General features: G+C 36.0%; 1 protein-coding gene across 3 annotated transcripts; it reads right to left on the reverse strand.

The window, feature by feature from the left end:
• Positions 1–22,673: 22,673 nt before the first annotated feature.
• Positions 22,674–33,096, reverse strand: HMGN5 (high mobility group nucleosome binding domain 5). Of its 3 annotated transcripts, XM_059157345.1 has the most exons (6): positions 32,924–33,096; positions 30,772–30,801; positions 29,897–29,926; positions 29,569–29,622; positions 27,281–27,409; positions 22,674–23,679 (listed from the first exon to the last, which is right to left on the reverse strand). In XM_059157345.1, the coding sequence occupies exons 1-6, from the start codon at positions 32,936–32,938 to the stop codon at positions 23,071–23,073; spliced, it is 867 nt and encodes a 288-aa protein (XP_059013328.1). In that variant the 5' UTR covers positions 32,939–33,096; the 3' UTR covers positions 22,674–23,070. The 3 variants fall into 3 exon arrangements, with proteins under 3 accessions (XP_059013328.1, XP_059013329.1, XP_059013330.1); XM_059157346.1 differs by lacking the exon at positions 30,772–30,801; XM_059157347.1 differs by lacking the exons at positions 29,897–29,926; positions 30,772–30,801.
• Between the last annotated feature and the right edge of the window lie 38,993 nt (positions 33,097–72,089).

Consider the following 72,089-nt stretch of genomic DNA (forward strand, 5'->3'; position numbering starts at 1 on the left):
GAAAGGATAAAGAAGTTTCAGGAGACATAGATAGATTATAGATATAGATATAAATACAGATATAGATATATGAGATAGATAGATAAATAGATAGACAATAGATAGATAGTCCTCAGCCATCAAAAACAATTAAATCTTGCCAATTGCTCTGATATGGTTAGAGCTAGAAGGTATTATGCTAAGGAAAACCAGTCAGTCACAAAAAGACAAACACTATGTGATTTCACTCGTATTTGGAATTGAAGAAACAAAACTGTTGAACAGATGAGAGAGAAAGGAAAAAAGAGAGAGGGAAAGCAGAAAACAGAGTCTTAACTATGGAGAAGAAACTGAGACTTGTTGGATGGGAGGTGGTTAGGGGAATGAGCTAAATGAGTAGTGGGTAATAAGGAGGGCATTTTTTGTGTGTGATGAACACTGGGTGTTGTGTATAAGTGATGCATCACTAAATTCCATACCTGAAACTATTAGAGTATATGTTAACTAGCTACAATTTAAGTAAAAACTTGAAACAAAACAAAAACAAATGTTAATCTCATTTATAAATAGCTTCACAGATATACCCAGAGTAATGCTTAACCAAATATCTGAGCATCCTTTAGCCCAGTTAAGTTGACACATAAATTTAATTATTGCATCACTATTCTCAAAAACTTAAGAGGCTGGGCCTTAGTCATGCCCTGGAAAGAGCTGCTGAATACCTTATTATCTCCCATTAAGGAGATTTAATTTTTTTGTTTTGTTTTCCTTTGTTTTGTATTTTTTTCTATGTAAGAAAAAGAAAAAGAAGATGTGTTACATATAGAAAATGGAATATTATCCAACCATAAGGAAGAATGACGTCTTGCCATTTGCAATGACATGAATGGAGCTAAAGAGTATTATGTTAAGTGAAATAAGTCAGAGAAATAAAAATACCATGTAATTTTACTGCTATGTTGAATTTGGAAAACAAAATAAATGAGCAAAGGGAAAAAAGAGAGAGAGAGAAACCAAGAAACAGACTCAACTGTAGAGAACAAACTGACTGTTTACAGAAAGAAAGTCGGTTGCAGGTGGGTTAAATAATAGGTGATGGGGATTATGGATGCACTTGTGATGAGCACAGTGTGTTGTTTGGAAGTAATGAATCACTATTTTGTAGACCTGAAACTAACATTGCATTGCATGTTAACTAACTAGAATTAAAATTAAAACTTTAAAAAATAAACTGAATAAGAATATCATAATAAAAAGAAAATCATAAAGAAAAAATATACATCTATAGTACTGCACATATTTATTGAAAAAAAGTCCACCAATAAGTGGACTCATGTAGTTTAAACCCATGCTGTTCAAGGGCCAGCTGTATTCATGTGGGTCTATTTTGGGGTTCTCCATTCTGTTCCATTTATCTATTTTTTTTTTCACCAATACCACACTGTCTTGACAACTTTAGCTTTATAGTTATTCTTGAAGTTTGGTAGCATCAATTTTTTTTAACACTGCTCTTCTCTTTCAATATTATATTAGCAATGCTGCATCTTTTCCCTTAATGTATACACTTCAGAATCAGTTTTTAAATATATAGAAAATAACTTGCTGGAGTTTTTAGTAGATTTCCATTAATTCTACAGATAAGTTGAGAAGAACTGACATCTTGACAATATTGAGTGTTTCTATCCATGGATATGGTATACCTCTCCTTCATTTAGTTCTTTGATTTTCTTCAAAGTTTTATAGTTTTCCTCAAGTAAATCTTGCATATATTTTGGTAGATTAAAACATAATTATTTTATTTTTGTGGGTGCTAATGTAAATTATATTGTGCTTTTAATCTCAAATTCTACTTCTTGGAAAGTTTTCTATGTATTTATTTGCTAGAATTGGCAATCTTACTATTTAGATTTACTCTTTGTGAGCAAATTTCAGTATTTGTTACTTAGGAATTTGTTTAACTATAAGTAACAGAAAACACAATTGATGATTGGAATTTATTAAACAAATAGGAAATTATTTTTCTCATGTAACAATAAATTTGGAGGTAGACAGATGCTGGTATTTGTTCAGCAGCTCAAAAATATCTTAGGTAGTATCTCTGTGACTCTCTTGTCCTTTTCTTCATGATAGCAATATGGCTGCCATAGTGTTAGACATTACATCCACCTTTAAGAAAGGAAAAAGAAAAGGAGGAAGAAGTGATACTTTCTATTTGTGTCTTTATTATCAGGAAGGTAAAACACATCAAAGGGCCTTCAGCAGATTTATTTTATCATAGCCAAAATTCAGTACATGGATATCCTTACTTGCAAGAAAATCTGTGAACATAATCATTTAGCTTTTCTATCTTCTATATTAGAAGTGGACAAAGGGGAAAGGAATTAAGAAGGAAAATTAGATTACCTATATGACAGTATCTTCCATACAGTAATTCTATATTCTCCCCAATGATCTCTTTCATGAAGATGTTTAGCTTAATATATAGGAAATATCTTTATACCACCTAAAGCACACTGTTCTAATGGAAATGTAAATTAATCAGGTTAATTAATTAACTAATATGTTATGTTAGTCACCATACCATACATCATTAGTTTTTGATGTAGTGTTCCATGATTAGCTGTTTGTGTATAACATCCAGTGCTCCATGCAATATGTGCCCTCCTTAATACCCATCACATGCCTGATCCATCTCCCACTCCCTCCCCTCTAAAACCCTCAGTTTGTTTCTTGGAGTCCATAGTCTCTCATGGTTATTCTCCCCTTCTGATTCCTCCCCTTCGTTTTCCTCTTCCCTCTCCTAATTCCTCCATGCTATTCTTTATGTTCCACAGATAAGTGAAATCATATGGCAACTGTCTTTCTCTGTTTGACTTATTCCACTTAACATAATCTCCTTCAGTTCCATGCATGTTGATGCAAATATTGGGTATTCATCATTTCTGATGGTTGAGGAATATTCCATTGTATATATGGACCACATCTTCTTTATCCATTCATCTGTTTAAGGACTTCTCAACTGCTTCCACAGTTTGGTGATTGTGGCCATTGCTGCTATGAACACTGGGGTGCATGCAGCTCTTCTTTTCACTACATCTGTATCTTTGGGTTAAATACCCAGTAGTGCAATTGCTGGGTCGTAGGGTAGCTCTATTTTTAAGTGTAAGAGGGTTCCCCTTTCTCCACATACTTACCAACATTTGTTTCCTGACTTGTTAATTTTTGCTATTCTCATTGTACTTTTGAATTGTATTTCCTTGATCGCTAATGATATTGAACATTTTCATCCGTCTGTTAACCATTGGTATGTCTTCTTCAGAGAAGTGTCTGTTCATGTCTTCTGCTCATTTCTTGACTGGATTATTTGTTTTTTGGGTGTTGAATTTGAGAAGTACTTTATAGAAATTGATACCATTCCTTTATCTGTAATGTCATTTGCCAATATCTTCTCCCATTGTGTGGGTTGCCTCTTTGTTTTGTTGACTGTTTCCTTTGCTGTGCAGGAGCCTTTTAACTTGATGAAGCCCCAGAGTTCAATTTTGCTTTTGTTTCCCTGTCTTGAAAGAAGCTGTTGTGCTTGATGTCAGAGGATACTCCTTATGTTCTCCTCTAGGATTTTGATGGATTCTTGTCTCACACTGAGGTCTTTCATCCATTTGAAGTTTATCTTTGTGTATGGTGTAAGAGAATGGTCAAGTTTCATTTTTATGTACATAGCTGTCCAATTTTCCCAGGACCATTTAATTGAAAAGACTGTCTTTTATTTTTTTCCATTGGATATTTTTTCCTGATTTATCAAAGATTAGTTGGCCATAGAGTTGAGGGTCTATATCTGGGCTCTCTATTCTGTTCCATTAATCTGTGTCTGTTTTTGTGCCAGTACCATGATGTCTTGGTACAACAAAGATTTATAATATATCTTGAAATCAGACTTTAGAAAATTGGTTGGGACAATGGATACATACCCCATGACCCACCTATTTTATTCCTATGTATACATTCAACAGAAACACAGCTCACCAAAGATTTGCACACGAGTATTTATAGCAGCTTTATGATGGTCTCAAACTGGAACTCATCTAAGCTTCTATCAACAGTAAAATGAATATATTATGGTATGTTCACATAATGAAATCTACTATGTTCACATACTGGCCAAAGTACCACTTCACACAAAAATATGATTTTCACAAACAATGTTGAGTGAAAAAAGCAATGCACCAATGTGAATACACTTTATGATCTCATTTATATAAGATCCAAAAGGAGCTAAAATTAATTCATAATATTATGTCATGATTGGTGTTGCCCGTGGCAGAGAGTTGCATGATGAGTGAAAGTGAGCATGAAAGGGACTTCTGGAGTGCTTGTCATATTGTTAATTTGGGTGTATTCAATTTGGGAAAATTATTTGAATTTTAACTTATGACTTATTTACATTTGTATATGTATGTTATATACTTGAATCTAGGTAAACAAAACCAAATAAATTATATAAGCTGAACATGACTGGGGTACAGGCCAAACTGAATCATCTGGTTGCCAATACCTATTTGCTAGTCACTACTTACGTGAAGTAACATTTGAAAGGTTATAGTTTTTACAATTTTTAGATACTTGCATATGTTGATCCCTCATCTGACCCCTGAAATTATTTACCATGTTTCTTTTGAAATGATTCTTTGTACTATTTATTCCCAATTAGATTTAGCCATTAAAACTTTAATTTGTTTCAATATTTACCATTTGTGGTTTTATATAAAATGATCTCTCTTCCATTTTGAGTAATACCTTCTAACATTTTCTCAGTGATATTATGTTTGTAAGAGCATAATCTATAATAACCAAATTATGGAAACAGGCCAAGTGTCCAATGACAGATGAATGGATAAGGAAGATGTGATATACACATACAATGATACATTACTCAGCCATGGAAAAGAATAAAATCTTTCTTTTTTAAAGAAATGAATGGAACTAAAATGTATTATCCTGAGCAAAATAAGTAAGTCAGAGAAAGACAGATACCATATGATTTCACTCATGTGGAATTTCAGAAAAAAAAAAAAAAACAAAGAAGTGAAGTGAAAAAAGAAAAGAAAAGAAATAGAAAAATAAAACAAGAAATAGACTCTTTTTTTTAATTAATTTTTTAAAGAAATAGACTCTTAACTATGGAGAACAAATAGATCGTTACCAGAGGGTTAGTGGGTGGAGGCATAGGTTAAATAGGTGATGGGGATTAAGGAGTGAACTTGTTATGATGAGCACCAGATGTTACATGGAAGTCCTGAATCATTATATTGTACACCTGGAACTAACACTGTACTCTATGTAAACTAACCAGAATTTTAAAAAAAGCTTAAAGAGATTCTGAAAAACTCCTCAGTGAGACCTTATGACCTTAAAGTTTCCATTGAACACTTACATTCTTCATCCTCCATTTTTCATGACATACTCCTTAGGCAGACAAATATTGAAATTGATATGACTATGTCAGAATGAATAATCTCTTGAGAACAATTAATTTTCTGATATATCTATTATATTAATGATATAGGAGTTATTGCTATAATTTTCGATGTGAAGTGACTGTGGTTAAAATCATTGTAAGCTTATCTTTTCTTCAAAACTACTATTTTCCCATGTCCCCAGTCCTTTTCTTTGTTTGACTGGATAGTTGAAGACTTTGTCTTCATATAAGAATTCTTTGAGAATCTGAAGTAAATTTAGTTACTTTAAACAAATAATTTTATGTTAGATATCAAATTATCTTTTATAATGCTGCCTCAGGTTATCAATGTTAATCTAACATGGCCCGAAGTCCAGATGCATGAATGCTTCTAGTACACTGTAATAGTCTTTAGCTCTATTTCTTTGTTATTCTCTTAGGCCTTGTATTCAGGCTAGTTTTCCTCCCTGACTGTATGGGGAGGGTGAATTCTTTATATTTTGAAATAGGAAAATAAAAACATGGAACATGAATATGGATGTTAAGAGGTATTTTCTTGTGATCTTAAGAAATAAGTATAGAAGCAACCTAAGAACTTGGATTACCACAGGCAGTCCAAACCTAGGAGATTCTTTGACTCTGATCATGGAACTTGCTCCCGTATGTTTCATTTGGCCTGGCAAGCATCTAATTCTTTCTAAGACAGAGGTAATATAAAATAATTCCCATAGATATAAAGTAAAAGACTCCATGGTTTTTTCCTAAAAAATAAAATCTCCAAACTTTATAAAATTAATTTCCCTATAATATCTTCATCAAGTGCATAGGAAATAGCATTTTTGAGACTTTTATGTGTAAAATTTTTTAAATTTTTCTCTCATATTTGATTGATAATTGTCTAGATATAGAATTTTAGGTTGTAAATTAATAATTATGCAATCATGATTCATCATCTTCAACCTTCTAGTGTTGAGAATGCCTTTATCACTCTTATTTCCTCTCCTTTATAATGCAAACTATTTCAATCTGGTGTCTGTGTCTGTGTGTGTACATTCACATAATGGAGGAAGGTAGGAGAAGGAGAAAGAATGAAATTGTAAGCTTTTAAGTTATTCTTTTAATTTATAATGTTCCAAAACTTCCAGATGATGTCCCTTAACAGTGTTCTTTTTAATTTATTGTACTGAGCACGTGATCTTTTAAAAAAATTTTTAATTTAAATTTGATTTAGTTAACATAGAGTGTATTATTAGTTTCAGGGATAGAGTTTAGTGATTCATTAGTTGCATACAACACCCAGTGCTCATTACATCAAGCACCCTCCTTAATCCCTGTTAATGAATTACCCCATATCCCACCAAACTTTCCTCCAGCAACCATCAGTTTTTTTCCTGTAGTTAAGAGTCTCTTGTTTCACTTATTTGTGGAGCATAACAAATATCATGGAGGACAAGGGGTGTTAGAGAGGAGAAATGAGTTGGGGTAAATTGGAAGGGGAGGTGAATCATAAGAGACTATGGACTCTGAAAAACAATCTGAAGGGTTTGAAGTGGCGGGGGTGTGGGAGGGTGGGGTACCAGGTGGTGGGTATTATAGAGGGCACAGATTGCATGGAGCACTGGGTGTGGTGAAAAAATAATGAATACTGTTTTTCTAAAAAATAAATAAATTGAAAAAATTAAAAAAAAATTTACAAAGTGAAAAAAAATCCAAAATTTAAAAAATGCATTATTATGCATTATTATGCATATATTATTATATACCAAAAAATCTTTGTTAATATGCCAAATACTAAAACACTAAGAAAATATGCTTTGTTATAAGTCTCTAGATTTATTAATTTAATAAACATGTTTGAGCATTAAAAAAAAAAGAGTCTCTTGTGGTTTGACTCTCTCTTTTTATATATTTATATTAGTTTTCCTTCCCTTCCCCTATGATCATCTATTCTGTTTCTTAAATTTCACAAGTGAGCGAAATCATATGGTAATTGTCTTTCTCTGTTTCACTTATTTCACTTGGCATAATACCTTCTAGTTCCATCCACATCTTTGCAAATGGCAAGACTTTATTTTTAAATTTATTTTATTTTTCAGTGTTCCAAGATTCATTGTTTATGCACCATACCGTGTTCCATGCAATATGTGCCCTCCCTAATACCCACCACCAAGTTCACCCATCCCTTACCCCCCACCCCTCCCAAACCCTCAGTTTGTTTCTCAGAGTCCACATTCTCTCATACTTCATCTCCCCCTCTGATTTCTTCCAATTCATTTTCCTTTCCTTTTCCTAATGTCCTCCATGTTATTCGTTATGCTCCACAAGTAAGTGAAACCATATGATAATTGACCTTTTCTGCTTGATTTATTTCACTCAGCATAATCTCCTTCAGTCCCTTCCATGTTGATACAAAAGTTGAGTATTCATCCTTTCTGATGCCTGTGTAATATTCTATTGTATATATGGACCATGTCTTCTTTATCCCTTCATCTGTTGAAGAGCATCTTGGCTCCTTCCACAGTTTGGAGATTGTGGTTATTTCTGCTATGAATTTGGGGTACATATGGTCCTTCTTTTCACTACATCTGTATATTTGGGGTAAATACCCAGTAGTGCAATTGCAGGGTCATGGGGAAGCTATATTTATAATTTTTTGAGGAATTTCCACACTGTTTTCCAATGTAGCTGCACCAACCTGCATTCCCATCAACAGTGTGAGAGGATTCCCCTTTCTCCACATCCTTTCCAACACTTGTTGCTTCCTGTCTTGTTAATTTTGGCCGTTCTAACTAGTGTAAGCTGGTACCTCAATGTGGTTTTGATTTGAGTTTCCCTGATGGCTAATGATGATGAACATTTTTTCATGTATCTGTTAGCTATTTGTATGTCTTGTTTGGAGACGTGTCTGTTCATGTCTTCTGCCCATTTTTTGACATGACTAGCTGTTCTGTGTGTGTTAAGTTTGAGGAGTTCTTTATACATTTTGGATATCAGCCCTTTGTCTGTAGTGTCATTTGGGAATACCTTCTCCCATTCCGTGGATTGCCTGTTTGTTTTGTTAACTGTTTCCTTTGCTGTGCAGAAGCTTTTGATCTTGACGAAGTCCCAAAAGTTTATTTTCACTTTTATTTCCTTTGCCTTTGGAGATGTTTCTTGAAAGAAGTTGCTGTGGCCAACGTGGCCGCACAGGGCCATGTGCTGTGGCAACTGCCTATGTTCTTCTCTAGGATTTTGATGGATTCCTGCCTCACATTGAAGTCTTTCATCCATTTTGAGATTATCTTTGTGTATGGTGTAAGAGAATGGACGAGTTTCATTCTTCTACCCATAGCTGTCCAATTTTCCCAGCAGCATTTATTGAAGAGAATTTCTTTTTCCCACTGGATATGTTTTCCTCCTAGCAGTTCTAATACTAGGTTGAACAACAGTGTTGAGAGTGGGCATCCATGTCGTGTTCCTGATCTCAAAGAGAAGGCTGTCAGCCTTTTCCCATTGAGGATGATATTCACTGTGGGTTTTTCATAGATAGATTTTATGAAGTTGAGGAATATTCCCTCTATCCCTCTACTTTAAAGAATTTTAATCAGGAACAGATGCTGTATCTTGTCAAATGCTTTTTCGGCATCAATTAAAAAGACCATGTGTTTCTTCTCTCTTCTCTTATTGATTTGTTCTGTCACACTGATTGATTTTTGAATGTTGAACCACCCTTGCATCCCATTGTTAAATACCACTTGGTCAGGGTGCATAATCTTTTTTTTTTTCATTTATTTATTTTCAGCATAACAGTATCTTTATTTTTTCACCACACCCAGTAATCCATGCAATCCATGCCCTCTATAATACCCACCACCTGGTACCCCGACCTCCCACCCCGCTGCCACTTCAAACCCCTCAGATTGTTTTTCAGAGTCCATAGTCTCTCATGATTCACCTCCCCTTCCAATTTACCCCAACCCCCTTCTCTCTAACTCCCCATGTCCTCCATGCTTTTTGTTATGCTCCAAAAATATGTGAAACCATATGATAATTGACTCTCTCTGCTTGACTTATTTCACTCAGCATAATCTCTTCCAGTCCTGTCCATGTTGATACAAAAGTTGGGTATTCGTGCTTTCTGATGGAGGCATAATACTCCATAGTGTATATGGACCACATCTTCCTTATCCATTCATCCGTTGAAAGGCATCTTGGTTCTTTCCACAGTTTGGCGACCATAGCCATTGCTGCTATAAACACTGGGGTACAGATGGCCCTTCTTTTCATGACCTCTGTATCTTTGGGGTAAATACCCAGGAGTGCAATGGCAGGGTCATAGGGAAGTTCTATTTTTAATTTCTTGAGGAATCTCCACACTGTTCTCTAAAGAGGCTGCACCAACTTGCATTCCCACCAACAGTGTAAGAGTGTTCCCCTTTCTCCACATCCTCTCCAACACATGTTGTTTCCTGTCTTGCTAATTTTGGCCATTCTAACTGGTGTAAGGTGATATCTCAATGTGGTTTTAATCACTAGCCTGATGGCTAGTGATGATGAACATTTTTTCATGTGTCTGATAGCCATCTGTATGTCTTCATTGGAGAAGTGTCTGTTAATATCTTCTGCCCATTTTTTGATATGATTGTCTGTTTTGTGTGTGTTGAATTTGAGGAGTTCATTATAGATCCTAGATATCAACCTTTTGTCTGTACTGTCATTTGCAATTATCTTCTCCCATTCCGTGGGTTGCCTCTTTGTTTTCTTGACTGTTTCCTTTGCTGTGCAGAAGCTTTTGATTTTGATGAAGGATGGTTCAACATTCGCAAATCAATCAATGTGATAGAGCAAATTAATAAGAGAAGAGAGAAGAACCACACGGTCCTCTCAATTGATGTAGAAAAAGCATTTGACAAAATCCAGCATCCGTTCCTGATTAAAACGCCTCAAAGTATAAGGATAGAGGGAACATCCCTGAACTTCATCAAATCTATCTATGAAAGACCCACAGCAAATATCATCCTCAATGGGAAAAAGCTTGCGTCCTTCCCGTTGAGATCAGGAACACGACAAGAATGCCCACTCTCACCACTCTTGTTCAACATAGTATTAGAAGTCCTAGCAACAGCAATCAGACAACAAAGGAAAATAAAAGGTATCCAAATTGGTAATGAAGAAGTTAAACTCTCTCTCTTTGCAGATGACATGATTCTTTATATGGAAAACCCAAAAGACTCCACCCCCAAACTATTAGAACTCATACAGCAATTCAGCAATGTGGCAGGATACAAAGTCAATGTACAGAAATCAGTGGCTTTCTTATACACTAACAATGAAAATACAGAAAGGGAAATTAGACAATCTATTCCATTTACTATAGCACCAAGAACCATAAGATACCTGGGAATAAACCTAACCAAAGAGGTAAAGGATCTGTACTCAAGGAACTACAGAACACTCATGAAAGAAACTGAAGAAGACACAAAAAGATGGAAGAGCATTCCATGCTCTTGGATCGGAAGAATAAACATTGTTAAAATGTCTATACTGCCTAGAGCAACTATACTTTTAATGCTATTCCGATCAAAATTCCACCGGTATTCTTCAAAGAGCTGGAGCAAATAATCCAAAAATTTGTATGGAATCAGAAGAGACCCCGAATCACTAAGGAAATGTTGAAAAACAAAAATAAAACTGGGGGCATCATGTTACCTGATTTCAAGCTTTACTACAAAGCTGTGATCACCAAGACAGCATGGTACTGGCATAAAAACAGACACGTAGACCAGTGGAACAGAGTAGAGAGCCCAGATACGGACCCTCAACTCTATGGTCAAATAATCTTCGACAAAACGGGGAAAAATATACAGTGGAAAAAAGACAGTCTCTTCAATAAAGGGTGCTGGGAAAACTCGGCAGCTATATGTAGAAGAATGAAACTCAACCCTTCTCTTACACCGTACACAAAGATAAACTCAAAATGGATAAAAGACCTCAATGTGAGACAGGAATCCATCAGAATCCTAGAGGAGAAGATAGGCAGTAATCTCTTCGATATCAGCCACAGCAACTTCTTTCAAGATATGTCTCCAAAGTCAAAGGAAACAAAAGCGAAGATGAACTTTTGGTGCATAATCTTTTTAATGTACTGTCGGTTCCTATTAGGTGGGATCTTTTGAGAATCTTGGCATTCATATTCATCAAGGATATTGGTCTGAAATAAATGAAAGACTTCATTCTTTTTGGTGAATGTGTAATATATATATTACCCAGCCACTCTATTTCATATATATATATATTTTTTCACATCTTATTTATCTATTCATCTGTTGATATGACTGTAGTCAAATGATAGCAGAAAATAGAGTGAAACAATCTGAAAATTTAACTGGTTGAATGTTCAAGGTAGTTTATTCATTTATATGTCTGGCACCTCAGCTGGGATGGCTGAAACAATCGAGGATCATTTGGTTGTTTCTCTCCATGCACAGGTTTCCTTTGCAACATGCTTATCTCAATGTGGCCAGACTTTTCCCATGGATGTTGGCTTTTTCTCATGCATGCATTCCAAACATGAGTTTTCCAAAAATTAGGAATCAGAGCCCACCAATTGGTACTTCTCAACTGACCATTATTTTGCTCCTATCCCAGGGAATTTTTAGGCATGTCTGAAGACATTTTAGCTTTCATAAGTAGAGAGAGGGTGTAACTGGCATCCTGTTAGTAGGAACTAGGAATGCTACTAAACGTTTTATAATATACAGGATAGCTTCATACAACAAAGCGTTATTCAACCTCAAATGTCAATAGTGTAAAATTTAAGAAAACCCATCTTAAAGTTTAGGCCCAGAACTCTAAGTCTCACTTCTGCCACGTGCTATTGGTCAAAGAATCCACAGGATAGAATTTTAGTTACTAGACACTATGAAACAGAAGGGCCCTGGACTCAGTGATACCAGGCACAACTAAAGACAGACATCAGGTGCCTTTTGAATACATAATTGTAAATTAATTGAAAGTGTACATATTGTAATGGTTAATTATATGTGTCAACTTGGAGCATACTTTTGGATGAGCTTAAGATTGAAACTCATGAACTTTGAGTAGGCAAATTGTGTTCTATAATGTTGGTTGTTCTAATACAATTAAAAGGCCTGAATGCAACGAAAAGACTGATCTCTCTGAAAAAGAAGTAATTCTGTAGATAACTGCCTACATCTGCACCATTGGCTTTCTTGGTTCTATAGGCTGCTGGACTTCACACTGGAACTTCAATGTTGTCTCTCCTAGATTTTGAGCCTGATAGCCCATACTACAGATTTAGACATGCTGGTTTCCATAATCATATAAGTGAATTTCTTACTATCTATCTACCTATCTCTCTCTCTCTCTCTCTCTCTATCATCCTCATCAATTTATCTATCATATATCCCCTATTGTTTCTGTCTCTTTGGAGAACACTGACTAATACAGATGCTCATAGCTCCTCCTATATCTTGGGTTCTCAGAATATCTGTAGTCAAATTTATATATCCAGACAGGAATTTGAAGAATTCCTCTCTAGAAAAATTCAATAACTGAAGAGAAAAGTTTCATAGAGAATGGCATTGGTAGATCATTCTAATTAAACTTCATCATTTCTAGACATCATGCCATGATGCCTTTAGTTCACAAGTTCCAAACAATTAGCATTTTTTTCATTTTTTAAATTTAAATTCAATTAGCCTACATATAGTACAATGATATGTGATCCTCTGCAATGTTTCTTATACTCTGCATATGAGTGCAACCAGATAATAATTGTCTTTCTCTGATTGACTTATTTTGCTCAGCCTAATACTCTCCAGTTCCATCCATGTCATTGTAAATGGTAAGTATTCAACCTTTCTGATGGCTAAATAATATTCAACTGTATATATATACCACATCTTTACCCATTCATCTGTCAATGGACATCTTGACTCTTTCCACAAATTAGCTATTGTGGATGTTACTGCTATAAACATTGGGGTGTATGTGCCCCTTTGGATCATCACATCTGTAACTTTGGGGTAAATATCTAGTAGTGCAATTTATGGATCCTGAGCAGTTCTATTTTTAACTTCTTGGGGAACTTCCATACTGTTTTCCAGAGTGGCAGTAATAGCTTGCATTCCCACCAACAGTGTAAGAAGGTTCCCCTTTCTTTGAATCTTTGCCAACATTTGTTGTTTCCTGATCTATTATTTTTTTTTCCATTCTGAGTGGTGTGAGGTGTTAGCTCATTGTGGTTTTGGTTACTTTTTCCCTGATGCCAAGTGTTGTGGAGCATTTTCTCATGAGTCTTGGCTAATTGTATGTCTTCTATGGAGAAATGTCCATTCAAGTCTTCTGCCCATTTTTTGACTGGTTTATTGGTTTTTGGGGGGTTGAGTTTGATAAGTTCTTTATAGATCTTCAATACTAGCCCTTTATATGATATGTCATATGGAAATATCTTCTCCCATTCCATAAGTTAACTTCTAGTTTTATTGACTATTTCCTTTCTGTGCAAAAACTTTTGATCTTGATGGAATCCCAAAGGGTCATTTTTGCTTTTGTTTCCCTTTCCTTTGGATACATGTCTAGCAAGAAGTTGTTGTGACCAAAGTCAAAGTCTGTTTTCCCCTCTAGCATTTTGATGGATTCCTGTCTCAAATTTAAGTCTTCCATCCATTTTGAGCATATTATTGTGTGATGTAATAAAACAGTCCAGTTTCATTATTTTACATGTGGCTGTCCAATTTTCCCAACACCATTTGTTGAAGAGATTGTCTTTTCTCCATTGTATATTCTTTCCTGCTTTTTTGAAGACTAGTTGACCATATAGTTGAGGTCAATTTCTGGGCTCTCTATTCTGTTCCATTCATCCATATGTTTATTTTTTTTCCAGTACAATATTCCTTAGTGATTATAGATTTGTAACATGGCTTGAATTCCAGAATTGTTATGCCTCCAGCATTGGTTTTCTTTTCAACACTCCTCTGGCTGTTGGGGGGTTCCTTCTTTTTTTTTTTTTTAATATTTTATTTATTTGACAGAGAGAGAGAGATCGCAAGTAGGCAGAGCAGCAGGCAGAGAAAGAGGGGGAAACAGGCTCCCTGCTGAGCAGAAAGCACAATGTGGGGCTCTATTCCAGGATTCTGAGATGATGACCTGAGGCAAAGGCAGAGGCTTAACCCACTGAGCCACCCAGGCACCCCGGGGTTATTTCTGGTTCCTTACAAATTTTAGGATTATGTGTTCCAATTCTGTGAAAAAATTTTGATGCTGTTTTGATGTGGACTGCATTGAATAGGTAGATTGCTCTAGGTAGTGTAGATATCTTAACGATATCTGTTCTTCCAATCCATGAGTATTGAATCTTTTTTCCATTTCTTCGTGTCTTCCTCAATTTCTTTCATAAGCATTCTATAGTATTTAGAGTACATATATTTTATCTCTTTAGTTACGTTTATTCCTAGGCATCTTTTGTTTTTTCGGTGCTGTTGTAAATAGGATTGATTTCTTAATTTTTCTTTCTTCTGTGTCATTATTAGTGTACAGAAATGCAACTAATTTCTGTACATTGATTTTATATCCTGCCATTTTGCTGAATTCCTATATGAGTTCTAGCAATTTTGGGGCGGAGCCTTTTGGGTGTTCCACAGAAATTATCGCGTCATCTGTGAAGATCAAGAGTTTGACTTTTTTTCCAATTTGAATGCCTTTTATTTCTTTTTGTTTTCTGATTGTTGAGACTAGGACCCTGAACAGACAGACTCATAGCCAACAAGGAAATTGAAGCAGTACTCAAAACTTGCCAAACAAACAAGAGTCCAGTGCTGAATGGTTTCACAGATGAATTCTACAAAGCATTTAAAGAAGAACCAATACCTATTTTTTCTGAAGATGTTTCAAAAAATAGAAATGGAAGACAAATTCTCAACTCATTCTAAGAGGCCAGAATTACCTTGATTCCAAAACCAAAGACCTCGCCAAAAAGGAAAATCATAGACCAATATCCCTGATGAACATGGATGCCAAAATTCTCACCACGATACTGGCCAATGAGATACAACAGTACATTAAAGGGATTATTCACCACAACCAAGTGTATTTTGTTCCTCGGCTTCAAGGGTGTTTCAACATTTGCAAATCAATGAATGTGATACATCATATTAATAAAAGAAAGGACAAGAAGCATAAGATCCTCTCAATTGAGGTAGAAAAAAAAAAACATTTGATGAAATACAGCATCCTTTCTTGATAAAAACTTTCCACAATGTAGGTATAGAAGGAACATACCTCAATATCATAAAAGCCATATATGAAAAGTCCATCAAAGGGGAAAAACTGAGATCTTTTCCCTTAAGGTCAGGAGTACAACAGTTATGTTCACTCTTACCACTATTTTTCAACATAGTACTAGTAGGCCCAATTAGCTTTTTAGGGTCTCATTCTTAAATATAAATGTGAAATGTCTTAAATCATTAGGTATTTGAGGAAAAACTCTAACATTAAATGCAGTTACCAAAACAAACCAAAATGGAGGTGGGTTGGGAAGGGAGGACTTTAGAGGAAATACAGCAATATAGGTAATAAAAGACAACTTAATACAAAGCAAGCAAAAGCTAGTAAATTGTAAATTTGATACTGAAGGACAGAAGAGAGAAAAATACTACATTAAGAAACAAGCATAGCCTGATATGGAAAAAAAAAAGAAAAAGAAAAAAGAAGAGCATAGAACAAAAAGAGCTCATGGAAATTAAAATTTAAAAATATAAAATTCAATAAAGATATTAAATATAATAATAAAGACAATTTCAGAATGATAAAAAAGAGGAAGGAAAACAGGAGAAAATATTTTTTACAATTGGGGATTAATCTGGAAGATTCAACATTGATGCTGTAGAGATTCTGCCAACAGATAACAAGAAAATGGAGATTCATAGTAGCTATTTCTAAATATGGCTCCCCAATATATCATGCTTCCTTATATTTGTGTCCTTATTTATTTTTCTCCTTTTGGATTTGGGCTGACCTTTGGCTTCTTTGACTGACAAAATGCAGCAGAACTATTATATAGTTTTCAAGACCCAGAAAACCTCAAGCGAGAACTACCCAGCTGAGTTCAATTAACTCATGTGTCTGGGTGAATGGATTAGACACTATATTACATGAAAATTAACACCTCTAACCTCCTACAAGTGCTAGTTTCTGTTATTAGCTACCTTACTATTCTTCTGTCATACTATCTTTTAGCTACCTTATTATTCATCTATAACATTATAAAGTTGTAATAATCTATTTTTGTAATTAAAAAGTATTGGTTTCCTCTGCTGGACTTTAGGATTTATAGCATCTTTATAGATGTAACCTCTGTACCACAGTACTTACTAACTCAGTTGGCACATAGTCTGTACTAGATAAATATTTATTGACTGAATGAATAAAGAATCTAAATTGTGGGGCATCTGGGTGGCTCAGTCAGTTAAATGTTTAACTCTTAATGTAAGCTCAGGTCTTGATCTCCATTTGTTAGTTCAAACCCCACACTGGAGTGGAGCCAGTGTGGAGCCTACTTAAAAAAAAATCTAAATTTCAACACTAGTTAGTACTTGTCATTTCTCATTGGATTTCTAAGATTATTTTTACTACACAAACAAACAAAAATCCTACTGGTCAAAATTAGCTTGTAGGTTAAGCCTATTTGAGAGACAGCATAACCTAGCTCAACCCCCCCACCCAGATTATGAATTTGCTACAAGCAAACTAAACTACTGGATTTCATCCCTTTGTTTATCTATAAAGTGAGAATAATAATACTACTTGTCTCCTTGATTTACTATATGTAAATGTGTTTGTCATTTATATGTGTAATATACACAAAATGCTTAAGATAGTGCCTGGTACATAGTAAACACTTTTGTATGTGTTAAATATTTGAAGAAATTCTTTAATCTTTGGTCAGAAATCCTAATTTATATGAAAAAAATGCCTTTCAAGCTATAAAAACTAAAATATTTCAAAATCAATTATTTCACTTTGCAATTACTCCTTTTTTAAAAAAGATTTTATTTATTTATTTCTCAGAGAGAGAGAGAAAGAGAGAGCACAAGCAGGTAAAGGAGAAGGCAGAGGAAGAAGCTGGCTCCCTGCTGAATAGGAAATGCAATGTGGGACTTGATCCCAGGACCCCAGGATCATGAACCCAGCCAAAAGCAGACGTCCAACTGACTGAGCCACCCAGGAGTCCCTAATTAGTTCTTTCTTTCTACTCTGGAAACACACACACACACACACACATACCCTTCCCGTTATGTAATCTGTAACTCAGTTTCTATAAACACTGGGGTTCATTCATATTATTTAGTAAAATCCACAACACAAAGCCTGGACTGCCTAATATAGTTGCTGAAGAATTAAATGCATATGTTTTCAGGTAACATACAGTAAACCATAATTTTGATCCTTAAATAATATTTATTTTTTCTGGATTTAATGTTTGACTCTTTCAAAGAAAAGGTTTTTAAAATCTGCAACAAACAGTCAGACTGAACAACTCTAGTTAGAGAGGTAATAGGTGAAAAAAAATGATTACTATTCCAAATAAAATTAGACTTTTGTCTACTCATCATTTTCCAATTTAAGGAATTCAATATAATCTGAAAGACTATTGTATTCATGGGAAGCAAATGAAGCATTATTAAAAGTGGGTAATAGTCTTAAATCCATGTATTTTAAGATTAAAACAAATATATCTATTGGATAAATATTACATTAAAAATTTTTCTGTATTCTGGAAAAGTACCTTTACACAAGTAATTTACCTACTGTCATGGTATAGGTTTAACTGAATTTCAGCACAGGAGGTTCTAAATTGCAGCTGATTTGGTGGACTTTTTCTCTGTTCTTTACATGTTTTTAAATTTTTTTATTTTTTAAAGATTTTTTATTTATTTATTTGACAGAGATCACAAGTAGGCAGAGAGGCAGACAGAGAGGGTGGGGGGAAGCAGGTTTCCTGCTGAGCAGAGACCGCCCCCCACCCCGATGCTGGGCTCCATACCAGGACCCTGAGATCATGACCTGAGCTGAAGGCAGAGGTTTAAACCCACTGAGACACCCAGGCACCCCTGTTCTTTACATGTTAATCAACTTGTTCCTACAGTTCTTTTTCTTTTTTCTTTTTTCTTTTTTAATTTTGGAGAATTGCTGCAATAGTATCTTGAAGAAAAATAATTATTTTTGGACCAAAATATTGCTGTTGGAGGATTTTCGAAACCTAATTAAAAAAAAAATGGTGTCAAGATTTATCTGTGTGCTCTCAGTAGGTCATCAATAATACTTTTTATATTATGACTTATGTGTAGACTCCAACTTTGACATGCACTAGTTCTATGCCTCCCTTTGTTGGTATCATACAAAACATGGGATTTTTATAAAGATTAATAAAGTTCAGCATGAAACATTTTAAGTGCTATTAAGGACAAACACGAAGGGAAGACTTTGCTTTATATAGCAGATGTACACTGAAGAATTGTGTATATATTTTTTTATTATTTTTTTTCCACATCAAAAAACTGAATTATGCCTTACCATATAATTAGAATATAATTTCAAAGACGTTCACATTAAACATTTTTATTTTGAGACATACTATCACTAGCCAAAATCATGCTTATTAATGGGGCAAACCCTCTAAAGTCACAACAGAAATTTTTATTAAAACTTCACTATATACTCAGAAAATCAATTCTTTAATAAATCAGTATATTACAAAAATTGTGTTGTCAATGAGATAATTAATAAAGATATTTCATATTATTAAGGAAACTCCAAGTGCACTTTTTTTTTAAGAGAGAAAGAGAGTGGTGAGGGACAGTGGGAGAGAATCTTAAGTAGGCTCCATGCCCAGTGCAGAGCTTGATATGGGGCTCTCTTTCACAGGCTTGTAAGATCATGACCTCAACTGAAATCAAGGGTGGGACACCTAACTGACAGAGCTACCCAGGTGTCCCCCAAGTGTACTTCTCAAACAACTTTTCTCTGTGGTGTTCCCTAAAGATTTTTTTACACCTTTGTCTATTTCTCCACAACTTTATTAAGTATTGTTCTGCTGTAGTAGATTTATAATTCATATCCACTTTCACTTACAGTAATGGTATCTGTCTCTTTAAATAAGCACTCCTCTACTCCATTTTTCCCTCCACATCTTACTATTTTAGAAACTTTTAGAAGAGAAATTATATTAATCAAAGTTTTAATGGTAAAGGGAAAGTAGGATTCAATTAAAACAAGAAGATATATAGCAATAGAAGACCCACAAGACCAGGTGAAGCATTTTAGTGCCATAGTGTAAAGGAATGGTCCTCCTGTAGTATACTATGATATTCTTGTTATATGAATGCTTTATTATATAGTTAAAAATAATATTGTAAGGTGAAGATGGCTATCTCTTTATATAGAGGGTAGAATTTCACAAAGTTAAGATTTCTGCCCATCACCTGAAATGTGCTTTTAAAGAGAAAACCAGCATTGTTACTTTTTTTTTTTTAAAGATGTTTATTTATTTGACAGAAACAGAGAGATCACAAGTAGGCAGAGAGGCAGGCAGAGAGAGAGGGAGAAGCAGGCTCCCCACTGAGCAGATAGCCCGTTGTGGGGCTCGATGCCAGGACCCTGGGATCATGACCTGAGCCAAAGGCAGAGGCTTTAACCCACTGAACCACTGAGGTGCCCCACAGCATTGTTACTTTTATTTAGCCTTGACAATGAAGGGGACCAAGCATTTAAAAGACCAGTTTCTGTATTTGAAGTTATGACAGTACACTTTCTGTGGTTGTGGGATATGACTAGTTAGTGGGGGGATACAGACAAGGTTCCTATATATTTAACCATCCCTTTTAGGTCAATTTTAATTACTGTAGCATTGCAGTAAATTTTGATACAGGGTATGAAATGGTACAAAGCCTGTCAGCCCTGTGAAAGAGGCAGAGACAGAGGTTTAAGCTTTGGAAGCTGGACTTCTGAATTTGTTTATTTTCTTTTTTATTCTTAATATGTGTGGAGCCTTTGAAAACCAAGGAAGTTAAGCAAGAAAAGAAAAAGAATAAAAGAAAAAGATACTCACATTGGAAAGAAGTAAAATGAACTCTATTTGCAGATGACATGTTCTTATAAATAGAAAACTCTAAAGAATCCTCAAAATACCTACTAAATCTAATAAATGAGTTCAGCAAAATTACAGGATACAAGATTAATATGCAAAATTCAGTTGTATTTCTATACATTAGCAATTAAAAATTCAAAATGGAAATAAAAATCCATTTACAGAATCAAAAATAAAATACTTTGGAATAAATGTAATCAAAGAAGGGCAAGACTTGTATACTCTAAGAACTACAAATATTGCTGAAATGAAAGATACCTAAATAAATGGAAAGATATCCCAAGTTAATGTACTGAAAGACAATTTTTAGTATGGCAAAATTCCCCAAATTTATCTGCTTATTTATTGTGATTCTTATCTAAACTTCAACTGCCTTTTATTTTGTAGAAGTGAACAAGCTGATCCTAAAGTTTATATGGAATTGTAAGGGACCCTGAACAACCAAGAACAAAGTTAGAGGACAAATACTCTCTGATTTCAAAAATTATTACAATGCTACAGCAACCAAAGGTATGGTATTGACATGTAGACATAAGGATCAATGGTATAGAATTGAAAGTCCAGAAATTAATCCATACATCTGTGGTCCATTGATTTTTGAAGAGTGTCAAGACCATTCAATGGGGAAATAATGTTTTCAGGAAATGATGTGTGGACAAATGGATGGCCACATGTAAATGAGTCAGAGATTTAAATGTAAGAGATAAAGCTATAAAACTCTTAAGGTGTATGGGTATATATCTCTGACCTGGGCTTTGGTAGAAGATTCTTAGATATGTCACCAAAAACACAAGCAATAAAAGAAAAAGCACATTAGACTTAACTCGAAATTTAAAAACATGTGCATCAAAAGACAGCAACAAGAAAGTGAAAAGACAACCCACAGAATGGGGAAAAATTATGCAAATGATTATGACTGATATGACACTTGTATCTAAAATATGTACACATCTTACAACACAATACTGAAAAGACAACCCAAGAGAAAAATGGGCAAAGGATGTGTTAGACACTTTTCCAAAGATAAACAAATGGATGATAAGCACATAAGAAGATGTTTAACATCATTATGGAAATGCAAATCAAAATCAGCATGATTTCAATCACCTCCCAATAACCCCACTAAGATGGTTGCAATAAAATATAGACAATAAGAAGTTTTGACTAGGGCATGGAAAAATTAGAACCCTCATACATTGCTGGTGAGAATACGTGAAACTGAAGCCACTTTGGAAAACAGTCTGAAAGTCCCTCAAAAAGTTAAACATGCCATTACTATATAACCGAGTGGTTCTACTCCTAGATATATACCTAGGAGAAATGAAAACATACATTGGCACAAAAAGTACTACATGTATATTCATAGCAGCATTATTTGTAATTGATAAAAATATGGAATCATCTCAAATGTTCAAGAAGCAATGTAGTATATCAATGGAATATAGTATTATTCAGCCATAAAGAGAAATGAATTGACACATGCTGCAACATGGATGAACCTAGGAACATGCTAAGTGAAAGAAACCAGACACAAAGGCCATGCATTGCATGATTTCATTTATATAAAATATCTAGAATAGGCAAATCTATAGAGGCAAGTTAAATTAGTGGTTAACAGGGACAGGTGAGGAGGGGAGTGGGAATGGAGAGATTGCTAATTGGTACTTTGATTTTCATTTGGGTAAAAATGTTTTGGAATTAAATAGTGGTAGTTGCACAATATTTTGAAAGCACTAAAAAAAATCACTGAATTGGAAATGGTTAAAATGGTAATTTTTATGTTAATTTATCTCAGTGCAAAAAAATAAAAATGCTTCTGTGAACATCACAATAGAAAAATCAAGCACTATATTATTTCGCTAACTATATTTTTAGATATATTTTTAAAAATTAATTATTTTTGAAAAGAATTTTTATTAAGGTCAATCTAGTAAAATTTTGTGGATATATAACCAGAATTGCCCTTCTGAAAAAAACAAAATTGTAACTCTTTTAAAAATGGAATTGCAATTTTATTTGTTCACAAGCTGATAATAAAGTTATATCTGAGAAAGAATTATAACTCTCCGCATTACAGAAAATAGTTAAGCTTTCTTTTTTTTTCTTTCTTTCTTTTTTTTTTTAATAAAAGCAACCTAGACAACCACAAGTAGTTTGGAAGAATGTTTTCTGGATCTCCCCACTTTGTGAAATTATCACAGATAGGAGTAAAATTAAAATTCAAAGATTTAACACATAAGTCACACAAAAGGAAATTCACTGACAAAGTTGAAAGCATAGTTTCTTATATATTCCATTATTATGATCACAAAATGTATAAAGGTTTCATGTTAGCTACTTTGTGATTAATAATCAGTATGAAGATGCTTTGAAATTAAGCTGATGTTAAAGAAAAGCTGTATTTATAAAATATTTGATAAAAAATATTCATTTCTATAAACATTACAACATGGAGGCACATATTACCAAATTATGAAACTATTGGGCAACTTTAAACAATACTCTGAGTTTCTTTTTTTTCATATTTTTTGACTACTTCTTTTTCAGCTACTTCTTTTCTGACTTCAGCCTTCTTTTTATTTTCCTCTCCTTTCCCTCCATCTTTCCCATCTCCCTTCCCATTTTCTTCTGTTCCATCTTCCTCTTTTCCATGTTTGCTCTCTTTTCCATCTTCTCCTTTCTCATTTCCACCATCCTCCTTATTTCCAACTTCCTCAGTTACACTTTTCTCCTCTTTTCTATCTTCATTCTCTTTTCTGTCTTCTTGCTTTTCTTCTCCTGTGTCTTTTTCATTTTCAAATTCTTTGACATCTTCTCCTTTCCCTTTTTCATCTCCTTTTTCTTTTTTCTCTTCTTCTTCCTTTCCATCTTCTTTTTCTTTTCCATCTTCATCTTCTTTTCTATCTCCTTTTCCATCTTTGTTCTCTTTCCCATCTTCTCTTTTCTCTTCTTTTTTGTTTTGATCTTCTCCATCTCCTTCTTGATCTTTTTCATCTTCTCTAGCTACTTCCACTACTTCCTTCTTTTCTATTCCCTCTTCTTCAACATATTCGTTTTTTTCTTCTTTCATTTCCTCAAGTTCTTTTTCAGGAGCTGGTACCTATATGTATAGAGAAATTTTTAAAATATTATATTTGAAAATTTAGAACTATTTTCCTTAAGTATTTAGACAGAATTATAACCATTTTATGAAAGGAACTATACTTAATTTACAAGAAGGTAATTTTCCTGTGAAAAACACATCTCAACTATCACAAGATAAGAAAAACATTCTAAGAAATGGGATTAACTAAAATATCTTCACACACGGGGTGCCTGGGTGGCTCAGTCGATTAAGCGTCTGCCTTTGGCTCATGTCATGATCCCGTGTCCTGTGATTGAGCCCCACGCCAGGCTCCTTGCTCAACAGGGAGCCTGCTTCTCCCTCTCCCTCTGTCTGCCACTCCCTCTACTTGTGCTCTCTCTCTCTCTCTCTGTCAAATAAATAAATAAAATATTAAAAAAATAAAATATCTTCACACAAACATGTATAATTAGATATTTCAAACAGTAAATTCAGGAAAATATATTCACATACAGAATTTTCATTACAAATATGGGAAACAGTAAATACAGAAAAATGACATATATTCTATAACACCAATTCTCAATGAGAAAACAAAATGCATTCCTTGAGGAAATAATATTTTGTTTCCATAATAGTGAGATTTAAGTTTTCTCTAAAAAAAGTTACTTGGAAAGTCTTTTATCGGGTAGACTGTGGGGGAAGAACTAAGATGGCAGTGTACTAGGAGGACCTTAGGTTTTCCTTGTCCCCCAAGCATAGCTAGATAACTATCAATCATTTTGAATACCCAAGAAATCGATGTGAGGATTGATAAAACAAACTGCACAAATAGAAGCAAAGAAGAGGCCAAATGGAAAAGCCAGGATATGCGGACACACGGTTTTGGGGAGAAATAGATAGTAGGTGCTATGGAAGGAAGGGAGCCCTGGTCATAGAGAAAGGTGAGAGAGAGTGGTGTGCACAGGGAAACACAGAAGGAGAATGCTTCCCCAAAGCCACTGGCTGGAAAAATGAGGGGGTGCTGATTTCTGTGAGCTTTTAAACCAATGGGGCTCGAAGACTAGAGTTTTAGAGGGACCCAGGGACAAAGGAGCAGGACGGCACCATTTCCCTCCTTTGTTCCTCAACATAAACTGATCATAGAAATCAGAAAAACTCCATTGAAAGTTTAACATGCTTACCCCAAGACCTGCCCTTGCCATGCTCTGCTGGTACTGCTTTTCTCAGGCAAGTGTGTCTAAGTACCAGCACAGCAGGCCCCTTCCTCAGAAGACTAGCACAAAACCCTGCATGCACCGCATCTACTGAACATAGAATTCTTCAAAACTTCATCTCTAGTGGAATTATTATCAAATCTCTTTTAACAAGCAGACCTGTACATACATAGTTAAAATTCACCACACTCTGGCCAAGGTCCAAACAATGCCCACTGCAGGCAAGGAGAACCTCTGCAGACTACCGATCTGAGGATGGGGCAGCCAAAACACAGAAGCAGAGTGCACACAGCACACACAAGAGACACTTCTGGAAGGGCCAGGCCCTGGATACTATATGACCTCTTCTTCATAAAGCCATTACTGTCAGGAGCAGGAAACACAACAGGCTTTCCTAATACAGAGAAGAAGACAGAGACCTAGACAAAATGCCAAGAAAGGAATGCACTCTAAAAGAAAGAACAAGAAAATGTTAAAGCCAAGGCTCTAACAGAAACAAATGTGAATAATACACCTGATTTGGAATTTAAAGCAACAATCATAAGGATACTAGCTGGGCTTGAAAAAAGCGTGGAAGACATCAGGGAGACCATTACCAAAGATATAAAAGAGCTAAAAAAGCAGACTGAAATGAAAAATGCAGCAACTGAGATTTAAAACTAACTTGATGTAATGACCACATGTATAGGAGAAGCAGAAGAACAAATAAATGATACAGAAAATAGAATTATAGAAAATAATGAAGCTGAACAGAAGAGATACAGAAAAAAGATTAGAACATGCGAGTAGACTTAGGGAACATAGCAACTCCATCAAACAAAATAACATTCATGTCATATGAATCCCAGAAGAACAAGGGAGACAGAAGGGGGCAGGAGGTTTATCTGAGGAAATTATAGCTGAAAACTTTCCTAATCTGGGGAAGGAAACACACATCCAAATCCAGGACACACAGGGAACTCCCATGAAGATTTAAAAAAAAAAGAGGCCAACACCAAGACATATTGTAGTCAAACTTACAAAATAAGGTGATAAAAGAAAAATTCTAAAAGCAACAAGACAGAGGAAGTAGGTAAGATAGCACAGGAGTAGGGATGACCCTAAGTTTGTCTCATCTCTCAAATAAGGCTAGATAGTTATCAAATCATTCTGAACACCTGAGAGATCAATCAGAGATCTGAGGACAAATACTGCAAGTCTACAAGTAATAAAGTGAACAACTTTTAGAAGGTAGGAGGTGCAGGGACTTGAGTCTGGTGTGATATAACTGTGGATATGGGAGAGATGAGGGGAGCCTGCTTAAGGAGGCTACTGGATAGTATTAAAGCAGCAGAGTGAAAAATCAGAATGTTTGGAAGTATGCTATAATGGAGGATGTGCCTGGCTTAAATGTGCCCAGGTAGAAGAGCAGGGCAGAATTTCGGGTGTTATACTGTGGTCTGAAGATCCCCTGGATCTCAAGAAGAATGGGTCATCCTAAACACTGCACTATTCCCAGGCATAGGAACAGAGAAGCTGGCTGAGAACAGTGAGTCTAGGTGCCAGGTATCTGCTCTGCATTGCCATAAATTCTGAACCACTGTGCAGTCATGTGACCACTTTCTTGGGCCAAGTCTGACAAAAGGCAGAAGTGTGGCAATATTCTACCTGGGAGGAACAGCAGGGGTCTACACTATGGGAGTCCCTAAAGTTAGAATTTTGAAACTCATTCTCATGCCTGAGATAAAAACAAAACAAAACAAAACAAACAAACTCACTCAGACATAGGCAGGGTAAACACAAGGTTCTGACAGAAACCAGGGAAAGATGATTGATTGCTCTTATGAGCAATCAACTCAAGTGCTGGGAATGTGAATTTTCAGCTCCATGGCTAGAGAATATGGCACCGCCATATTCATCCCTCAGTGATGAAAGACTTCAGGGAGCCATCAAAACAGTCCAGAGCTACTTACACCAAGTCCTGTCTCCCTGTGCACTGGAGGTGCATATTCACCTAGGGCAAGTCCACATGAGACTCAGTGCAAGAGGCCCCTCCCCCAGAAGACCAGCACAAACAATTTGCTCAGGTCAAGTTTACTGATCATAGAATACTGCAAAGCTTCAGCTCTAGGGGAAAATAGTATCTAGCCTCCTTTGTACTTCTTTTTTTCATTTATTTTCTTATTTTTTCAAAAAATGCTGGTGCTTTGATCTTGCCCCAGATCTTCCCCAGCTCCAGAGCTATAAGAAATAAATTTCTGTTGTTTTAAGTCACTTGGTCTGTGGTATTTGTTATAGCAACTAGAATGGGATAAGACACTATAGAACCCCTACTCATTTAATGTTTCTCAACTTTTAAAATACAAGGCAAATAAGATTTTCTCAGTAGCACCCATTGTTAAAACTTTCAAATGGATAAATCTATTAATATTATAAAATACCTCCATAATTTTGGCTTCTCCATTTTCAGCATCACATTCTCCTTTAATAACTTCTTGCTTCTTTTCAGCTATTGCTTTGGCACCTGCATCTGTATTTTTTTCCACTATATCATTTTTTGTCTTCATTTTCTGTCCAGCAACACAAAATAATAAAAACAAATATACAACTTAACTGATATGTTAATTAAATGGCCCAAGTTATTTTATCAGCTGCTGTAATGATTTACAAAAAGCTTTAAAATACCCATATAAACTTAATATCAACAAAAATATGACTTGACACTTTTAGTTTCATCCTAAACCTAAAACAGCATTAAAAATGAATAATGTTCTGGGACACCCGGGTGGCTCAGTGGATTAAGTGTGGGATTCTTGGTTTCGGCTCAGGTGATGATCTCAGGGTCCTGGGAGTGAGCCTTGTGTAGGGCTCCACACTCAGCACAGAGTTTGCTTTCCCCTCTCCTTTACCCTTTGGCTCCCTGTCCCCACCCCATCCTCCACTGTCCCTGTTTTTGCTCTCTCATATAATTAAGTAAAATAATTCTTCTAAATGAATAATATTCTTTTTGTATAAATTAAATAAACTTTCTTTTAGATGAGAAGCAACAGGTTAGAATACTGACCAGTGGTCACTCAGAGCTAACTGCAACAGATTAAGACTTTGATAAATTAACTCTTTTTGACAAGAGGGGGGGTTTATCTGTCATGTCTCATAATTAGCAACAGGGTTTTATTGATAGCAAAGCTTCCAGTGGTAATAATTCAGAGAAATACTATGTTAGCAAGAGCATCACTTTAGATATATTTGAAAGAGATAACCTAAAGAAGAGCTGACTCAGTATATGTATCTACAAGTTTGAAATGACTTGAATCATGACCAAGAAATCTCTTTGCCTTTGTGTGTAAAAAGCACTAGATTAAGGGCCAGAAAAATTGTGCTTGAAATCTGGATCTGTGACTTATTTGATGTGATCTTGAGCACAAGTATAAATCTTGTTGTGCATGTCTTTTATATGTAAAGAAGGGTAATAACACCCAACTCATAGGGGTATTATAAGGAGCAAATGACAAAACACATGTGAAATTGATTTAGAAATATAAAATATAATATAGGTATATTATTACTATTTTAACACATGAGAAACTGAGAGCCAAGTAGGTTAATGCGTTTTAAAATCCATGATCATACAGTATTTGTTTTATTGTAGCATTATCTTCTATTTTTGAAGGACATAAAGTGTTTAATATCTTTTTATAAACTATTTCATTTATTTATTTGAGATAGAGAGAGATCATGGGTGGGGGGGGAAGGGGCAGAAGGAAAGGGAGAAGCAGACTACCCCACTGAGCAGGGAGCTCAATTCCAGGACCCTTAGATCATGACCTTAGCCCAAGGCAGACACTTAGCCACCCCGGTGCCTGAACTTTCTTAATAACCTATAAATTGGATACCTAATTTTATAGAATAGTGACCTTCAAATGTAAAATAGAGAAAAAAATTAAAAGCCTTTCTCTTCTGTTGTCCACTTATTGTTAAAACTTCATTTGCCCTAGTTTTAGCAGTTTTTTAATAAAAGAATTCAAAGCCTTTTATAAATATGACTATAATTTACAGTTTCTCCAATCACAAAATGATGGGATTCGATGATTTTAATGTTCCCCCTAGCTTTAAGGTTTATGATTTTAACCAATCTTTAAAGTATTAACTATACCTCAGTAAAGCAATATTAAAAATTAGTTGTATTATATTTACACATTATTACACACAAGTAAATAAATACAAATATAAAGTGAAAACTGAATTTAATATTGAGGCTATTTTTATTTCTAGTGTTGTTAGCCACATCAGAGTATATAATTCTATATGAAATCAATTGTATTCATTTAAAAATAATGTATGTGAAAACACTTTGCAAACTGTAAAGTACTATATAAATGTTAGTTACTACTATTATTACTTTGGTTACTACAGTTTTCACTTTTTGTTTTCCAGAAACATTGGTGTTGTGACTATATGATGTCAAAGGCATGTACATTTTATAGGTCTACCCAACTAAAATTTTGTTTTGCTTCTTCTTAATGAAAATACCCAAATGCAGTGGACAATCACAGAACATGAACAAATATCCCTTACTCAAAAAGCTTACATATACCATATGGTATAATGTAATATATTACTAACTAAACAGAAAACAAAGAAAGTAAAATGATTAACTGCATGCCTTTCCAAAAAAAAATATTTCTGAAGTAAAGCAATTTTCTCTCAACATTCCATGTTAAATATTTACCTTTGGAGTTGATGTTCTTTTGGGCTTCAACTCTGGTGTAATGGGCATGGGCATCTGCATCAAAAAACACAAGTCATGAAGGGGAAGGAGGAAATCATAACTGAAGAAAGATCACTAATCATGAAATCCAACCTCTTAACTTAAATAAATGGGCATAGTTCAGACTGAGCACTTGGTGGGGGGGACAACAACATTTCCTTGGTGAGAAAGATTTTGCTAAAACATCCAAGATAAATCTGTATAAAATAACTAGTATTGTCCAGAATTCCCTGAATTTTAAAATTACATTTTACAATACATGGGAAGCTTTCTTTTAAAGACCACTTACAGCAGACAGTCTGGCTGATCTTCTCTTTGGCTATAAGTAAAATAATAATAATAATAATAATAATAATTAGTTAATAGAATTATGGATACACAAAATGAGTTATTTATATTGTGAAAATATTTAGTGTAACACTACATGAACATTGTTTTTAAAGAATAATTTATGAACTTAAGTAGAAAAAATATATATAAATTTTATATATATAAATATATAAATATATAAATATATATATATATATATATATATATATATATATACCCATTGCACAAGCCTAGAAAAACTCAGCGGCGGGAATCTCAGGAATGGGGATGGCTATTAAAAACCATTGCTTTCTGTATCTGAGCAGCCCTTCAGCCTGGGAACTATCAAGCTATTACACGATTCATATAGCCCCAGAGTACAGGGGAATTTCGATCTTACTTCTATGTTCTAGAAATAGGGAAGGTAGATGGAAAATATATATATAAATTTGTATATATATAAATTTTTATTTTCCTTCCCCTGGACTCTTTATATAGATAAGGAATAAAAAATCCCAAATTAAACTTCAATTACTAAGCTAAATGAATGCAATGGCTAATAACAAGGAAATAGAAATATAGCCCCTTCTTGCAAACTGACAAAACATTTTTTTGTCTCTTAAAAAGAACAGCTCTCTCCAGATCTTAAGTATAAGGTCCTAAATTTCAAGAAGTTTGGAATTTTCAATACCTGCTATACTTCTGAAAGAGCTCACTGGCATACCATATTGGTACTCATATGGTACAAATATACAAACCAGCGTCAATTTTTTAGCTGTTTATGTGTCTCAAATTCACAAAGCAAGTGGATTTTTTCCAACAGATTCTAAAACTAAACAACAACAAAAAGCTCACCTCCTGCCTCATGTCACCTTGACCCGCAGCCTTATACAGACGAGAAAACCACACAGGAATAAGATCATTGATATAAACACACAGATCAGAAAATATTGCATGGATTACAGTTGTAACATAACCACTTACGACTTTTTTCCTGGATTCTGTCTCAAGTCACCACATGTTACTTCCTAGTAGCATGCTACATACTGCTCTCCACTAATGTGCAAATGTGCACCAAGATGCAAATGTATTCTCAAGACCTAAGTTTACACAAGTGATAGTCAATTCCATCCTTTTGTATAAATTGCATCTCCTAAAAGCAAACCTTTTAAATTTTAAAATCCACCTGCTATAGCCAGTGTTAAAGAAAAAAACAAAAAACAAAAACAAACAAACAAAAACGTGGGGGGGGGGGCGCAGAATGAAGTCAGAGCTTCATGCAATTTCCCTGTTTTGCCTTATGTTTTATATGCACTTGTACCTATTGGACCCTCCCTACAGACTGGACTATTCTTTCGAAGTTTTCCATACAAGAACTACAACCCCAACAATGCTTCAATGTCTTTTTCTTCTCTGTCTCCTTTCTCTCTCTCTCTCTGCTTTCTTTCTTTTTCTTTTTCTTTTCCTTCCTCTTTTTCTTTTCTCTTTTCTTTTCTTTCTCTCTTTTTGTTTTCTGCCTCTCTTTCTTTCTTTTTCTTATTTTGGAAAGAACCTTTGCAGTGTCAATGCATTATTCTGAGGAGTTGGCCAGGGATTTTAAAACTTGCCACCACTACCTGCTACAAGGTTGCTCTCAGCTCGTAAAATAGCAGTACCCATTGCACAAGCCTAGAAAAACTCAGCGGTGGGAATCTCAGGAATGGGGATGGCTATTAAAAACCATTGCTTTCTGTATCTGAGCAGCCCTTCAGCCTGGGAACTGTCAAGCTATTACACGATTCATATAGCCCCAGAGTACAGGGGAATTTCGATCTTACTTCTATGTTCTAGAAATAGGGAAGGTAGATGGATAAATAGGAATAATATCAAAACAGTCACTGGGTGACTCAGTGGGTTAAAGCCTCTGCCTTCGGCTCAGGTCATGATCCCAGGGTCCTGTGATGGAGCGCTGCATCGGGCTCTCTGCTCAGCAGGGAGCCTGCTTCCTCCTCTCTCTCTGCCTGTCTCTCTGCCTACTTGCGATCTCTCTCTTTCAAATAAATAAATACAACATCTTAAAAAAAAAAGTCACAATGTTTTACATCAGCACAGTGTTTTACAATTTTATCTATCAAGCAATGAAACAGCATTCGATTTCACTCCTAAGAGATCCCTCCCAAAAAACAATGAACAAACACGCGAACAAACACCAGGTGTGAATGTATCTCCTCTCCAAGAGAAGAGTCACAAAATTTGAAGTGAGGGTTTGCAGACTACCTGCAGTCTGGAATAGCTCAGATCAATTCTGCATTTCTAAAAGGGAACAAATCCATGCTACCTCACATCAGCAATAGTTTATCTTACTCAGTTCTCTTGCCATCTCTCTATCTTTACCCAGAGAGTTTGGTGAAGTCCAGGTGTCTTAGCCCTGAAGTTGCTAAACTGCAGAGGTGAATCTCTGCCTTCTTTCTCTAGGACAGTTGGAAGTTTGCGCCGCCTAATGGCACAGGATTACCACTGCGTAGCCATCTGGCCTGACAAGAAGTGGAGGAGGGAAGGGGGAAAAAAAAAAAAAGGAACAAGAAAACGGGAAGAACAAAGGCAAATACTGGAGGAAGCCGCGGCTTAAGTTACCCCAAATGGGACGGTTCCCAGAGAAGAGCCGGAGGCTGAGGAGGAAACTGGTGCCTGGAAGAGTGGCTGAGAGAAGCGTTCTCCAATAGGGTAAGCGGAGGAAGGGGGATGGGGTACGAAGCGACAGCACAGCGCTATGGCTGTTTATAATTCAGCATGGAGACACCTCTTAAACGATTTATTTCCCTTAAACAAAACAAGCCGAAAGCGAACTACTAGTTGCATGCAAGACCATCCTAAATCTTACACCGATCTTTTTTGCCCTTCCTTCCCCTTCTATTTGGCATATCACAAAATCTAAGTAGAAGCCCAAATGCTTTTTGAAAAATATCTGCGGATTAGGAAATATGTATTTCAGTCGCTAATTCCCTTTCTAGTTTCCCATTTCACTTACCTTTCTTTTGGGCATTGTTGCAGCTCTCTATAGGAGATCTTAACAATCAGCAGGAAAAAAAAGCCGAAAGCAGTCTCCGTCCAAGCGCTCAGGCAGCAACTGAGTTTTCAATGAACTAACTGCCGCACGACCTGTACTCGGCTAAAAAAACAAAACAACAACAACAAAAAAAAAAACAAAAAACAACAACAACAACAAAAAACCAACTCTCGTTATTGGCAACATTAAATATACCAAGACGCAACCAAACTACATGAATGGATAGCCCGAGTGGGAGCCATATTTGAGTGACAGGCTGTCAGGCCAATAAGGGAAGCTGATCTGCCCAGGGGGCGTGGCCCACGGACTTGGCCAAAAGCCCTCTAAACGCTGGCTTTTCAGACCGCTTATGTGGTGGAGGAGCACACGGACTTGATAAATGTAAAATATTCAAGCTTAAGACCGGCGGGGAAGCCAGAGTTGTCTTGATTTTTTTTTTTTTTTAAGTTGTAATGACAGGCGAAAGTCACTGCAGTTGTTTTCTCCACAATCTCCAAAACCTCCACTTTTACTTACTTCCAGGGGGAACTTGTTTTTGAAACCAGGTTGAGTCTAGGCTCCAGTCTTTGCATTCTGCTTCTGGCAGGAGGATGAAAATGAGCTGAAGAAAGCATTAGCTCCGAAAGTAGAAAAGACTGGAGTTGTTTCGCTGGCTGTGGAAACTCTCCACCAAAAGAGAATTGCGGTACTGGTTGGGGAGGGTGCTAAAATGGTGAGTCTCCTGCAGGTGGAGAATCAAAAGAAAACTGTGAGCTGGAAGAGAAGAAGATCTTGAAGGTACAGACACCTGAAAAACACAGTTATCTCACTTGCACCAAGAATGGTACCTTGAATGAAGTTTGTAATAACAAAGGTCTATCTAGAGGAAAAGTGCTGATACAATCAGTTTTGAATCCAAAGGTGGCATTTAGTGAAGGGTCTCAGGAAGGTGCCATATGAAAAAGTGTTTAGGACTCAGAGCCTGGACTAAACACTAAGCACTAAGCAGGCAATTAAGACACACAATTTAAGGATGAACCAAAAATTCAGATTAGGGTGAGGCAATTGAAGTGAGTAATGCAAGTGCCGGGTAGGATCCTGTTGGGGTTTTTTGTTTGTTTTGTTTTTGTTTTAATTTTGATATTTTGTTCATCAAAGACTTTTTCTTACATTAATTTAGGTATTTTAAAATAGTGCATTAAGTGTTTATTTTCATTACTGAGTGATGGGGTTCTCTTTATATTTTATGTCTAAGGAGAATACCTCCTTAACCTCACCATAGTTTAACCCATCCTTCAGTGGATTTCTACTCTAAAAGAGTCTTCTAGGGGAGCCTGGGTGGCTCGATCAGTCAAGTCTGCTTTCCGTTCAGGTCCATGATTCCAGAGTCTTGGGATCCAGACCCTGCTCAACAGGGGAGTCTGCTTTTCCCACTCCCTCTCCCTCTCCCTCTGCCCTGTTCCTGTGTTACACACCCTCTCTCTGTCTTTCACTCTCTCAAATAAATAAATAAACAAAATCTTAAAAAAAAAAAAAAGAGGCTTCTATCTGCCTTCAAAAATTAGACCTAAATTGGTGAATGTGAGGGCAGGAATTGGCAAATAATGTTCTCGAGGATAATTATGGAGGATCCAGGTTCCAAAGCCATTTCAAAGAGTACCTTGCTTTGGTAGTTGTAAGAGCTAATTGGATTTAAAAGTGCTCCAACAACAGCCCAAATCCCTGTTCTGGAAGGTTAATTTAAAAGGAAATTAATAGTAAGGGGTGGCTGGATGGACAGGTGAGTTGAGACTCCAACTCTTGGTTTCTGCTCAGGTCATGGTATCAGGGTGATGAGATGAAACCCAGTGTCAGGCTCCACAGTCAGAGGGGTGTCTGCTTGGGATTCTTTCCCTCTTACTCTCACTCCTCCTCTGCTCAGTCCTCTGCTTGTGTGCTTTCTCTCTCTTTATCTCAAATAAATAAATAAATAAATAAATCTTTAAAAAACAAAACATAAAATTAATACTTTGAACATTTGTGTTCATATGAACTAAAAAATTGGAAATGCCAGTTTAAAAACTAAATATTCATAGCTGTTACATAATGCCAAAGCATCCCTTCAAACTAAAATACAGCCTAACACAGGAACCCATCATTTTTATTTTTGACATTTGCCATTACCATTTTTATTCTTCCCTAGACACCTGCATTTTGGGATTAAACAGATTAGACAGTAAAGAACTATTTGACTACAGCTCAATTTTTCTTTTCTAACCTCATTGTCTTCTAATTCAAGTAGGTAAATTAAAAAGACATTTAAATTGCTTCCTTTGCCCAGAGTTATTAGGATCATCTCTAGATGCTCCAGATGCCAGTTTTTGCCCTTATAACATAAAGCAAAAGCATTATTGGATAAGCCTAGATATTTTTCAGTCATTTTATTTTCCAAGAATTGGAATGCAGACATAAAAACTGGGTTCAAGACAAGGATTGCCTCATAAGGATAAGAAAAAAAAAAAAAACATGAAGAGAAATAAAGTGTGTCACACTGGAACACATATACTCACCAAATTCGTATTTAGCATTATTTTGTGAATTAGATTTTGGTTTTGTAGACTAACCTGTAAAAATGCAAAACCCTGTGGCATGCAAATTTGTATAACATAGTTTCTGCCCTTAAGGACTTTTGTAAATTTGTAGGCTAGAGCAAACAATTGCATACATATTTATAAATCAAGGTTGTTTGTCTCATATGAGTAGCGGAAACAGGCCCTACACTCTGCATTTGCAATATTATTACCTCTGACTACAGCACCATTCTCTTATATCCTTGCCTATCAAAGGTCTACTGAACTGGTGAGAACCAAGTCTAATATCACCTCTTTGACAAAAACCTTCTCCAATAATTTCAGCCCTAAATATCCTACTTTCTTATTATGCATAGAATTTAATTTGTACCACTCATATGACACAGGCAAACCAGATATTTTACTGTTTCTCTCCAACCATTCAGTCCTACAATTTCACACTGATTTAAAGTTTTATATATTTCCTCTTGCCTAAGTATTTTCTCAGCACATCATTTTCTACATACTTTCTATGAATTTACTAACTTTAAAAACTATTTTCTAAAAATTGATAAATTCTTTTTTTAAAAGATTTTATTAATCTATTTGTGAGGGGGGGGGGGAGAGAAAGGGTGCATGTACAAGCAGGTGGAACAGCAGACAGACAGAGAATCAGGCTCCTCACTGATCAAGGAGCCTGAGGTGGGACTTGATCCTAAAACCCTGGGGTCATGACCTGAGCCAAAGGAAGGCACTTAACTGACTGTGCCAGCCAGGCAATCCTGATAAATTATTTCTTAAGTTAAGCTTTAATCTTTGTATAATTGTCAAATTGTTGGGTGCCTGGGTGGTTCAGTCGATTAGGTGACTGGCTCTTGATTTTGGCTCAGGTCATGAACTCAGCATCCTGGAATGGAGTCCCTTGTCAGACTTCTTGCTCAGTGGGAAGTCTGTTTCCCTCTCTGTCCCTCCTGCTCCTTGCTTGTGCACACACACACACATGTGCTCTCTCACTCTCTATAAAATAAATAAACAAATCATTAAAAAATAATTGTCAAATAGAGACTTTTTATTGGCTCATTTTTTTCTAAAATTAAGTTGGCTTATTTCTCTTTTATAATTGTTTATTACTGACTATAAAGATTGTCAGACAACCCTCCACTGGACTCTTTCATTTCCTCTGAGTATTAAGTATACTTACTACTACTCTCAAAACTTACAGGAACTATAGCATATCCACTGGGTAATCACTGGGAAATTACACAGGAAAATATGAAAAATTATATAGGAAAGACACCAACATTAACTGTTTGACATAGAGAATCCAAAAGAAAATAATAAGATTATGTGCTTATGAGAAAAGGGATGCTAGGCAGTTATGATAAAAGAGGTCTTCAAATGTTCTGTTTATTTATAGTTTAGAATGATGTAGTAATACATAATTAAAAATATTTCTTACATGCCACTTTACATGCAATGGGATATCAAAAATACTGATTGATTAGTAAAAAAATTTTCTTTGCTCTATTAAACTATCTTTAATTTTGGCCTCATCCATTACCATTATTGTTTCCATTAAATTTACAGAAAAATGAAAAAAAAACCCAGAAAACTACCTACTATTGCTAGCAAAAAATGATGTAAGACTTCTAGCATATATTAAAAGTTTATTTATTTATTTATTTATTATTTTTTATTTATTTATTTAAATTTTAAAATTTTTTATTTTTTTATAAACATATATTTTTATCCCCAGGGGTACAGGTCTGTGAATCACCAGGTTTACACACTTCACAGCACTCACCAAAGCACATACCCTCCCCAATGTCCATAACCCCACCCCCCTTCTCCCAAACCCCCTCCCCCCAGCAACCCTCAGTTTGTTTTGTGAGATTAAGAGTCACTTATGGTTTGTCTCCCTCCCAATTCCATCTTGTTTCATTGATTCTTCTTCTACCCACTTAAGCCCCATATTGAATCACCACTTCCTCATATCAGGGAGATCATATGATAGTTGTCTTTCTCTGCTTGACTTATTCCGCTAAGCATGATACACTCTAGTTCCATCCATGTTGTCGCAAATGGCAAGATTTCATTTCTTTTGATGGCTGCATAGTATTCCATTGTGTATATATACCACATCTTCTTGATCCATTCATCTGTTGATGGACATCTAGGTTCTTTCCATAGTTTGATTATTGTGGACATTGCTGCTATAAACATTCGGGTGCACGTGCCCCTTTGGATCACTACCTTTGTATCTTTAGGGTAAATACCCAGTAGTGCAATTGCTGGGTCATAGGGCAGTTCTATTTTCAACATTTTGAGGAACGTCCATGCTGTTTTCCAGAGTGGCTGCACCAGCTTGCATTCCCACCAACAGTGTAGGAGGATTCCCCTTTCTCCGCATCCTCGCCAGCATTTGTCATTTCCTGTCTTGTTGATTTTAGCCATTCTGACTGGTGTGAGGTGATATCTGATTGTGGTTTTGATTTGTATTTCCCTGATGCCGAGTGACATGGAGCACTTTTTCATGTGTCTGTTGGCCATCTGGATGTCTTTGCAGAAATGTCTGTTCATGTCCTACAATGAAAGCAAAAATAAAAACGTGGACCATATCAAACTAAAAAGCTTCTGCGCAGCAAAGGAAATAATCAACAAAATGAAAAAGCAGCCTATGAAAAGGAAGAATGTATTTGCAAATCATATATATGATAATTGGTTAAAATCCATAATAATGAAATCCTACAACTCATTAGAAGGAGTATTATGCCTCCATCAGAAAGGATGAATACCCAACTTTTGTAGCAACATGGACAGGACTGGAAGAGATTATGCTGAGTGAAATAAGTCAAGCAGAGTCAATTATCATATGGTTTCACTTATTTGTGGAGCACAAAAAATAGCATGGAGGACATGGGGAGTTAGAGAGGAGAAGGGAGTTGGGGGAAATTGGAAGGGGAGGTGAACCATGAGAGACTATGGAATCTGAAAAACAATATGAGGGTTTTGAAGGGGCGGTGGGTGGGAGGTTGGGGGAACCAAGTGGTGGGTATTGGAGAGGGCACGGATTACATGGAGCACTGGATTTGGCGCAGAAACAATGAATGCTGTTATGCTGAAAAAAAAAAAAGATACCAAACGTCATAAATTATGGAGTCTAGCAAGCACTGTCCAAAAAAATATAGTAATCCATTAAAATGGGCAGAAAAAAATAAAAATAGAGGGTCTGGATAGACATGTTTCCAAATTCATAAAAATGATCAACAGATCAGCATCTTTAGTAATCAGGGGAATGCAAATCAAAATGACAATGAGGTACAACTCATACCTGTTAGAATGTTTATTATCAAAAGGACAGGAAATGACAACTGTTGGTTAGGATGTGGTAAAAAGGAACCTTTATGCACTGTTGGTGGGAATGTAAATTGGTGCAACAACTATGGGAAACAGCATGGAGACTCCTCAAAAAATTAAAAATAGAACTGCCATATGATACAGCAATTCCACTTCTGGGTCTTTACCTGAAGGAAACAAAACCACTATCTCAAAAAGATTTATCTTTATGTTATTTTTTTAAAGTAAACAAGACACAGAAATATCCTATATGTCCATCAATGGCTGAATGAATAAAAAAAATGTGTATATATGCGTGTGTGTGTGTGTGTGTGCATGTATGATTATTATTCAGCCATAAAGTAGAACAATCCTGATATTTGCACCAACATGAATGGACCTGAGAGTATTATGCTAAGTGAAATAAGTCAGGAAAAGACAAACACTATATGATCTCATCCACATGTAGCATCAAAGAAAAGTAAGAAAGAAAACTGAACACATAGGTAGAACAGATTGGTGTTTGCCAGAGGCAGAGGTGAGGGTCACTGGGAACAAATTTCCAGTTATAAGATAATAAGTCCTGAGGATACAGCATGATGAGTACAGTTAACAATAATGTACTGGACATTTGAAAATTGCTAAGAGAGTAGATCTTAAAAATCACAAAAGAAAATGTCTAACTATGTGCAATGATGGATATGATCTTAATTTATTAAGGTAATCTCTTTGCAATATATACATATATCAAATCATTTTGTTCTGCACCTAAAAGTAACACAGTTATATGTTAATTACATATCAATTTTAAAATAAATTTAAAATATTTTAATAAGTAGAGGGGGAGGAGTCAAGATGGCGGAGAAGTAGCAGGCTGAGACTACTTCAGCTAGCCGGAGATCAGCTAGATAGGTTACCTAAAGATTGCAAACACCTGAAAATCCATCAGCAGATCGAAGAGAAGAAGAACAGCAATTCTGGAAACAGAAAAGCAACCACTTTCTGAAAGGTAGGACCGGCGGAGGAGTGAATCCAAAGCAACGGGAAGATAGAACCCGGGGGGAGGGGCCGGCTCTCGGCTCCCAGCGGAGCAACGTCGCACAAAATCAGGACTTTTAAAAGTCTGTTCCGCTGAGGGACATCGCTCCAGAGGCTAAACCGGGGCGAAGCCCACGCGGGGTCAGTGTGCCCTCAGGTCCCGCAGGGTCACAGAAGGATCGGGGGTGTCTGAGTGTCACAGAGCTTGCGGGTATTGGAATGGAAAAGCCAGCTACAGAGAAAGAGCCGACAGTAAGCTCAAGCTCGGTGTTACCTTGAACCGGTCGCAGGCTCAGTGAGCTCGGAGAGTGGCTGGAGGTCAGGCAGATGGGAGTAACTGGGCGCTGTTCTCTGAGGGCGCACTGAGGAGTGGGGCCCTGGGTTCTCGGCTCCTCCAGGCCAGAAACCAGGAGGCCACCATTTGTATTCCCATCCTCCGGAACTCTACAGAAAGCGCTCAGGGAACAAAAGCTCCTGAAAGAAAACCTGAGTGGATTACTCACCCCGGCCCCTGATAAGGGCGGTGCAATTCCGCCTGGGGCAAAGACACTTGAGAATCACTACAACAGGCCCCTCCCCCAGAAGATCAACAAGAAATCCAGCCGAGACCAAGTTCACCTACCAAGGAGTGCGGTTTCAATACCAAGGACAACAGCAGAATTCCAGAGGAGGAGAAAGCAAAGAATGGAACTCATGGCTTTTTCCCTGTAATTTTTTTTAGTCTTGTAGTTAATTTAATTTTTTTCTTTTTCATTTTTTGTTTTTTTTTCTCGCCTTCTGGTAAATTTTTTTTTAACTTTTACCTTTTTCTTTTTTAACGTTTTTTAACTAGTTTATCTAATATATATATTTTTTCTTTCTTATATTTTTCTTTATTTGTTTTCTTTTTTAAAATTCTTTTCTTTTTTTTTCTTTTTTCTTTTTTTTTCTTCCTTTTGAACCTCTTTTTATCCCCTTTCTCCCACCTCATGATTTGGGATCTCTTCTAATTTGGTTAAAGCATATTTTCCTGGGGTTGTTGCCACCCTTTTAGTATTTTACTTGCTCCTTCATATACTCTTATCTGGACAAAATGACAAGACGGAAAAATTCAACACACAAAAAAAGAACAAGAGGCAGTACCAAAGGCTAGGGACCTAATCAATACAGACATTGGTAATATGTCAGATCTAGAATTCAGAATGACAATTCTCAAGGTTCTAGCCGGGCTCAAAAAAGGCATGGAAGATATTAGAGAAACCCTCTCGAGAGATATAAAAGCCCTTTCTGGAGAAATAAAAGAACTAAAATCTAACCAAGTTGAAATCAAAAAAGCTATTAATGAGGTGCAATCAAAAGTGGACGCTCTCACTGCTAGGATAAATGAGGCAGAAGAAAGAATTAGTGATATAGAAGACCAAATGATAGAGAATAAAGAAGCTGAGCAAAAGAGGGACAAACAGCTACTGGACCACAAGGGGAGAATTAGAGAGATAAGTGACACCATAAGACGAAACAACATTAGAATAATTGGGATTCCAGAAGAAGAAGAAAGAGAGAGGGGAGCAGAAGGTATACTGGAGAGAATTATTGGGGAGAATTTCCCCAATATGGCAAAGGGAACGAGCATCAAAATTCAGGAGGTTCAGAGAACGCCCCTCAAAATCAATAAGAATAGGCCCACACCTTGTCACCTAATAGTAAAATTTACAAGTCTCAGTGACAAAGAGAAAATCCTGAAAGGAGCCCGGGAAAAGAAGTCTGTAACATACAATGGTAAAAATATTAGATTGACAGCTGACTTATCCATAGAGACCTGGCAGGCCAGAAAGAGCTGGCATGATATTTTCAGAGCACTAAATGAAAAAACATGCAGCCAAGAATACTATATCCAGCTAGGCTACCATTGAAAATAGAAGGAGAGATTAAAAGCTTCCAGGACAAACAACAACTGAAAGAATTGGCAAACACCAAACCAGCTCTACAGGAAATATTGAAAGGGGTCCTCTAAGCAAAGAGAGAGCCTACAAGTGGTAGATCAGAAAGGAACAGAGACCATATACAGTAACAGTCACCTTACAGGCAATACAATGGCACTAAATTCATATCTCTCAATAGTTACCCTGAATGTTAATGGGCTCAATGCCCCTGTCAAAAGACACAGGGTATCAGAATGGATAAAAAAACAAAACCCATCTATATGTTGCCTCCAAGAAACTCATTTTAAGCCCGAAGACACCTCCAGATTTAAAGTGAGGGGGTGGAAAAGAATTTACCATGCTAATGGACCTCAGAAGAAAGCAGGAGTGGCAATCCTTATATCAGATCAATTAGATTTTAAGCCAAAGACTATCTTAAGAGATGAGGAAGGACACTATATCATACTCAAAGGGTCTGTCCAACAAGAAGATTTAACAATTTTAAATATCTATGCCCCCAACGTGGGAGCAGCCAACTATATAAACCAATTAATAACAAAATCAAAGAAACACATCAACAATAATACACTAATAGTAGGGGACTTTAACACTCCCCTCACTGAAATGGACAGATCATCCAAGCAAAAGATCAACAAGGAAATAAAGGCCTTAAATGACACACTGGACCAGATGGACATCACAGATATATTCAGAACATTTCATCCCAAAGCAACAGAATACACATTCTTCTCTAGTGCACATGGAACATTCTCCAGAATAGATCACATCCTCGGTCCTAAATCAGGACTCAACCGGTATCAAAAATTTGGGATCATTCCCTGCATATTTTCAAAATATTTTAATAAGTAGAGGAATTGGGTATGGTAGATTTGAGAACCTCTATTTCAGCCAGTCATGTCAGAGCTGTTTCCATTTGCCCAATTAGTACAGGAATGGTAAACATTTTGCCAATTAATAGTAAATGGGAATCTGCTGGGCAATTTCCTTCTCAATAAAGGAGAACTGCATAAGATTTTTAGAATTATTTTAATTATATTTTAAGTGTAAAATCCAGTGGCATTAAGTACACTCACAAAATCATGCAACCATCACCATATCCATTTCCAGAATTTCTCATCATCACAAACTGAAACTCTGTACCTGTTAAACAGTAAGTCCCCATTCCACCCTCAGGAAGACCTTGATAACCATTATTCTACTTTCTGTCTCTATGAATTTGACTATTCTAGATATCTTATGTAAACTAAATCATAAAATATTTACTTTTTTGTGTGATTTGTCTTATTCTACTCACATATATCTCCAAGGTTCATCTATGATGTAATATGTGTCAGAATTTTATTCCTTTTTAAAGCTAAGTAATATTACATTGTACATATATACCACATTTTGCTTATCCATATATGCGTCAACAAATATTTGGGTCCTTTCCATTTTGGGGATATTGTTTATAATGATGCTATTATGAACAGTCAAATATCTGTCTGAGTCCCTTCTTTCAAATCTTTATTTTACCTCCAGTTAGGTTAAATTTTTAATTATTTATTTATTTGTTTGTTTTATTTTTTTAAATTCAACTAGCCACCATTGGTTTTTGATATAATGTTCAATGACTTGTCAGTTCAGTATAACACCCAGTGCTTTTTCAAATCTTTTGAAATCTATCAGTGTGGAATTGCTGGATCATATGGTAATGTTATGTTTAATATTTTGAAGAACTGCTATACTGTTTTCCATAGCAGCTTTTTGTGTTTTATATTTCCACCAGCAATGCTCAGGCATTCCAGTTTTTCCATTTCCCCACCAACACTTATTTTGTTAAAAAAAACTGATAGCCATTCTAATGGGTGTGAATTGATAGTCATTTTGGTTTGGGTATGCATATCCCTAATGAATAGTGATGATGGGCATATTTCATGTGCATATTTGCTATTTGCATATATATTCCTTGATGAAATATCTACTTAATAGATATTTATCTACTTTGCCCCTGTTTGTAATTGGATTGTTTTTATTATTATTATTTTTTTATTTTTGGAAGTTCTTTATATATTCTTGATCTGGATCACTTATCAGATATATGGTCCACAAATATTTTCTCCCATTCAGTAGGTTGTCTTTTCACTCTGTTTACAGTGTCCTTTGACACATAAATTTGTTTTAATTTTCATCAAATCTGATTAATCTATGCTCTCTTTTGTTGCTTATGTTTCTGATGTCATATCCAAGAAATTATTGCCAAATTCATGCCATGAAAATTTTCTCTATGATTCCTTCAAAGAGATTTCTAGTTTAATGCTTAGGTCTAACATTTAGGGTTTTTTGTTTTGTTTTAATCTGTTAGTTTTGTTTTAATCTATTAGTTAGTTTTTGTATACAATGTAAGGTAAAGTTCTAACTTCTTCTGCATGTGGATATTGTTTTCCCAGCAACATTTATTGAAAAGACTGTCCCTGCTCCCATTGAATGGTCTTGGAAACCTTGTCAAAGATCATTTGACCATATATGTGAGGATTTATTTCTGGGATTCTTTATTCTCTTCCATTTTTGTCTATATGTCTGTCTTTATGCCATACCACACTTTTCTGATTACTGTAGCTTTGTAGTAAGTTTTGTAATTAGAAATTGTGGATCCTTCAACTTTGCTCCTGTTGAATACTTTTTTTTTAAACTCTTCTGAATTCCTTGAGATTCCATTTGAATTTGAGTATGGATTTTTTATTTCTACAACAAAAAGTCATTGGGAATTTAATGAATATTGCATTGAATCTGTAGATAATCTTAGGTAGTATTGATGTTTAACTATAGTAAGTCTTCCAATCATGAACACCAGATACCTTTCTATTTACTGATGTCTTTAATTTATTTCAGTGATATTTTATGGTTTCCAGGGTACCAGTCTTTCACCTCCTTGGTTAAATTTGTCTGTAAATATTGTATTCATTTTGATGTCATTATAAATGGCATTTTCTTGTTTTTTAAAGATTTTATTTATTTATTTGACAGAAAGAAAGAATCACAAGTAAGCAGAGAGGCAGGCAGAGAGAAGGGGAGAAGCAGATTCCCCACTGAGCAGAGAGCCCATTGTGGGATTTGATCTCAGGACCCTGAGATCATGACCTGAGCCGAAGGCAGAGGCTTAACCCAGAGAGCCACCCAGGTGCCCCTGTTTTCTTAATTTAGGACTTTTTTTGTCTTGACTCTTTGTTGTTGTTGTTTGAAATCTGTCATATGGAATCACAATGCTTGAGAGGAAAAACAGTCTTTTTGTGGCCAAGAAGAGAGAGGATATAAGTATATTAAGGACAGTAGCAAAATAAAAATGTGAAGAGACAAATTCCTTGATGACCAGGTGCTATAATAACTCTGGAGACTCCTACTTCTAAACTTCTTGTTATGTTAGATAATTAAGCTTTTTATCACTTAAGCCAAGTTTGGTCATATGTTCCATTACTTTTATCTGAAAATATCCTGAGGAGCATAATAATAAAGGGCATCTGAAACTGCAGTTAAATTATTTTAACATGAAGCATTAAATATACAGAAGAATATATAAGACACATAAGAGTTTAAGGAATGATAATGAATAAACACATGTGTAATCACCATCCAAGTAACTAATAAAACATTACCAACATTCTGGCAGACCCCTATATGTCCATTCCTAATTGCATTTCCTTTCTTTTTGATTTAGAAGCAACCTCTCTCTTGACATCAGTGCCATTCATTCACTTCCTTTATTCTCCAGCCTTACCACCTCTGTAATGTATACTTAGGCAATTTATTGTGTAGGAATATACTGCATGTGTTGTTTTTGTTTTTGTCTTTTAACTGAGTATCATGCACAAACTTAGCTGTGTAAAGGACAATATTGCCCATATTGGATGAAGTTTCCCAGAAAGTGATTAGCTAGTAGTCTCTAGATCATAATCTTTCCTGAAATGTTAATGGATAAGATCATAGATGTAAACTAGAAAATTGTCAGGGTTTACCTTAATCAGAGTATTTGGAAGGGCCATTATATGGGCCAAGTAAAGTACATCTAGCAGGAATAAACTATACTGTATTTTCTGATGTTAAGAACACTGTGGTCTAGCTTTAGTTTCAGGTGTAGGTCAAAGTAAAATAATTCTGAGGGATATAATATGTGTTCTTAGGTAACTCCTGAAGGGGGTGGGGCACAGATTTGGAGATATTTTGGGAGCAGAATTTCATCATCACTCTGTTGAGATAAATGAGGTAGATACAAGAATCTGAGCCAACCACATCAGACTGTCTTCAGTTTAAAAATAGTTATAGTGACACCAGAGATGTTGGTCATGGCATCTCTCAGTATTTCTCAGTATTTTTGCCTTCTATGTGTGGTGCATAAAGCTGTTGTCCTGGGATATGACCTCACTTTATTCACAAGGATCCCTTTAGGTTCTCTCCTATGTTGGATGTACTGTTATCTGAACTGCTTCCTGTAAACTAAAATTTCCTTCTTATTAATTTATTTTATTGTTTTTATGCACACACCGTCTAGCCTTTCTTAAGAACAAGTGAATGGGATGCAAATTGTTCAAGATTTTGCATATTTGAAACAATCTTTGTTCTAGCCTTATACTTGAGTTTGGCTGCCTATAGAGTTTTAAATGAGAGATAATTTTCTTTCAGAATTTGAAACAATTTTAACACTGTCTTCTTGCTTTTAGTGTTGTTTCTGAGAAACACAAAAACATTATAATTCTTTGCATAATTGTATAGTGTGAGTTTTACTTTGTCTCTGTATATCTATCTCTATTCTCTTTATTTCTCATTATCTTTCTTATGGGTACATTTTTTTTAAAACAGCTTTATTGAGAAATAGTTACATAATATAAAAGTCACCCATTTTAGGTGTACAATTAAATGATTCTCAGAAATTTACTAAGTTGTGCAACCATCACTACAATCCAGTTTTAGAACATTTTCATCATCCTAACAGGATTCTTCATGCTTGGTTTCACTCAACCTTGGTTCCTATACCCAGTTCCAGGTACAATTTATCTACTTTCTTTCTCTATGGACTTGGTGATTTCTCTATGTATCCTTATCTCTCTTTCTCTTTCCATTTCTCTTTCTGTTTTCATAATAAGCTCTTTGCCCTCAGAATTCTGAAATATCACAATGACATGCCTTGGTGTGCATCTATTTTAATCCATTCTAATCAGTATATCAGATCCTTTTAAACTGGTAACTAATGTCTTTGAGATATAAGAATTATCTCATATTATTTCATTGATCCTGCCCTCTATTTTTCCTGTACTCTTTCTGGAACAACTATTATTAGTAGGATATTGGATTTTCTGGATGGGTCTTCCATTTTCATTTACTTTTCTTTCCTATTTTACATATTTTACATTTTACATACATTGTCTTTTTAAAATTTTCTTTCAGTGTTCCAGAAATCATTGTTTATGCACCATACCCAGTGCTCCATGCAGTACATGCCCTCCATAATACCCACCACCAGGCTCACCCAACATCCCATCTCCCTCCCCTCCATACCTCTCAGTTTGTTCCTCAGTATCCACAGTCTTTTGTGATTTGTCTCCCCCTCCAATTTACGCCAACTCACTTTTCCTTTCCATCTCTCCATGTCCTCCGTGTTATTCTTTATGCTTCACAAATAAGCAAGACCATATGATAATTGACTCTCTCTGCTTGACTTATTTCACTCAGCATAATCTCTGCCAGTCCCGTCCATGTTGCTACAAAAGTTGGGTATTCATCCTTTTTGATGGAGGAATAATACTCCATTGTATATAGGACCATATCTTCTTATTCCAGTCATCCATTGAAAGGCATCTTGGTTCTTTCCACAGTTTGATAACTGTGGCCATTGCTGCTATGAAGATTGGAGGACAGATGACCCTTCTTTTCACTGCATCAGTATATTTGGGGTAAATACCCAGTAGTGCAATCGCAGGGTCATAGGGAAGCTCTATTTTTAATTTCTTAAGGAATCTCCACACTGCTTTCTAAAGTGGTTGCACCAACTTGCATTCCCACCAACAGTCTAAGAGGGTTCCCCTTTCTCCACATCCCCTCCAACACATGTTGTTTCCTGTCTTGCTAATTTTGGCCATTCTAACTGGTGTAAGGTGATTTCTCAATGTGGTCTTAATTTGAATCTCCCGGAGGGTTAGTGATGATGAACATATTTTCATGTGTCTGATAGCCATTTGTATGTCTTCATTGGAGAAGTGTCTGTTCATATCTTCTGTCTGTTTTGTGTGTGTTGAGTTTGAAGAGTTCATTATAGATCCTGGACATCAACCTTTTGTCTGTACTATCATTTGCAAATATCTTCTCCCATTCTGTGGGTTGCCTCTTTGTTTTGTTGACTGTTTCCTTTGCTATGCAGAAGCTTTTGATCTTGATGAAATCCCAAAAGTTTATTTTCGCTTTTGTTTCCTTTGCCTTTGGAGACATATCTTGAAAGAAGTTTCTGTGGCCAATGTTGAAGAGGTTACTGTCTATGTTCTTCTCTAGGTTTCAGATGGGTTCCTGCCTCATGTTGAGGGCTTTTATGCATTTCGAGTTTATCTTTTGTATGGTGTAAGAGAATGGTCAAGTTTCATTCTTCTACACATAGCTGTTCAATTTTCGCAGCACCATTTATTGAAGAGATTGGTTCCCCACCCCACGCCCCCGCCCCCGGATATTTTTTCCTGCTTTGTCAAAGATTATTTGACCATAGAGTTGAGGGTCCATATCTGGGCTCTCTACTCTACACTGGTCTATGTGTCTGTTTTTGTCCCAGTACCATGCTGTCTTGGTGATCACAGCTTTGTAGTAAAGCTCAAAATCAGACAATGAGAAGCCCCCAGTTCTGTTTTTCTTTTTCAACATTTCCTTATGAAATCAGCGTCTCTTCTGCTTCAATACAAATTTTAGGAATATTTGTTCCAGCTCTTTGAAAAATGCTAGCGGAATTTTGATTGGGATAGCTTTGAAACTATAGATTGCTCTAGGAGTATAGACATTTTAACAATGTTTATTCTTCCCATCCGAGAGCATGGAATGGTCTTCCATCTTTTGTTGTCTTCTTCAATTTCTTTCATGAGTGTTCTATCATTCCTCGAGTACAGATACAGATCCTTTACCTCTTTGGTTAGGTTTATTCCCAGGTATCTTATGGTACTTGGTGCTATAGTAAGTGGAATGGATTCTCTAATTTCTGTTTCTGTATTTTCTTTGTTAGTGTATAAGAAAGCAACTGATTTCTGTACATAGATTTTGTATCCCACCATATTACTAAATTGCTGTATGAGATCTAGTAGTTTGGGGTTGGAGTCTTTTGGGTTTTCTATATAAAGTATCATGTCATCGTGAAGAGAGAGTTTGACTTTTTCATTGCCAGTTTGAAAACCTTTCATTTATTTTTGTTGTCTGATTGGTGTTGCTAGGACTTCTAATACTCTGTTGAACAAGAGTGGTGAGAGTGGGCATCCTTGTCGTGTTTCTGACCTCAAAGGGAAGGCTGTCAGCTTTTCTCCATGGGATGATCTTCACTATGGGTTTTTCTCAGATTTCATGAAGTTGAGGAATGTTCCTTCTATACCTATACTTTGAAGCGTTTTAATCAGGAATGCATGCTGGATTTTGTCAAGTGCTTTTTCTGCATCAATTGAGAGGACCATGTGGTTCTTCTTTCTTCTCTTATTGATTTGTTCTATCGCATTTATTGATTTATGAACATTGAACCACCCTTGCATCCCATGGATAAATCCCACCTGGTCATGGTGGATAATCTTTTTCTTGTACTGTTGGATCCTATTAAGTAGGATCTTATTGAAAATCTTAACACCAGTGTTCATCAGGGATATTGGTCTGAAACTCTCCTTCTTGGTGGGGTCTTTGCCTGGTTTGGGGATCAGGGTAATAATGTTGGCTTCATAAAAAGTCAACTGGAAATCTAGAGGTTTTCCTTCTGCTTCAATTTTTGAAACAGCTTCAGGAGAATAGGTATTACTTCTTTTTTTAACGTTTAGTGGAATTCCCAAGGGAATCAGTTAGGTGCTGGGCTCTTGTTTTTGGGGAGGTTTTTGATCATTACTTCAATCTTGTTACTAGATATTGGTCTATTCAAGGTATCAATTTCTTCCTGATTCGGTATTGGAAGTTTATAGGTTTCCAGGAATGCATCCATTTCATCTAGGTTGCTTAACTTACTGGCATATAACTGTTGATAATAATTTCTGATGACTGTCTCCATTTCCTTGCTGTTAGTTGTTATCTCTCCCTTTTCATTCATAATTTTATTAATCTGGGTCCTCTTTCTTTTCTTCTGGATTAGTTTGGCTGATGGTTTGTCGATTTATTGATTCTTTCAAAAAACCACCTTCTAGTTTTGTTGATGCGTTCTACTGTGTCTCTTGTTTCTATCCCATTGATCTCTGTTCTAATCTTCATTATTTCCCTTCTTGCGTGTGGGGTTGTCTTAATTTGTTGTTGATTCTCCAGTTCTTTAAGGTGTAAGGAGAGCTGGCATATTCCGGATTTTTCAGTTTTTTTGAGGGAGGCTTGGATGGCTATTTATTTCCCCCCTTAGGACTGCCTTTGCTGTATCCCATAGGTTTTGGACTGAAGTGTCTTCAGTCTCATTGGTTTCCGTGATTTTTTAAAATTTCATCTTTGATTTTCTGGTTGATCCAAACATTCTGAAGCAAGGTGGTCTTTAGCCTCCATGTATCTGAATTCGTTCCAAACTTTTTCTTCTGGTTGAGTTCCAGTTTCAAAGCATTGTCATCTGAGAATATGCAAGGAATAATCTCGGAATAATCTCAGTCTTTTGGTTTCAGTTGAGTCCTTATTTGTGACCCAGTATGCAGTCTATTCTGGAGAAAGTTCCATGTGCACTCGAGAAGAATGAGTATTTTGTTGTTTTAGGGTAGAATGTTCTGTATCTATAAGGTCCACCTCGTCCAGTGTGCCATTCAATGCTCTTGTTTCTTCATTGATTTTCTGCTTGAATGATCTATTACAGTGGTGTGTTTAAATGCCCTACTATTAATCTATTCATATCAATATGACTATTTCTCTTGATTAACAGTTGTCTTATGTAGTTGGTTGGTACCATATTGAGGGCATAAATATTTACAATTAGATCTTCTTGGTGCATAGATCTTTTAATAATGGTGTAGGGTCCTTCTTTATCTCTGACTACAGTCTTTAGTTTAAAACCTAATTCATCTGATAAGAGAATCACTACGCCAGCTTTCTTTTGAGTCCCATTGGCATGAAAGATGTTTCTCTATCTCTTCATTTTCAGACTGGTTGCATCTTTAGTTTCCAAAAGGGGGTCTTGTACACAACATATGGATGGGTCCTGTCATTTTATCCAGTCTGCAACCCTGAGTCAATTTATGGGAGCATTTAGAGCAATAATCACTTCTTGTTGAGAGTGATTATTGAAAGATACGTTTTTTTTTTTTTTTGACATAATGTTGCCTGTGAAGTCCTTGTTTCTATAGATTGTCTATAAATTTCTGTTCTATGACACTCTTGGTTTCTTTCTTCTTTTATAGAATCCCCGTTAACATATCATGTATTGCTGGCTTGGTGGTCACATACTCTTTTAAACCTTGCTGATCTTGGAAGCTCTTTATCTCTCCATCCATTTTGAATGTCAGCCTTGTTGGATAAAGTATTTTTGGCTGCATGTTCTCATTTAGTGCCCTGAAAACATCTTGCAAGCTGTCTATGGCTTTCCAGGTTTCTGTGGACAGGTCTGACGTTATTCTGGTGGACCATCCTCTGTACGTAGGGAATCTCTTCCCTCTAGTTTTTCTCAAGAGCTACTGTCTAAAATTATGATTTATCAGTTCAACAATCAGGTGTCTTGAGGTCTTTCTAGATTCTATGATCTTGGGGGGGGGGTGACCTTTCAGCCTCTAGCCAGGAAGGCTTGTTCCATTCTCCAGATTGGAAAAATTTTCATTGCAAATTTTTTCAACTGTTTCTTCTAGTCTTCTTTCTTTCTCCTCCCCCTCAGGGACTCCAAAAAGTCTGATGTTGGAACCTTTCATGACATTATTTATTTACCTAATTCTGTTTTTATGGCTTCTAAGCTGTTTGTTCCAGGCCTCCTCCTGATCCTTTTTCTCTATCAATTTGTTCTCTAGGTCATTAATTCTATCTTCTGCCTCAGTTATCTTAACTGTTAGAGAATTTAGATTAGATTGGATCTCATTGATAGCCTTTTTAACTTCTTCCTGGGTGGCTTTCACTTCTGCCCTTAGCCATCCATGTTGTCACTAATGCTTTTCTCCAATCTAGCAATTGCCTGGATAATTGCTACCATAAATGTCCTTTCTAACATACTGTTTATGTCCATATCCAATAGTTCTGATGGAGAGGGAACAGTCTCTGAATTTTTCCTCTTTTGGGCATTCCTCCTCCTAGTCATTTTGGTAGAAGGTGGTTGAGGGGATGTGTAGCTGAATATATCAACCATGATCCAGCCAAGCTGCATTCTGGAACGTTTCTGAGCAATTGGAAGTCACCACCAAAGAGAAAGAAAAAAAGAAAAAAAAAACAGAGAGAGAGAAAGAGAGAGGCAGAAAAAAATAGGAGAAGACCCAACCAGAATGGGCCCCAAAGGTAACATTCATAAGGTATGCAAACAAAAACGGACAAAGAAAATGACCAACAAAAGTAAATGACAGGAAAAAAAAAAGAACCCAGGCAAAATGAACTCCAAGTATAAGATTAATATAATACCAAAACAAAAACAACTACACAGAAACACTGGCAGAATAAAACGATGGAAGAGTGGTTATAAATCCTCAGTGTGGGCGAGGAAGGTTATTTTGATTCCTCCTGGGTGTATCCTGATATCTTTGTTAAAGAACTCAACTTTCCAGAAATAAAGGGCGATTAAAACTGGTTTGTATATAGGAGTAGTATTGATTAGGGAAAGAGCATTACCTTGAAGCCTAGATCTATATGTATATTAAAAAAAAATAGAAAAGCAAAAGATAAACACAGATATATGTATGAAAAACGTTTAATTTAAAAGGTTATATGGAATTTGTTGTATTGAACCTCTTGTTGTGATGGTAATAGTTTTTTAAAAATAAAAGGAATGAGAATAGTGAGAATGAATTAAAAATAAAAGTTGTATCTATGAAATATACAGGTTTGGGGCAATACCAGGAGCTTAATATCTAATTTCCCCTGATATTGGGATTTTACAGTTTTGGGGACACTGTGGTTGTTGTCCTCTCATTCTTTTGGCTGGCTTTCTGGGGAGGGGTCTGCCTCATTGTTTTTCAGTCAAACTTTCTTGGATTGAGTCCTCCTGTTCCCTATCAAGGGGCTGGGCTCTGTGGAAACAGGTTTTCAGGCTTTTGTTCTCTTGACTTTTTTTTGGGGGGGGTGCTTTTTGCACTTTTTCAGAGGTTTAGTGGAAAGCAAACTGCACCCAGACCTCCATCTCAGAGAGAAGCCTCAGTTTGCTCCCCTCTAGGTGGTCCAGAACACAAAGACTTCCCCTCTGCAAACCCCGCTGAGCCATGCAAGCTCCCAAAGACACTGCACTTCCCCAGCCACTGTCTCAGGTGTTGCTGAAAGCCCCCAATTGTCTCTGCACCCTTGTGCTACTAAAGCCAGGATCAATATTGGTCCAGGGAGCCCGCTTCCAGTGGCTGCCTTTGCAGGGACTGCTGTCTGGGGTCAAGACCGCCCTAGAGATCCCAACCACAGATAGCACAATGAGATTTTCAAGCCTGGGCTGAGTGTTCAGACTCCCGGCAGGTCCTAGAGACCACAGTCTAGTGCCCACATGGAGCTATCTCAAGGCAGGATGGAGAGCGAGGATCAGGCCCCAGTTGTGCAGTGTGCATGCAGAATGCAAAAATTTGTGTTTCTAGAGAGCGCTGGCCGGAGTCCACACCAGCCTCTCTCATGTGTGCTGGTGTGAAGTATGCCTAGCTCAGCATTGGCACAAGCACTGGAAAGCCATCCAAAAGCTGGGACCACCATTTGGAGGCTTTGCTGCACTCTCTCTGGCACAGGTGGTCACCGCTCATGGCTGTCCTGGGTCTGTGGGCTTAGGCCTGTGACAGCCTGATTCCACCAGTTGCTCCTTGAGATCTTTTGCTCTTTTTGAGTGATTTTAACCAGATTCCAAGTTAGTGCAGGCCCCCAATCACAGGGCACTCTCATATTGGGATATTACTTTCCAATGGGTCCCTTCTGATGGCTCCCTCCTGCAGAAGCAGGAGTTTATCCTCTGATATCAGTCTGATTCCCACTCTACTTTACCTCTCCACTGGAGTCTTCTGCCCCCATAGAGATCCAGAAATGTATAATCCTACATCTCAGGCTGATTTCATGGGTGTTCAGAGTGTTCTGGTAGATAATTAGCTCACTTTAGGGGACCGGTTGAAATAGGGTCTCCTACTGCTCTGCCATCTTGCCCAGACCCTCTCTATAATTTTTTAAGTGTATAATACATTATTAACTTTAGGTACAATGTTGCACAGCAGATTCTTAGAATTTAATTACCTTATTTAACTAAAGTTTTATGCCCATAATTTAATAATTCCTCATTTCTCCCTCCTCCCAGTCTCTGGAAACCACTATTTCACACTTAATTTTATGAATTTGACTGTTTTATATAGGTCATATAAGTGGAATCATGGAGTATTTTTCTCTCTGTGATGGGTTTATTTCATTTAGCATTATGATTGCAAGGTTCATCTATGTTGTTGCTTACTTATGAATTTTCTTCTGTTTTAGGGCCAAATAGTATTCCATTGTATGTATTTACTAAGTCTTTTTTATTCATTCGTCTTTTGATGGATATTTAGGTTGCATACACATCTTGGCTAATTTGAATAATGCTGAAATGAACATGGGAATGCTAATATCTCTTCCAGATCCTGATTTTAAGTCTTTTGGAAATACAACAAGAAGTGGGATTTCTGGATCATATAGCAATTATATTTTTAATTTTTTGAGTAAATTCTGTTTTTTTTTATATTGGCTGTGCCATTTTGCATTCCCAGAGTAAAGGGGTCCAACTTTTTCATATTTCATGAACAGTTTTTACTTCTTGTCACTTTATTACAATTTTTTCCCATTTTTTAAAATATAAATTTAATTATTTAACATATAATTTATTATTGGTTTCTGAGGTTGAGGTCAGTGATTCATCAGTCTCATATAATATGCAGTGCTCATTGCATCATGTGCTCTCCTTAATGGCTATAACTCAGTTACCCCATGCCCACCCCACCCCCCCACCCCAGGAACCTGCAGTTTGTTTCCTATGAATAAGAGTCTCTTATGGCTTGTCTCCCTCTCTGGTTTCATCTTCTTTTATATTTTCGTCTCTTCCCCTATGAACCTCTGTTTTGTTTCTTAAATTCCACACACCAGTGAAATCATAGGGTAATTGTCTTTCTCTGGTCAACTATTTTCACTTAGTGTAATAAGCCCTAGTTTTATCCACGCCCTTGAAAATGACATGATTTCATTTTTTATGGTTGAGTAATATTCCATTGCATATATAAACTACATCTTCTTTATTCATTCATCTGTCAGTGGGAATCTGGGCTCTTTCCATAGTTCAGCTATGGTGGACATTGCTGCTATAAACATTGGAGGGCAGGTGCACCTTTGGATCACTACATTTGTTTCTTTGGGGTAAATGCCTACTAGTGTAATTGCTGGGTTGTAGGGTAGCTCCATTTTAAACTTTTTGAGGAACCTCATTACTGTTTTCCAGAGTGGCTATACCAGCTTGCATTCCCACCAACCGTGAAAAAGTGTTCCCCTTTCTCTGCATCCTCACCAACATCTCTTATTTCCTGACTTGTTTATTTTAGCCATTCCGACTGGTGTGAGGTAGTATCTCATTGTAATTTTGACTTATATTCCCTGATGCTCAGAGCTGCGGAGCATTTTTTCATGTGTTGGTTTGCCATTTGTATGTTTTCTTTGGAGAATTGTCTCTTCATGTCTACTTTCCATTTCTTGTTTAGATTATTTTACTTTGGATGCAGAGTTTAATAAGTTCTTTATAGTTTTTGGTTGCTAGCCTTTTGTCTGATATGTCATTTGCAAATATCTTCTCCCATTATGTTGGTTGTCTTTGGTTTTGTCAGCTCTTTCTTTTGCTGTGCAGAAACATTTTATCTTAATGAAGTTCCAATAGTTCATTTTGTCTTTGATTCCCTTGTCATTAGAGATGTGTCTAGTGAGAAGTTGCTGCAGCTGAGGTCGCAGAAGTTTCTTCCTGTGCTCTCTAGAGTTTTGAGGAATTCCTGTCTAACATTTAGGTCTTTCATTCATTTTGAGTCTATTTTTTGGTATGGTGTAAGAAAGTGGTGCAGTTTCATTCTTCTGAATGTGACTTTCCTACTAAAGAATGAATAGGTTAACCAGGAAGTTAAAGAAAACAAAAAATATAGAAGAAGGGAAATAACAAAGATTAGAGCAGAAATAAATGACATAGAATCAATCAATCAAACAAACAAACAAACAAAAAACAGTAGAACAGATGAACAGACCTAAAAGCTGTTTCTTTGAAAGAATTAATAAAATTGATAAACCTCTAGCCAGACTTATCAAAAAGAAAAGAGAAAAAACCCAAATAAATAAAATGTGAGTGAAAGAGGAGAGATCACCACCAACACTATGGAAATACAATTATAAGACAATACTATGAAAAATCTTATGGCAGCAAAGTAGGCAAACAAGAAGAGATGGACAAATTCCTAGAAACATAGTAACTATAAAAGCCAAAACAGAAAATAGAAAAAAAGCTGAACCAGAAATAGAAAATTTGAGCAGACTCATAATCAACAAAGAATTTGAATCAGTAATAAAATATCTCACAATAAACAAAAGTTCAGGGCCAGATAACTTCCCAGGGGAATTCTAGCAAACATTTTAAAAAGAATTAGTACTTACTCCTCTCAAATTGTTCCAAAAAATAGAAATGGAAGGGAAACTTCCAAACTCCTTCTACAAGGCCAGATAAGACCCTTCTCCTAAACCAGACAAAGACCACACTTAAAAGGTAAATTACAGACCAATATCCATGATGTACATGAATTTAAAAATCCTCAACAAAATACTAGCAAATAGGGACACCTCGGTGGCTCAGTTGTTAAGTGTCTGCCTTCAGTTCAGGTCCTGGGATTGAGCCCCACATTGGGTTCCCTGCTCAGTGGGAAGCCTGCATTTCTCTCTCCCACTCTCCCTGCTTGTATTCCCTCTCTCACTGTTTCTGTGTCTGTCAAATAAATGAAATCTTTAAAAGAAGATGCTAGCAAATTGAATTCAAGAGCATATGAAAAGAATCATTCACCACCATCAAGTGGGATTTCTTCCTGGGATGCAGGGGTAGTTCATTATTCAGAAATCAATCAACATGATACACCATATTAGTAAAAAATAGGATAAGAATGATATGATCCTTTCAAAAGATACAGAAAAAGCATTTGACAAAATACAACATCCTTTATTGACAAAAACCCTCAACAATGTAGGGATAGATGGAACATACCTCAACATCATAAAGATCATATATAAAAGGCCCACAGTTAATGTCATCCTCAATGGGAAAAAAAACCGTGAGAACTTTCCCTGTATGGTCAGGAGCAAGTCAGGTCCACTCTCACAATTTCTACTTAGTACTGGAAGTCTTAGCTTCAAGAATCGTACAACAAAAATAAATAAAAGCATTCAAATTAGCAAGGAAAAAAATCAAACTTTCACTATTTGCAGACTACATGATACTCTATGTAGAAATTCTGAAAGACTCCGCCAAAAAAATATAGAACTAATACATGAATTAAGTACAATCACGGGATAAAAAATCAATGTACAGAAATCTGTTGCATTTCTATACACCAATAATGAAGCAGCAGAAAAAGAGATCAAGGAATTGATTGCACAGTTACAATTGCACCAGGGCTATAAAATACCTAAGAATAAAACTGACTAAAATGGAAAAAGATCTGTACTCTGAAAACTATGGAATGCTTATGAAAGAAGTTGAAAAGAACACAAAGAAATGGGAAAAAAATCAGTGTTCATGACTTGCAAGAACAAATATTTTTAAAATATTTACACTACCTAAAGCAATCTACACATTTAATGAAATCTTTATTAAAATACCACCAGCGGAACAAACAATCCTTAAATCGGTATGAAACCACAAAAGATCTTTAATGGGCAAAGGAATTCTCAAGAAGAAAAGCAAAGCTGGTGGCATTATGATCTCAAGCTTCAAGCCCTATTACAAAGCTATATTCACCAAGACAGTATGGTACTGGCACAAAAAACAGACACATAGATCAATAAACAGAATACAAAACTCTGAAATGGACCCACAACTGTCTGGCCAACTAATCTTTGGCAAAGCAGGAAATAACATCTAATGGTATAAAGACAGTGTCTTCAACAAATGATGTGAAAACTGCACAGACAAGCACAAGATTGAAACTGGACCACTTTCTTATACAATACAAAAATAATCTCAAAACGGATGAAAAAACAAAATGCTAGACAGGAAACCATCAAAATTGCAGATGAGAATGCAGGCAGCAACCTCTGTGTCCTCAGCTGCAGCATTGTCTTACAAGACACATCAACAGTGACAAGGAAAACAAAAGCAAAATGAACTATTGGGACTTCATCAAGATAAAAAGCTTCTGCACAGCAAAGAAAACAATCAACAAAACTAAAAGGCAACCCTCAGAATTGGGGAAGATATTTGCAAATGACTTATCTATTAAAGGTTTAGTACCAAAAATCTGTAAAGAACTTAGCAAACTCAATACCCCAAAAGTAAATAATTTAATTGGATTGGGGTATGCCACCCAACCACTTTTTTACTCTTTGTTTCTATATGTTTGACCTCTTTCTCTCTCTCTTTCCCTCCCTCTTAAGATTACACATATAACTGATACCATGCAATATTTTTCTTTTTCCATCTGGCTTATTTCACTTAGCATAATGCACTTGAAGTCTATCTGCATTGTCACTAGTGGCAAGATTTCTTTCTTTCTCATGGCTGACTAATATTCCATTGTACATATATGCTCCTGCTTCTTTATCCAGAGAATAGGCAGGAGACATGAATAGACATTTTTCCAAGGAAGACATGCAGATGACCAACAGACTCATGAAAAGATGCTCAACATCACTCATCATCAGGGAAACAACAAATAAATACCATGATGAAATACCACCTTACACTTGTGAGAATGGTTAAAATTAAAAATACAATAAAACAATAGATGCTGGTGAGAATGTGGAGAGAGCAGAACCCTCTTGCACTGTTGGTGGGAATACGAACCTAGTGGGAATACGAGTGGTGCAGCCATTCTGAAAAACAGTATGGAATTTCCTCAAAAGTTAAAAATAGAACTACCCTTATATTCAGCAATTGCACTACTAGGTGTTTACCCAAATAATACAAAAATTCTGATTCAAAAGGATGCATGCCCCCCCTCCATGTTTAGCAGCATTATCAATAATAACCAAACTCTGGAGAGAGCCCAAATGTCCAACAACTGATGAATGGATAAAGAACAGGTCGTTCTTTGTCTCTCTATCTCTATATATATATGTGTGTGTGTGTGTGTGTGTGTGTATGATGACATTACTTAGCCATCAAAAATAATGAAGTCTCCGGGCACCTGGTGGCTCAGTGGGTTTAATCCCCTGCCTTTGGCTCAGGTCATGATCCTAGGGTCCTGGGATCAAACCCCGAATCGGGCTCTCTGCTCAGCGGGGTGCCTGCTTCCTCCTCTCTCTGTCTTTGCCTGCCTCTCTGCCTACTTGTCTGTCAAATAAATAAATAAATTCTTTGAAAAAAAAAATGAAATCTTTCCACTTGCAATGACATGGATGGAGCTAGAGTGTATTATGCTAAGCAAAATAAGTCAGTCAGAGAAAGACAAATACCACATTATTTCTCTCAAATGTGGAATTTGAGAAAGAAAACGTGAACTTATCGGAGGGGGAGAAAAGAGATAATGAGGAAAACAAACCATAAGAGACTCTTAACAATAGAGAACAAACTGAGGTTTGATTGAAGGAGGTTGGTGGGGAATGGTCTAGATAGGTGATGTGTATTAAGGAGCATACTCATTATGATGGGCACCAGGTATTTTATGTAAATGATGAACCACTGAATTCTACTCCTGAAACCAGCGTTGCACTCTATATTAACAAACAATATTTTAAATAAAATGTGAAAAAATAAAACAGTTCACAGAGGGATTTTTAATTTTTAAAAAGACAATATTTTAATTCTTTTCTTTGTTTACATACCTTTTTATATTCTTCATGCATATTGAGGACTCCAAAGGGCTTTTTTCTGGGTTATAACTACCAATATTTACCATATTGGAAATTGAAACTGTGAGATTTTAAAATGTTTCCTCATTGGTTATTTGAAGATACCAATGATGAATGTATTGTATGTCAATATATCTTAGTAATATAAAATTTGTTCTGACCTCATAGAACCTGTAAAATAAAATAAATTGTCAGTGTGTTCCAGAATATAAAAGAACTTAATAAAGGAAAAAACATGGGAAGGAAATTTTTTTTGCTTTGTTTTATATTTCCTGTATATTTTAGCAACTTTTGGTAAATTCTGATTAGTTGTTTATTTGATTTACTATTTATTGCTCTTTTTTTTTTTTTAGGAGAACTGGGATTTATTTTATGCCACCAGACCCAAATGAGCTCATGCTCGAAATTTTGGGCCCCGGGCCACAGGGTTATAGGGCTTTTCTAGGGGACTGCACGCAGTCAGCTTCCAAGGGCTATGCTGACTGCTGGTAGGTGGTTTTTTTTTATAAACATATATTTTTATCCCCAGGGGTACAGGTCTGTGAATCACCAGGTTTACACACTTCACAGCACTCACCAAAGCACATACCCTCCCCAATGTCCATAACCCCACCCCCCTTCTCCCATCCCCTATCCCCCCAACCCCCCTTCCCCCAGCAACCCTCAGTTTGTTTTGTGAGATTAAGAGTTACTTATGGTTTCTCTCCGTCCCAATCCCATCTTGTTTCATTGATTCTTCTCCTACCCACTTAAGCCCCCATGTTGCATCACCACTTCCTCATATCAGAGAGATCATATGATAGTTGTCTTTCTCTGCTTGACTTATTTCTCTAAGCATGATATGCTCTAGTTCCATCCATGTTGTCGCAAATGGCAAGATTTCATTTCTTTTGATGGCTGCATAGTATTCCATTGTGTATATCACATCTTCTTTATCCACTCATTTGTTGATGGACATCTAGGTTCTTTCCATAGTTTGGCTATTGTGGACATTGCTGCTATAACATTCAGTGCACGTACCCCTTTGGATCACCACGTTTGTATCTTTAGGGTAAATACCCAGTAGTGCAATTACTGGGTCATAGGGCAGTTCTATTTTCAACATTTTGAGGAACCTGCACACTGTTTTCCAGAGTGGTTGCACCAGCTTGCATTCCCACCAACAGTGTAGGAGGGTTCCCCTTTCTCTGCATCCTCGCCAGCATCTGTCATTTCCTGACTTGTTGATTTTAGCCATTCTGACTGGGGTGAGGTGATATCTGATTGTGGTTTTGATTTGTATTTCCCTGATGCCGAATGATATGGAGCACTTTTTCATGTGTCTGTTGGCCATCTGGATGTCTTCTTTGCAGAAATGTCTGCTCATGTCCTCTGCCCATTTCTTGATTGGGTTATTTGTTCTTTGGTTGTTGAGTTTGCTAAGTGACTTATAGATTCTGGACACTAGTCCTTTATCTGATATGTCATTTGCAAATATCTTCTCCCATTCTGTCAGTTGTCTTTTGATTTTGTTAACTGTTTCCTTTGCTGTGCAAAAGCTTTTGATCTTGATGAAATCCCAATAGTTCATATTTGCCCTTGCTTCCCTTGCCTTTGGCGTTCCTAGGAAGATGTTGGTGCGGCTGAGGTCGAAGAGGTTGCTGCCTGTGTTCTCTTCAAGTATTTTGATGGATTCCTTTCGCACATTGAGGTCCTTCATCCATTTTGAGTCTATTTTCGTGTGTGGTGTAAGGAAATGGTCTAATTTCATTTTTCTGCATGTGGCTGTCCAATTTTCCCAGCACCATTTATTGAAGAGGCTGTCTTTTTTCCATTGGACATTCTTTCCTGCTTTGTCGAAGATTAGTTGACCATAGAGTTGAGGGTCTATTTCTGGGCTCTCTATTCTGTTCCATTGATCTATGTGTCTGTTTTAGTGCCAGTACCAAGCTGTCTTGATGATGACAGCTTTGTAATAGAGCTTGAAGTCCAGAATTGTGATGCCACCAACGTTGGCTTTCTTTTTCAATATACCTTTGGCTATTCGAGGTCTTTTCTGGTTCCATATAAATTTTAGAATTATTTGTTCCATTTCTTTGAAAAAGATGGATGGTACTTTGATAGGAATTGCATTAAATGTGTAGATTGCTTTAGGTAGCATAGACATTTTCACAATACTTATTCTTCCAATCCAGGAGCATGGAACATTTTTCCATTTGTTTGTGTCTTCCTCAATTTCTTTCATGAGTACTTTATAGTTTTCTGAGCATAGATTCTGTGCCTCTTTGGTTAGGTTTATTCCTAAGTATCTTATGTTTTTGGGTACAATTGTAAATGGGATTGACTCCTTAATTTCTCTTTCTTCTGTCTTGTTGTTGGTGTAGAGAAATGCAACTGATTTCTGTGCATTGATTTTATATCCTGACATTTTACTGAATTCCTGTACAAGTTCTAGCAGTTTTGGAGTGGAGTCTTTTGGGTTTTCCACATATAGTATCATATCATCTGTGAAGAGTGATAATTTGACTTCTTCTTTGCCAATTTGGATGCCTTTAATTTCCTTTTGTTGTCTGATTGCTGAGGCGAGGACTTCTAGTACTATGTTGAATAGCAGTGGTGATAATGGACATCCCTGCCGTGTTCCTGACCTTAGCGGAAAAGCTTTCAGTTTTTCTCCATTGAGAATGATATTTGCGGTGGGTTTTTCATAGATGGCTTTGATGATATTGAGGTATGTGCCCTCTATCCCTACACTTTGAAGAGTTTTGATCAGGAAGGGATGCTGTACTTTGTCAAATGCTTTTTCAGCATCTATTGAGAGTACCATATGGTTCTTGTTCTTTCTTTTATTGATGTGTTGTATCACATTGACTGATTTGTGGATGTTGAACCAACCTTGCAGCCCTGGAATAAATCCCACTTGGCCGTGGTGAATAATCCTTTTAATGTACTGTTGAATCCTATTGGCTAGTATTTTGTTGAGAATTTTCGCATCTGTGTTCATCAAGGATATTGGTCTATAGCTCTCTTTTTTGATAGGATTCTTGTCTGGTTTTGGGATCAAGGTGATGCTGGCCTCGTAAAATGAGTTTGGAAGTTTTCCTTCCATTTCTATTTTTTGGAACAGTTTGAAGGGAATAGGAATTAGTTCTTTAAATGTTTGGTAGAATTCCCCCGGGAAGCCATCTGGCCCTGGGCTTTTGTTTGTTTGGAGATTTTTAATGACTGTTTCAATCTCCTTACTGGTTATGGGTCTGTTCAGGCTTTCTATTTCTTCCTGGTTCAGTTGTGGTAGTTTATATGTTTCTAGGAATGCATCCATTTCTTCCAGATTGTCAAATTTATTGCGTAGAGTTGCTCATAGTATGTTCTTATAATAGTTTGTATTTCTTTGGTGTTAGTTGTGATCTCTCCTCTTTCATTCACAATTTTATTTATTTGGGTCCTTTCTCTTTTCTTTTTGATAAGTCTGGCCAGGGGTTTATCAATTTTATTAATTCTTTCAAAGAACCAGCTCATAGTTTCGTTGATTTATTCTATTGTTTTTTTGGTTTCTATTTCATTGATTTCTGCTCTGATCTTTATGATTTCTCTTCTCCTGCTGGGCTTAGGGTTTCTTTCTTGTTCTTTCTCCAGGTCCTTTAGGTGTAAGGTTAGGTTGTGCACCTGAGAACTTTCTTGTTTCTTGAGAAAGGCTTGTACCGCTATATATTTTCCTCTCAGGACTGCTTTTGTTGTGTCCCACAGATTTTGAACCGTTGTATTTTCCTTATCATTTGTTTCCATGATTTTTTTCAATTCTTCTTTAATTTCCTGGTTGATCCATTCATTCTTTAGAAGAATGCTGTTTAGTCTCCATGTATTTGGGTTCTTTCCAAACTTCCTTTTGTGGTTGAGTTTTAGCTTTAGAGCATTGTGGTCTGAAAATATGCAGGGGATGATCCCAATCTTTTGATACCGGTTGAGTCCTGATTTAGGACCGAGGATGTCATCTATTCTGGAGAATGTTCCATGTGCACTAGAGAAGAATGTGTATTCTGTTGCTTTGGGATGAAAAGTTCTGAATATATCTGTGATGTCCATCTGGTCCAGTGTGTCATTTAAGGCCTTTATTTCCTTGTTGATCTTTTGCTTGGATGATCTGTCCATTTCAGTGAGGGGAGTGTTAAAGTCCCCTACTATTAGTGTATTATTGTTGATGTGTTTCTTTGATTTTGTTATTAATTGGTTTATATAGTTGGCTGCTCCCACGTTGGGGGCATAGATATTTAAAATTGTTAAATCTTGTTGGACAGACCCTTTGAGTATGATATAGTGTCCTTCCTCATCTCTTATGATAGTCTTTGGCTTAAAATCTAATTGATCTGATATAAGGATTGCCACTCCTGCTTTCTTCTGATGTCCATTAGCATGGTAAATTCTTTTCCACCCCCTCACTTTAAATCTGGAGGTGTCTTCGGGCTTAAAATGAGTTTCTTGGAGGCAACATATAGATGGGTTTTGTTTTTTTATCCATTCTGATACCCTGTGTCTTTTGACAGGGGCATTGAGCCCATTAACATTCAGGGTAACTATTGAGAGATATGAATTTAGTGCCATTGTATTGCCTGTAAGGTGACTGTTACTGTATATGGTCTCTGTTCCTTTCTGATCTACCACTTGTAGGCTCTCTCTTTGCTTAGAGGACCCCGTTCAATATTTCCTGTAGAGCTGGTTTGGTGTTTGCCAATTCTTTCAGTTGTTGTTTGTCCTGGAAGCTTTTAATCTCTCCTTCTATTTTCAATGGTAGCCTAGCTGGATATAGTATTCTTGGCTGCATGTTTTTTCATTTAGTGCTCTGAAAATATCATGCCAGCTCTTTCTGGCCTGCCAGGTCTCTATGGATAAGTCAGCTGTCAATCTAATATTTTTACCATTGTATGTTACAGACTTCTTTTCCCGGGCTCCTTTCAGGATTTTCTCTTTGTCACTGAGACTTGTAAATTTTACTATTAGGTGACGGGGTGTGGGCCTATTCTTATTGATTTTGAGGGGCGTTCTCTGAACCTCCTGAATTTTGATGCTCGTTCCCTTTGCCATATTGGGGAAATTCTCCCCAATAATTCTCTCCAGTATACCTTCTGCTCCCCTCTCTCTTTCTTCTTCTTCTGGAATCCCAATTATTCTAATGTTGTTTCGTCTTATGGTGTCACTTATCTCTCGAATTCTCCCCTCGTGGTCCAGTAGCTGTTTGTCCCTCAAAAGTTTATTTTTTAAAGATATTGTTGGTTGGTATTTTCAATGGGCATAATAAATGGTTCAGTCTAGAGTGAGCAAAATATATTAATGCACATATTTTTGAATCTTGTCAAAGATTGATCTGAGGCATCGTCTAGACTGATTACACCACTTAGCTAAGACTCTGGAGTAACTTTGAGCTCATCTATAATTTTACTGGAAAGTTTTCCTGGTTGGGTAAATGTTATTTGAAAATTTTCAACTTCTAGTACCTATCCTCATTTACTGAAAAGAGTTTCAAAGCTTCTCATTTAAGTTATAAACACGTCTAGTTCCTTTTAATTTACTAAGTTCTACCTATTAATCTGTGCTTTTATATAAGATATAGGAGTTTTTTAATCTTAATTTTTTCTAATATTTTTCCATCAGCCTTATCTTATAGAAGGGCAGATATTAGTCAATGGCTAATAATACTAGGATATAGACTGGGACAATTCTTTTTTTTTTTTTTTAGGATTTTGAAAATTTATTTATTTGACATACAGGGATCACAAGTAGGGAGAGAGGCAGGCAGAGAGAGAGAGGAGGAAGCAGGCTCCCTGTGGAGCAGAGATCCCAATGTGGGCCTCTATCCCAGGACTCTGGGACCACGCCCTGAGCTGAATTTGGAGGCTTTAACCCACTGAGCCACCCAGGTATCCCTAGACTGGGACAATTCTACAAGTTGTATGAATATTATGGCACACTAAGATGATGGTATCTTTAAAACAATTATATTTCAGCTTTTCATATTTTAAATTACTTCCATGCTTCTGCCTTTTTCGATCTCTTTAGAAAGCCTACTAAGGTTAGTTACCTTTACAAAAACAATTCATTGGGGCATCTAGGTGGCTCAGTGGGTTAAGCCTCTGCCTTCAGCTCAGGTCATGATCTCAGGGTCCTGGGATCTAGCCCTGCAATGGGCTCTCTGCTCAGCAGGAGTCTACGCTTCCCCCTCTCTCTCTGCCTGCCTCTCTGCCTACTTGTGATCTCTGTGTTTCTGTCAAATAAATAAATAAGATCTTTAACAACAACAACAACAACAATTCATTAAAAAAAGAAATAATAAAAAAATTTGAAAATTCCACATACTTCCCTATGAGACTATAGCCTGTTTTCAAGACAAGACAAATCATGGGGCACCTGGGTTGCTTAGTCTGTTAAATGTCTGCCTTTGCCTCGGGTTCTGAGAGTTCCAGGACTGAGCCCCACATTGGGCTTCCTACTCAGCAGGGAGTCTGTTTCTCCCTCTCCCTCTACTCCTTCTCTGCTTATGCTCTCTCTCAAGTAAATAAATAAATTAATTAATTAAAAGGTAAATCAGTTTTCTGGTGTAGCACAACTGTCCATCAGTGAAGGTTAATTAGAAACAATCACCCTTCACTGAGAAAATAGTGACAACCTGTCATGTAGGTTGTGTGTCAGAAGCCAACATCTTCATTAATATAAATATTTGATATAGTAAACTGATACCATTTTAACCAGAGGATAAGGTTAAATGCTGGATTTTCTTAACTCTGCATCATAGTATGGATTTCTCTCCCACTTTTTGTTTCTACCTTTCATCCGCTTACATAAGAGATTATTTTATATGCACCATATAACCCTTCAAATTGTTTTATTTTGTCATAACTCACTTGAAATATATATCTAAAGTGTGATAACAAAATATTAAATCTAGGTTTTTTTCCCAATCTTTAAACTAGACATACAAATGTTCTAATGAAGTCTTAGAACTCAAGTAGATTTTGTTTTAGGAAATTGGCAATCTATGCTCTTATTATCATTAACTGCATATTCCATCAAGGGGATAAATAAACAGCTGTACAACAAAGATACTAAATCTGAAAATGTTTCCAAGTACATAGAAAAGGAAGAGTTCAGGGAGGAAGAGAGAAAAGAAGTTCCTCTGGAAAAAATTCATTAAGGAATTATCTCTGAAGTCATTTTTTTTAGGCATCATTTATACACATCTCTGTGTTCTTAAATTCTAAGGACATGATGGGAAACACCTTATTTCTTACTTACTTTACTTCTTTTTCAAGAAATAATTCTTTTTGTTCTTTCCTATCTTTTTTTTTTTAATTTTAAAGATTTTATTTACTTATTGGACAGACAGAGATCACAAGGATGCAGAGAGGCAGGCAGAGAGAGGAGGAAGCAGGCTCCCCACCGAGCAGAGAGCCTGATGTGGGGCACGATCCCAGAATCCTGGGATCACGACCCAAGCCAAAAACAGAGGCTTTAACCCACTGAGTCACCCAGGCACCCCTCTTTCCTATCCTTTTTTTTTTTATTAAGTCAGTCTATGATCAATTTGTTAAACCACACCTGATATGCTTTATTGATTTCCCAGTTATTTAAACTGAAAAATTGTATTTTCTATTGAAGTGAGTAACCATTCAAGCAAATGGGCATGTTCAGTTCTTACACATATTAATGACAATAGTATAAATCTACATTTACACTACATTTATTTTCACTAGTATCCAAGATCTATAAAGAACTTACCAAACTCAACACCCAAAGAACAAATAAACCAGTCAAGAAATGGGCAGAAAACATGTACAGACATTTCTCCAAAGAACACATACAAATGGCTAACAGAAAGACGGAAAAATGCTCCACATCACTTGGTATCAGGGAGATATTTCCAATAAACTAAATATCTCTTTGGAACTTATCTGGATTTCACTATTATGTTTCCAAATGCACATAAGACAATTTTTTAAAATATTTCCACTAAATAGTTTATTTGTTGGATTATATACTGCTTAGATTATTTCATGTATGGATTCATTGCTGATTCAAATTAAAGTGAAAATAAAATTATTCCTTCTGTCTCCTTTTGTTTTCATATTCTCATTCACTTCTAAATGTATTGTGAGATCAAGTGTCATTCAGCATTTAATTTCTCCTGGAAAATATCTACAGTGAAGATTTTTTAAAAAGTAATAATAAAATACATGCTATTGTGGTTCATGAGGTGTGACTAGTTCTGTGAAAAATATTTCTTGTGTAGCTCTTGAAAACAGAAACATTATTTTGTAAGTTTATAACTTTTGTCCATAAAAAATAGTATTCTATTATATTGAGTCATTTTGATTTTATCTTTAAAATACCTGTGGCAGGTGGCACCTGGCTGGCTCAATCAGAAGAGCATGTGACTCTTGATCTCCATGTCATGAGTTGAAGCCCTGCATTGGGTGTAGAGATTACCTAAATAAATAAAACATATAAGTAAATAAAATAGCTGTAGCAAGATAATTTCTTTATATATTAATTTGTATCAATATCAAATCTTTATGTTTCTTCTTCTCAGTCAGTTATTAGTAGCTATGCATTGAGAATTTTACTGGCTAGGTTCTTAAAATTTGTGGTACTTGTTATTCAGAGAGAAAGAGATCCCAAAGAATAGAAGAGAGCAAAAGAGCCACACTGAAGGAGACTGAATTTTCCTTAAGGCAGAGGAGGTGATGGGGAAATGGGTTAGCAAGACCAGTGTACCTATGTAACTATTTGCACATAGTATCCCAGATTAAAATGTCTCTGAAGGATGCCAAATCAGGTAGTAGAAATACTGTAAGAGGGGTATCTCTGAGAAGGATTGGAACATCTTTCAGAGACAGGTAGCAAGAATTAGCACTGGAGAGCAGCACCACTTTACACTCTCACCAACACAGAAGCATGCCTATTTCCTTTACCTTGGCCAAAATTTAGTATTTTAAAATGTATTGATTTTTACCAGTTGGATAGATTAAAATTTATCTTTTGATTTGTGTGTCTTTAATTATGAGGACATTGAACATTTTATATGTTTAATAGCTATTGGTATTTTTTCTGTGAATTGACTGTAACCTTTATTTTTTCCGTATGATTTTTCTTTCATCTTTTGAGTTTTTTATAGAGGTATGTTTTTCTAGTAGAGGATTTAAATTTTGTGGAGCTGTATTATTTTTTATTTATGACTCCTTGGTTGTGTTTTCTTTCGGAAGAACTTCCCCATTCCAAAATTATAAACATATCTATTAACACTTCTCTCTAGAAATTATGTAGTTTCACTTTTTATTGTTAAATATTTGTGTAGTCCTCTGGACTTTATATTTTTAAGGAATGAGAGGAGATAGAGCTTTATTGCTTCCCAAAATATGACCAGTTGTCTCAGCATAGAACTTATCATTTACAAATGAGGAAGTTGAGGCCTAGAACAATAAAACAACTCATCTAACATTTCTAAGTAAGTTATTAGCAAAGTTGAGAATAGAAATTAAGTCTCCTATTATAACTTTTGGGCTGTTAATTTTCCAACCAAGTATACTGACTCATTGTCACCTCCTTTGCTTAATTACTTTCCTGGCTTGATGGTATTGTGATTTAGTCTAACCCAGTAGAAATTGGATGAAAAAGCTTTTTAATTATAAACAATTATATCCCTGCCACCAGAATAATGTGAATTAGAAAATGATTTATTTTCCTCTATAGGAAAGATACGTACCAGGAACTTCAGGGAGAGAGAATAGCTGTGCTCTAGTTTGATTCTTGGCATAAGTTGGAAAGGTAATGATCACAATGCTATCATGAGAGGGAGTGGGGTGAGAATGGGAGTGAGAAAAAAAGGGAAACTGAACTTCTTTTTATTTTTCTCTTGGGTTAGACCTTCACAGAGTCACAATTTGGTGATTATTAGTAAAATATTCCCTGTTTTTCTCTAGATTAAATTAGTAATAACAGCTACTATTTATTGGAATCTTACCACATGCCAGTAATTATTTAGGCTTTATGTGAATTATTTTTGGTGATCATTTTACAAATGATATAGCTAATAATTTTTGAGCAGAATTCAAACTCAGATGAGTTTGATTCCAGAGCCTATGTTCCTTTAATTACATTTCAGTTCTTTTAATTTTTATTTTGTCAATTGTTTTTGCTTTTGAATCTTAGTTCAGAAATTCCTTACTAAAAAGAGAATAATTTTTTTGCTAATACAATTAATTAGAGAATTAAATATGTTTGTTTTCCTATTTTTTCAGTTTTAAATTTTCAGTTCTTTTTAGGACAAAGAGCCATGTTGCCTCCAACTGTGAAATAACTACCAAATCAATGTTAGTAAAATGTAATTATTCTGACCACAGTTATAATTCACACTCAGTTATTCCACAAATATTCATTGAATGCTTGTCAGGGCCCAGACACTACATTAGGGACTGAGGATACAAATATTTAACTCTGGTTTCTGAGGAATTCACAATCTAGTAGAGAAATAGTTGTCACTATAAAAATAATAATGTAATTTGAGATGTAATATAACTGAGATATGTGCAAAATAGTATGGAAATCAGAATAAGAAGCAACTAACACTGCCTAAAAGTTGGGAGGTCAGGAAAGGCTTTGCTTAAGGAGGTAAAGAGAATAGAAGAGAGATGGGCTTTCCAAGCAAAGAATTATAAACTTTTTGTTAATTTTTGTTTTTGTTTGTTTGTTTTTTGTTACTCATCCTAGAGAAGTAATTGTTAAAATACTTAATATTAATACTCATACTCATACTAATATTAATAATAAAATAAAATACTAATGCTAATACTAATTGTTAAAATACTAGTCTTGTGCTAATTATTTTTCATAGTATATGTAAAAACAAATACATAACTATTAGAATACTTGTCAATGTAACCTCTCAGTTTACCTTGTGGACTACCTATAGTAGTGTGTCCACACCTTGAAAAACATTCCTCTGTTAGAGGCACTGGCATTCCTCCCAGGGCTCAATGCAGTTGTCTGGGTTTTTAATATAACTGGACAATCTAATGACTGTTTGAGCCATGTACTTCTCAGGAAGTGCTAAATGGATAGCTTTTCTTTTCTTTTCTTTTCTTTTCTTTTCTTTTCTTTTCTTTTCTTTTCTTGTTTGACTACAGAGGAGTGGGACTCTATCTTGAATACAGCCAGGTAAATCCAAACAATGGAACTGTGTTGGAAATGAGAAGGACTATATAAGTGTCCCACCAAACTAGAAACTCTGATATTGACCACCTACCATTTAGGCTAGCAGGGGCAGGTTTGAATCAGTGAGCTAATCTATGAAATAATTCAGCCTTCTTGCATAAAATGTGGACCAGAAAAGACTGGCAAACATGTGGAATGCATATTATTATACGTATACCACATAATTTCACTGAAATAAATATTAAAACCATTATCTTTTCAACTTAATAATTCTGTTTATTGTTTTTGTTGTCAGTTCAATTCAACATTTCAATTAAAATTTTAATTATTAAATGATTTGACTTTAGTAAATTGGATTTCCATTAGATTTTTTTTTATTATAATGAGCATGAAAATACCTGGTGGTTTTTGATGACTACCAAAAAGTAAACTAATCTATTGATGATGAATCTATGAATAGATTTATATGTGTCAAACAAGAGTGACACTAAAAAAAAAAAGATACCACTGTTTAAACACATTATAAGATTTGACTAATATAGACATAACAGTTGTCTGAATATTAAACTTAACCTGTTAGAAATCGTATTATGTGCTATGCCATTTCTCAATTGTGTTGTTGTGCTTTTTGGTTACAAGCATTGATTACAGCCAGTTTAAGACATTCACTATTGGAACACTATTATTAGATTTAATATTGAACTAGATTGTTGCAGTGAGTTTTGGATTTAATACTTGGCTTCCTTAATATTTTAAATTTCTATGACCAAATTCCAA

The sequence above is a fragment of the Mustela lutreola genome, chromosome X, assembly GCF_030435805.1.
Source record: "Mustela lutreola isolate mMusLut2 chromosome X, mMusLut2.pri, whole genome shotgun sequence".
NCBI lineage: Eukaryota > Metazoa > Chordata > Mammalia > Carnivora > Mustelidae > Mustela > Mustela lutreola.

Excerpts from the sequence above, each read along its gene's own strand:
- HMGN5 (XM_059157345.1), bottom strand. Across the intron at positions 29,927-30,771 it reads AAGGTGACATGAGGCAGGAG|CCAAAGAGAAGATCAGCCAG; the intron begins GTGAGCTTTTTG and ends TTTTACTTATAG. Across the intron at positions 27,410-29,568 it reads AAAGAACATCAACTCCAAAG|AAAATGAAGACAAAAAATGA; the intron begins GTAAATATTTAA and ends GTTGCTGGACAG.